The following is a 60,667-nucleotide window of genomic DNA, read 5'->3' as shown; positions in this document are numbered from 1 at the left end:
TACAGGGACGTCCCAGACCATGGCAGGTGCGGGCGCCCAGGGCGCAGCCTGACTCCTCTGCAGAGCACCTGCCTGGCGCCCCCACGCCTGCGCCCCGCCGAGGGGCCGCTCCATGATGGGCTCCTGGGCCGGTTCTTCTTTGCAAATGCCCTGCTGTTGAGAGGGCACCGCCTTCAGCTCCCATTCTGTAAGATATTGAAAATGATTTTCTGTGAGCAAGCGGAAACCTGGCCTAGAATTCAGATTTGAGAATTGGCCTGGAGATGCAGATAAGCCCAGAAAAGAGAGGAGAGGCCACCAGGGCCAAGGCTGGAAGGCGCAGGCAGAGAGAAGGGACAGCCCAGGATGAGATGGGCAAGCAAGAGCGGGAAGAAGGGAGAGGAAGAACACGGAAGGAGCTACCAGAGAGCAAAGACCGGGAGAGGCGGAGAAGCCAAGGGAATCCCGGAAGGAGCAGCTACAAGCACCAAGGGGGCTGAGAAAGGGGCAAGCTAGGGAGCTGTTGATGAGGATTACACTCATTCACAGACACGTCGGCTGACCGACTGCTCTGTATCAATACCATGGCAGGTGCTCGCAATACACAGGACAAATACATGTTTTTTGTTTGTTTGTTTGTTTGTTTGTTTTGAGACCGAGTCTTGCTCTGTCGCCCAGGCCGGAGTGCAGTGGCGCGATCTCGGCTCACTGCAAGCTCCGCCTCCCAGGTTCACGCCATTCTCCGGCCTCAGCCTCCCGAGTAGCTGGGACTAACAAATGAATTAAAAATTGTCTGTGGTGCCAAAAGGAAAAAAGGGCTCCCCACACCCCAGCGCTTCCCTTTAGAACACTGGGAATTGCAAATGCTTTCTCTGTCTCGAGACGCATGCAAACCTTTTCAGAAGCAAAATGAGCCTAGTCCAAGAGTCGAGTCCAAGATGTAACTTCCTGCTTGTCAAAAAGCTACAAGAGGCTGGGCGCGGTGGCTCATGCCTGTAATCCCAGCACTTTGGGAGGTCAAGGTGGCGGATCACTTGAGCCCAGATCAAGACCAGCCTGGGTAACACAGTGAGACCCCTCTACAAAAAATACAAAATTAGCCAGGAATGATGGTACCTGTCTATAGTCCCAGCTACTCAGGAGGCTGAGGTGGGAGGATCACCTGAGCCTAGGGAGGTTGAGGCTTCGAGCTATGATCATGCAACCGCACCCCAGCCTGGGCAATAGAGGGAGACCCTGTCTCAAAAAACAAACAAACAAACAAAACCCAAAAAGCTGTACTCTTCCTTTAGGTGAAGACAGTTGCCCTGTGTGCTGGGTTGGATGTGTCTCCTCTGTCAAAGGGGGAGGTTTCTTTCTCTCCTGTACACCACATCTGGTTAAACACTTATTCAGTAAGAAGGCTTTCTTTCTTTTCTATCTCTATAGCAAGGTTTTCTGAGCTGGCAGGAGATTTTATTTCTAATTCTGTCCTCCCCAGGCTTAAAAGGGAGCAGTCTAGTGCAGCGGGCAGAGCTGCATGGTGGTGCTGCCTGTGGCCCCAACACATGCAGAAGAGCAGGGCAAGTGGAACTGGCCATGGCACACATGGCAGGTAGGCAGGTGGAGAGTGAACAGCATGTGCAGAAGCTCAGAGGTGAGACAGTAAGATGAAGACAAGACACGCAGAGGCAGGAAGGCTGAGAGGTGACCCTGGCAAGGTGGATGGGTTCGAGGTGACCAGATGCCTGACTCAGAGGGCAGCCGGGGAAGAAAGGCCTTTTGCACAGAGGGTGACGTGATCATATGGTGTCTTGACGGGGGGCGGGGGAAGCAGAGGGCGGGGACACAGTCTCGCTCTGTTGTCCAGGCTGCAGTGCAGGGGTGCAATCGCAGCTCACTGCAGCCTCCAACTCCTGGGCTCAAGTGGTCCTCCTGCCTTGGCCTCCCAAAGTGCTGGGATTAGATGTGTGAGTCCCTGTGCCTGGCATAATGGTTTGTCTTGAAGGTGGCTTTGGTGGTATGTAAGGTGGTTGGAGCCAGCAGTTAGGGAGGCCAGTTAGGGATGCCATCTGAATAATTCAGGTGAAAAATGGCAACTTCAGACTGGAACCAAGGCTGTGAAAATGAACAGGAAGCAGCAGATCTGAGAGCCATTTAGGTGCTAAAACTGATGGTCCTAGCTGTTGACTGAAGGTGGCAAGAGAGGAAATGGGGGAGAGGATGAGACCTCAGCAAACACCCAAGCCTGGGTGGATGGTGGAAGCTTTTACAAAGACAGGGACGGGAGGAGGAAGGGCCAGTTCCAAGTCTGGTTTTAGACATGCAAGCAGAGGCCCACGAGATGGTCAGTGACACAGGGCTGCAGCTCAGCTGGTGTTGCTATAGTGTAGACCGCATCCACACCAAGTGAGAGGTAAGAGTCTAGGGAAGGTGCACAGAGCAGAGAGAAGAGGCCCAGGCCAGAAAAAAGTTGTTTTGGCAGCAATAGGGCCAACAACACAGCAGGGCACATTCATCTAAGGGATACTGTGCAATCAGTAAACATCACGTGAGGACGCTCACTATGCCATGGCCAGTGTGGTAGCCAGACTCCGGCGTGAGTGCTGTGCTTCCGAGGGTGCATAAGGCTTTATTTATTTATTTGTTTGAGATGGAGTTTAGCTCTGTCACACAGGCTGGAGTGCAATGGTGCGATCATGGCTCACTGCAACCTCTGCCTCCCGGGTTCAAGCAATTCTCCTGCCTAAGCCTCCAGAGTAGCTGGGATTACAGGTGCTCACCACCACGCCCAGCTATTTTTTTTTTTTTTTTTTTGAGATGGAATTTCATCTTGTTACCCAGACTGGAGTGCAATGGCACGATCTCAGCTCACTGCAACCTCTGCCTCCTGGGTTCAAGTGATTCTCCTGCCTCAGCCTCCCAAGTAGCTAGGATTACAGGCATGCACCACCATGCCCAGCTAATTTTGTAATTTTAGTAGAGACAGGGTTTCTCTATGTTGTTCAGGCTGGTCTCGAACTCCTGACCTCAGGTGATCTGCCTGCCTTGGCCTCCCAAAGTGTTGGGATTACAGGTGTGAGCCATCACACCTGGCCACATGTAGCTTTAGAAAAGTCTATCTGCACACAGAGGAAGGGCCCAGAGGAATCAGTGACATGGTCAGTTATTAGAGAACCGTTATCTCTGGGTGGAAAGATTATGCAGGATTTCAGTAACCTTTCAGCCTCATTTTCAGTATATTCATATATGAATCAAACAAAAATATGAATTTTTTGAAACCTGTAATTTTGTTAAAGAGGACAAAGCAAGCATCAGAGGCTGGGGTGAGAAATAAAGACCAGAAAGCTGGGGCTGCAGCCACTGTTGCAGGTTGGGGCTGGGTGGTGTGTGGCAGCGGAGGGGGATGGAGGAGGGGCTGCCTTCCCCAACCCCCGTGTTCTGTGCTCCACAGCTTATCGGCTGCCTTTCCCACAGAAAGGTGTTTCTCGAGCTTTCTAGACACCTAACATGCTCAGCAGTCACTGTCCAATAAATTAAGCCGAATTTATCACTTATTTATCAACCAACTCAGAAGAGAAGTCTACAAAAAGAATGTTGGAGAAGAAAAACAGACTACCTTCTGCTCAACACCCACCCCAGTCCCCTTTCCCTTACGGAGGGCTGCCATCTTGGCCACAGCCTGGAAGCCCTCGCTGACGTTGACCCTGACCCTGACGCTGATGCTGACCCTGACGCTGATGCTGACCCTGATGCTGACGCTGACTCTGACCCTGACGCTGATGATGGCCCTGATGCTGATGCTCACGCTGGCCCCGACACTGATGCTGGCTCTGACCCTGACACTGACGCTGACCCTGACACTGACCAACGCCAGCTGCCCCTTCCCTGGTGGCCCCCTGCCCCCAATCCCACACCCCCGGCTGCCCAGCCAACACCACTGGCTCAATATTTCTATTCCTGCCTCCCCATCCCCATCAGCAGGTGGCCATTTGGTCCCAGTGGCCAGGTTTGTTCCCTGTTGTATCCCAGAACAGGTCTCAGCACACACGCAGTGCTCAGTACGTGCTGAAGGGAGGCGGGCGGGAGGGTCTGGCGGGGGACCTGAGAAGGGGAGATGGAGCCGGGGCAAACTGAGGGAGGAAAATAGGGGCCATAGGAGGAGGTGCCACCAGGGGTGCTGGGGCTGGCACCCTTCCACCTGTGCCTCTGCTCACCTGGACAGGGCCCTCTGGGGACTTCCCTCTGCATGCTCCATGGCTCCTCGCCTCGTTCCAGATGAGAGATCACATCTGGCTTGTGCAGTGGAGGTCCTGCTCGTGGAGAGAAAGTGGGCTGGGCATGCTGCAGCTCTCCAGGCCCAGTCGACCTTACAGGCCGCCCCCTAACAAGGACAATGCCTGTGAAGTGGACACCCGCTCTGGGAACAGGAGGTCCTCTGGGCCAAAAGCGGTGAGGGTCTCAGACTGGAACCCAAATCCCAGTGTATACTCTGAAGACCCCACGTGTGCTGACGTCCTTACTTCATTGCTCGAGGACCGTTCCAGAGCCAGCTGGGCTCCAGGGTCCCACCTTCTTCTCTTCTCTCCCTGCCCCCATCCCAGGACCAGGGGAAACACCAAGCAAGGATGCTACCAGCTCCCACGCTGTCCCCTGGGGACTTCTGGCGTGGCCGAGGCCCCTGGCCATGAGTGCCCCAAGGCACAGGCCTTGCTTCCTACCCCATGATATATCTGGCACCAGGGCCGGCACTGAAGGGATCCTCCTTAATATCTACCATGCAGAAGAAGGCTGACAGCCGACGCCCAGCCTGGGGCTGGCGGGATTTTACCTAGGGCAAGAAGGTTCTGGTAGTTCTCCAACATCACATCCCGGTACAAGGCCCTCTGAGGGGAGTCTAGTTGACCCCACTCCTCCTGGGTGAAGTCCACAGCCACATCCTTGAAACTCACCGATTCCTGAAATGACATATAGGTTCTCACTCACCCAGGACTGATTCCGTGTCCATGGTTCCAAAGGAGCCAGAGATTGATTAAGGACCCTACAAGTAAAGGGTTAACCTCAGGTGACCTTCTCCCATGCCAGAAGGTTGTGCTGTAGACACTGACCATGACTGAATTCGGGGACCAGGGGCAGGGAGGGGGGCTGGAAATTGGCATGCATTCCCACACCACCTAGATTGGGAAAGCAGGTCTGAATAGACACCACAGGGCCCTGGCAACTTGAGGTGGGACCCAGGGGCTGTACATGGCTGTTGTATCAGGCTCTAAGTCCTGGGTGAGATGCTATGCTTCCTGGAGTCAAGAATTTCAAACTTAAAAATTTGAGAGAATATTAATAGTACAAAAATCCCAGCAACTCTATTCAAAGCTCACTAATGCAAAAGGATCCGAACCCAGACTAGAAACTGTTATTACACTCTAAGGAAGGAAACCTTGTATATATCAGCAAGTTCTGTGCCCCAAGGGACCAAGAGAGGCTACCTGCAGTCCTCACCTGACTGCCTTCCAATCCTTCCTGCCTGCTCCCCCTGGGCCTGGGCATCCTGGCCACCACCCAACTCCAGACTTGCTTTGATCCTTGAAAGGATCAAATAGATGCCAAGTAATTTCACTGCATCCCAGAACAAATCCCAGAAACACGGAATTCCAAAAACCTACTCAACAAAGTAAAATTCACAATGTCCAGCATCCAATCAAATAACTAAAAGGTGAAAAATATTAATGAAATCAGAGGAATTAAGAGTATATTAGAACAGTATGTGTTTACCTCAAAAGAAGTCATTATGGGAGGAAACGAGAAACAAAAAAGACATAAGACATAGAAAACTAATAGCAAGGCCGGGTGGGGTGGCTCACGCCTATAATCCCAGCACTTGGGAGGCCAAGGCGGCAGATCACCTGAGGTCAGGAGAATTGCTTGAACCCAAGAGGTGGAGGTTGCAGTGAGCCAAGATTGCGCCACTGCACTCCAGCCTGGGTGACAAGAGCCAAACTCTGTCAAAAGAAAAAAAAAAAAAGGACATGTAAATCCAACCATATTAGTAATTACGCTAAATGCGAATAGTTTAAACACTCCAATTAAAAGGTGGAGATTGTCAAACTGAATTTAAAAAGCAAGCTACAGAAACCCACTTTACATACAAAGATAGGTTAAAAGTGATAGGATAGAAAAAGATAAACCCTGCAAATACTAATTTTTTTTAAAAAAAAGCTCAAGTGCCTATAGTAATAGCAAAGTAGATTTCAGAGAGAGGACTATCAGAGATAAAGAGAATATTACATAATGATAAAACAGTTAATTCATTAAGAACTCATAGCAATCCTAAATATAAATGTATCTACTAAAAGAGCTTCAAAATACATAATGCAAAAACTGACAGAACAATTAAAAAACACCATCATTCAACTTGACTTAACTGATATTTACATAACACTCTAACCAACAAAGGCATAATACATATTTTTTCAAGGGCATGTGGAACATTTACCAAGATAAACCACACTCTGGGAAATAAAATAAATCTTGGTAGACTTGAAAGACTTTAAATCACACAAAGTTCATTCTTTGATGACAATAGAATTAAATCAGAAATCCATAATAGAAAGTTATCTGGGGCCGGGCGCGGTGGCTCACGCCTGTAATCCCAGCACTTTGGGAGGCCGAGGCGGGCGGATCACGAGGTCAGGAGATCGAGACCATCCTGGCTAACACGGTGAAACCCCGTCTCTACTAAAAATACAAAAAATTAGCCGGGCGTGGTAGCGGGCGCCTGTAGTCCCAGCTACTCGGGAGGCTGAGGCAGGAGAATGGCGTGAACCCGGGAGGCGGAGCTTGCAGTGAGCCGAGATAGCGCCACTGCACTCCAGCCTGGGCGACAGAGCGAGACTCCGTCTCAAAAAAAAAAAAAAAAAAAAAAGAAAGTTATCTGGAAAATGCCCTAAATATTAGGAAATGAAACAACACATTCTGAAATAACATATGGCTGAAGAATACATCACTAGGGAAATTAGAAGCTATTTTGAGCTGAATAAAAGTGAAAATGTAACATAAGTTGTAAGATATAGTTGAGGCAGTGCTTAGAAATTTACAGCGCTGAATGCTATATGAGGAAAAAAGGTATCAAATCAATATCTATGTTTCAATCTTAAGACACTAAAGTAAGTAAAGTAAGTTTCAATCTTAAGACACCAAGGAGATAATAAGGATCAGAAATCTCTGAAATGGAAAACAGAAAATAGAGAAAAATCAATAAAACAAAAAAATTGTTTTTTGAAAAGATCAATAAAATTGACAAACATATATTTACTATATGGCTCAGCAATTTCACACCTAGGTATTTATGCAAGAGAAATTAAAATGCACAGCCATACATGTACTCAAATATTTATAGCGGGTTTATTTGTAATAGCAAAAGCCTATGAGTAACCTAAATGTCCATCGGCTGGTGAATGGATAAGCAAACTGCAGAGCAGTTTGCTCCATCCAATGGAGCAATGGGATGAACTGTATACCCCTCACCTCAAATTCTTATGTCTCAATGCTCGGTAACTCCAAGAGAGGTTTTTTTTTTTTTTTTTTTTTTTGAGACATGGTCTCACTCTGTCACCCAGGCTGGAGTACAGTGGTGCAATCTCAGCTCACTGCAACCTCTGCCTCCTGGGTTCAAGAGATTCTCCTGCCTCAGCCTCCCGAGTAGCTAGGACTACAGGCAAGCACTAACGCCCAGCTAAATTTTTGTATTTTTAGTAGAGACAGGGTTTCACCATGTTGGCCGGCTGGTCTTGAACTCCTGACCTCAAGTGTTCCACCCACCTCAGCCTCCCAAAATGCTGGGGTTACAGGCGTGAGCCACTGCACCCGGCCTGGAGAGAGGTTCTTTAAAGAAGTAATTCAGTTAAAATGAATTCAATGCAGTGGGCCTTGATCCAATATAACTGGTGTCCTCATAAGAAGAGGAAATTTGGACACAGACATAGAAGAGGTAAGACCATGTGAAGATGCGGGGGAAAGGTGGCCATCTACAAGCCAAGGAGAGGCCTCAGAAGAAATCAACCCTGCTGACACCTTGATCTCAGATTTCTTGCCTCTGGAACTGTGAGGAAATGCATTTCTGTCATTTAAGCCCTCCTGCCATACTTTGTATGGCAACCCTAGCAGACTAATACAAATGGAATATTACTCACCAATAAAAAGGAACAAACTACTGATTCACACAACAATATGGATAAACTCAAAAGCACATGCTAAGCGAAATAAAGCAGAGACAAAAGACCACATAGGATAAATTCCATATGAAATCCTTAAAGAGGAAAATCTACAGCAAAACTATAGTGGTTACCAAGGGGAGAGGGGAGACCACTGAATGCACAGGGGCATGAGGACATTTTTGGGTCATGGAAACGTCCCATATCATGATTGTGGTGCTGGTTACACAACTGTATACGTTTGCTCAACCTCATCAAATTGTATACTTCAAATTGCACAACTGTGCTGTATATAGATTACACCTCAATAAAACCTTACCCCCCAAAACACTGGATTTCAGATGAGGAGGTAGAGATGAGGACAAATGCTGAGAACACACCCCTAACTGAGGCATGCAGGCATGAAGGATGACAATAGCCGAGGGAAGGAGAAAATGGGCTGAAACAAGGCTCCAAGCCAGGTATGGGGGCACACACGTTGGTCCCAACTACTTAGGAGGCCGAGGTGGGGGATTTGCTTGAGCCCAGGAGTTGAAGGCTGCAGTGAGCTATGATTGTGCCACTGCACTCCAGCCTGGGCGACAGAGCAAGACTCTGTCTCAAAAAAAAAAAGAAAAAGAAAAAGAAAGAAAAACAAAAAAATAGCTCCAGAGGTATCAGAATATGGTGTTGGCCAGTGAGGCTGTCAGAGGCTACATGGCTTCAGTGTGGGGAGCATAAACCAGCAAGAGTAGGGTAGGGTCTGAGGCCCGCACAGGCCTTTTTGATGGGTATTTCTGGCCACTGGGAGAAGTCCATGTCTAATGTGTCATCATTCTGCAGGGAAAGGAATAAAAAACCCAGACAGTATGCACTGGAATCAGATGCTGATGTGGTAATGACACTAGCAGAGAAGTCAGAACAGACCACACAAGATGTCCCAGGAGACAGAACAACTTGAACTGTGAGTGAGAATGAGACTGTCAAGAGAAAATGCCAAAGCTGATGTGTACTCAGGAGAGTCAACTGGTTATTCAAAGATCTAACAAGCTAATATTTTAGGAATAGGAATAACACATGCACGAGGGCCCTACCACCTAGATGGAGCTGCACAGACACATACAGACATACATACACGCACACACATTTTTTTTTTGCTGAACCATTTGAAGGTAAGTTGCAGACATCATGATGTCTCACTCTACAGTCTTTAGCTTGTATCTCCTGTGGATATTCTCTTACATAATCACAGTACTATTATCACATGCAATAAATTTCATATTGATACAATATGACCTAAGATACAGCCCATTTTCAAATTTCCTCTTGTCCCAAACTGCCCTTTATCAATTTTTTTGGATCTATCCCCTAAGCAAGGAACATGCATTGCATTTGACTGTCAAGTTTCTTGAGGACTATAAAGCATTGTGACACACTACAGAAGTGAGGCACAGCTCACAATACACGTTTTGCAGCTGTTTCTAGCTGGCTATAATCTGCCATCACCTCTTTTGAGTGGCAGACTGACAAAATCACAAAATGCTAAAAAAAAAAAAACCCCAAAGACCCCTTATTCCTCCAGATCTTTCACTCTACTGTGCTCTCTTTGTCAACTGCACCCTTCTAAATACCACCATGGGGTGAGGTGGTTGCGGTAGAAAAACAAAATGAGGAACAGAGTTCACAGTCTCTAAAAGGAGGGATCTGGGTCCCATTTGGCTGCAGAAGTTCCCAGGGCCAATTCCTTGCTGAGCCCCCAGATTCTCTAAATCTCCAGGACTCTCCATGAAGGCCCCATGCCAGGGGCCGGGTACAGAGGAAAGCACACAGGGATGTGTCCCCTACCGCCACTCTTAACCAAGTGCTGCAATCCAGCCCTTCCTGAGCTGCTCCACGTGCCCCTGTCTGATTCCACTCCCAGTAAACCAACCGTGCAAACATCCTGCACCAACCCCTGGCCAGCACGTGGATAGGCAAAGCGACCCCATGTGAGCCGTCAACTACTTTCTCAGATTCCACTAAAACTACTCCTCAGAGCTCTCAGCACAGCGCTGGGCAGAGAGATCCCCAGCAACTGACCCACTGAATTGGACTGGGCGAGACATTCAATAGAGTACATCTCGAGGGCACACCTCGGGCAACATCTGGACTCTTCACTTGGAGCTGTTCCCACTGCCCAGAGCTTCCTGAGGACTGGCCAGCAGGCACCCGGGTGAAGGTCTGTGGAAGGCTGACGATCCAGGGCTGGGGAGGGAATGTGCCAACCCTCTTCATAAAGAAGGAAGAACACACAGCCACTCACCTTGGACCTGGCTTCGGGAAGACCCCAACCCGATATATCCTCGAGATTCTCTTTCAGGGAAAGAGCAGGATCCTGAGAGGAAAGAGCTGGGGAAGGAGAAATGAGTCAAGGTCACGGCTACCAGGCTCACGGCTGAGCTTAAAGCCCACCTGTCGTGGCACAAGTGAGAATCAGAGAGGAGGCAGAACCTGCCAGCAAGGCCAGGTGGGGAACGAGCCCCAGTAGCTAGCCCCAACAGAAACAGCATCGAGGAATAATCTGCCTGTGTCTCAGACACTCCAATTCATGACGAAAAGAGCTGCTACCCCCAATCAAGCACGTCTGAGTGGGAACAAATGATTGGGCACGGGGAAGAAAGAAGCAGGAGGCCAGGAGCGATGGCTCACGCCTGTAATCCCAGCACTTTGGGAGGCCGAGGCGGGCGGATCGCTTGAGCTTAAGACCAGCCTGGGAAACATGGCAAAACCCCGTCTCTACTAAAAATACAAACATTAGCCGGGCGTGGTGGCGCGCGCCTGCAATCCCAACTACTTGGGAGGTTGAGGCGGGAGAATAGTTTGAACCCGGGAAGCAGAGGTTGCAGTGAGCGGAGATCAAGCCATTGCACTCCCGCCTGGCTGACAGAGTGAGAGTCCATTAAAAAAAAAAAAAAAAAAAGATGCTGGATGCTTCTGGGAAACTGGCCTGATCTCTCTGAGTGTCAATATCCTCAAGTGCAAATCCACAGACATACTGACTACAAGAGTGAAGCTGTACCTGTCTTCTCGGGCTCCGGGACAGGGATCTCCATGGCCTCCACGGCAGCCTCCCCGGGAGGAGTGGGCAGCTGTGTAGCCTCCAGGATCCAGGGCAGGCCCTGAAGAGCGAGTCCTGCTCCTGGGGCTGAGGGGCCTGCAGCGGAGCCCCGCGGGGCGGCCACGCGCTCACAGCTGCACGATCACACGCACGGAGCCCCCTCCCCGCGCCCGGCTGAGGTGGGGTTCAGGCCGGCTCCGCAGATACCCACTCCCCACACCAGGCTCAGCCCCATGCCCGGCGCACTCACGCCCCGGCACACCCCCGCCACACGCTCCTCCCGGCGAACCCGCGCTCGGAGACCAGGGCCAGGCCTAAGGTTCCGCGGCCCGGAGCCATCGGACGCGGAGCGACCAGCGGACAGGTCCCGAAGCGGACAGAGACCGCCGACGGTCTGAGGGACCGGCAAGTGGACAGACCGGACTCCCACAAAAGGACTGCGACTGCCACAAAGAGCAGCAGGCGGCCGCTGCGGGAAAGTGCGCCTGCGCGAAATGGGCGCAAACTACACCTCCCGGGAGCCTTTGCGCCGCGCAGGCGTCAGACTCCATTTCCTAGAGCGAGTTCGGGCCGGTGCTTGCGTCCCGACGCGAACGAGTATCTAGCACATCCTTCTAGGAAATGTAGTTCCTGGGCCCACAGCCGGGAGCTCCGGCACCCGCCATGCTCTTGCGGGCGAATGTCGCTGTGTATCTCCGCGTGCGGATCAGTGTAGTGCCGCTGCATGGGTGTCTAATTGCGAGGATATTGGGAGGGCGGTGTCCAGCAACTAGAATTTGTCCTGTTAGTTCGTCCACGTCCCCACGTAGCTGGGAGTCGGGTGGGTTCCTGCCCACATCTGTCTGCAGGAAAGACTCAAGCCCCTGGTCTTACGGATATTGGGAGTGGTGGGCCTGGCCTCGAGGGGTTTTCCAGGGGCCCTGCCCCCACTCCCCCTTCTCGAGCCACATATCTGAGGCCCATGGGCGGGGGTCCCCAGAGGTGGGAGAGCCTTGGCCTAGTCCCCCCAGAGGGTCCTGTCCACAGTTCACCCTTGGGGCGGGAAAGGAAGGTCTGGGTGGCGGCCCAGTCCTGGCTGCACAGAGCTCTGCCATGAACACAGTGATGACGCCAGCGACAGAAACACTGAATACGTACTGAGCACCAACCACACGCCAGGCCTACTTCAAGAGCTTGGAGTACATTTTTCTGGCAGAATGCTCACAGCAGTCCAGGGAGGTTTGCTAACTACTGTCATCCCATTTGGGAGATGAGGAAGTTGTGGTACAGGTGCGTGGGGTAAACGTGTGGCAAATCACACAGCCAGAAGTAGGAATCCAGCACCGAAGTTCATTGCCACATTCCTACCGAGAGGTGGTCCGGGGTGGGGCGGGGTGGTGCACACTCCAAACCCTTCAGCCTCCCACCTTAACCGCAGCTTAGGCTTGGCCACAGGCTCTCACTTGACACCTGTCCACTGCCCACATCAGCACAGCTGTGCCCAGACCTCCCCTGCCCAGGGCAGCGCCCGTGTTTGATTTTGTTTTGAGACTGGGTCTCACTCTGTCGCCCAGGCTGGAGTGCAGTTGCACAATCACGGCTCACCGTAGCCTCAATCTCTCGGGCTCAAACTATTCTCCCACCTCAGCCTCCCGAGTAGCTGGGACTTACAGACATGCACCACCACGCCCGGTTAATTTTTATATTCAGCGCCCATTTTTAATAGCAACCCAGTGAGAGGGGACAGCGTGCTGGCAGTCCTCACAGCCCTTGCTCGCTCTCGGCGCCTAGTCGGCCTTGGCGCCCACTCTGGCCGCGCTTGAGGAGCCCTTCAGCCCCCCGCTGCACTGTGGGAGCCCCTTCCTGGGCTGGCTGCGGCCGGAGCCGGCTCCCTCAGCTTGCCGAGAGGTGTGGAGGGAGAGGCGCGGGCGGGAATCGGGACTGCGCGCAGCGCTTGCGGGCCAGCACGAGTTCCGGGTGGGCGTGGGCTCAGCGGGCCCCGCACTCGGAGCTGCCAGCCGGCCCCGGGCAGTGAGGGGCTTAGCACCTGGGCCAGCAGCTGCTGTGCTTGACTTCTCGCCGGGCCTTAGTTGCCTCCCCGCGGGGCAGGGCTCGGGACCTGCAGCCCGCCATGCCTGAGCCTACCCACCGCCGTGGGCTCCTGCGCGGCCCAAGCCTCCCCGACAAGCGCCGCCCCCTGCTCCACAGCGCCCAGTCCCATCGACCACCCAAGGGCTGAGGAGTGCGGGCGCACGGCGCGGGACTGGAAGGCAGCTCCACCTGCGGCCCCGGTGCGGGATCCACTGGGTGAAGCCAGCTGGGCTTCTGAGTCTGGTGGGGACTTGGAGAACCTTTATGTCTAGCTAAGGGATTGTAAATACACCAATGGGCACTCTGTGTCTAGCTTAAGGTTTGTAAACACACCAATCAGCACCCTGTGTCTAGCTCAGGGTTTGTGAATACATCAATCGACACTGTATCTAGCTACTCTGCTGGGGACTTGGAGAACCTTTATGTCTAGCTAAGGGATTGAAAATACACCAATCGGCACTCTGTATCTAGCTCAAGGTTTGTAAACACACCAATCAGCACCCTGTGTCTAGCTCAGGGTTTGTGAATGCATCAATCGACACTGTATCTAGCTACTCTGGTGGGGACTTGGAGAACCTTTATGTCTAGCTAAGGGATTGAAAATACACCAATCGGCACTCTGTATCTAGCTCAAGGTTTGTAAACACACCAATCAGCACTCCGTGTCTAGCTCAGGGTTTGTGAATGCATCAATCAACACTGTATCTAGCTACTCTGGTGGGGACTTGGAGAGCTTTTATGTCTAGCTAAGGGATTGTAAATACACCAATTGGCACTCTGTATCTAGCTCAAGGTTTGTAAATGCTCCAATCAGCACTCTGTGTCTAGCTCAGGGTTTGTGAATGCACCAGTGGACACTCTGTATCTAGCTAATCTAGTGGGGACGTGGAGAACTTTTGTGTCTAGCTCTTTGGGTCCAGGCTGCCTTTATGAGCTGTTAACACTGCGAAGGTCTGTAGCTTCACTTCTGAAGCTAGCGAGACCACGAACGCACCAGAAGGAAGAAACTCCGCGCACGCTGCGTTTAAGAACTGTGACACTCACCACGAGGGTCTGTGGCTTCATTCTTGAAGTCAGTGAAACCAAGAACCCACCAATTCTGGACACACCAGGACAAGAGCCTTGGTGGGGTATAGAACTGTTGATTACACAGTGCATGAGTCTATGTGTAAGTTTGTGTATGTGTTTGTTTCTCTGTGTATCTTACAGGTGTAGGTGTTGGTCTGCTTTTGCCTCACATTTCTTATGTGTTTCTGTCCTGGTGTGCCTCTGTGAAACAATGTGTACGTGCGCCTGTGCACAGGTGACTCTATGAGTGTGTATGTGGGCACTGTCTCAACAGTTCTGGAGTCTGGATACATGTTTGTGTGCAGGCTTGTGTACATGGGACAGGAACGTGTACATGGGAGTGGAACTTGTGTGCACGGTGTGCTTGCTGATGAGTCTAATGTGATTATCTGTTGGCATCTGGCTGTTGACTAACAGGTCAGGTCTGAGTCTTTCTTTTTTTGTTTTTGAGATGGAGTCGTGCTCTGTTGTCCAGGCTGGAGTGCAGTGGCGCAATCTCAGCTCACTGCAACCTCTGCCTTCTGAGTAGCTGGGACTACAGGTGCCCGCCATCACACCCGGCTAATTTTTTTGTAATTTTAGTAGAGATGGGGTTTCACCATGTTAGCCAGGATGGTCTCGATCTCTTGACCTCGTGATCCACCCGCCTCGACCTCCCAAAGTGCTAGGATTACAGGCCTGAGCCACCATGCCTGGCTGGGTCTGAGTCTTTCTGTATAAGTGCACATGTGTATGCGTGTGTGTGCCTCACTGTTTACACAGATCTGAATGTATGACTGGCATATCCGTGCATGTAACTCTGCAGTTCATCTCTGTAGATTGTGGATGTATCATCTATGTCTGCTTGCCTGAGTGTGTTCTGTGTGATAGTGAGTAGATGCCTTACGCCGGTGACTATGGATGGCGTCTTGTTCAGGTGAACTTGTAGACCTGTGTGTGTGTGTGGTTCTCTCAAAGTTCTAGTTTGTTGTGAGATGGTATGCACCTCTTTTCATTTGTGGGGCTGTAGACCTCGCAGGTCCAGTTGTGGCTGTGTGTGTGCCTGCATGTGTTCTTCTGTATGCCACTCTGTGTTGACTTCCAGGGCTCATCAGCGTCAGTATGTGCATCCTTGTGTACATGTGTATGTCACTGTGGGCCTCATGGATCCCCTGTGTCTGTAGGAAAGCCAGTGTGAGCCCAGGGATTCTATATTGAGTGCTCTGTCACCTGTGTCTCTGCAAAGGCTGTAGGGACAGGGATGTGTCCAGCCTGAAGGGAAGAGTGGAAGGGAGGATGCTGTTACTGCTTTCTGCTCACTATAGACTTCTGAGGATGGGAAAGGCATTTACCGCAAGACCATTTAGCCTAAGATTCTCACTTACATAAGAAGTCCCAGGTCATGTTCTGATTCCTAACTTCTCTGATTCCTCAATTCTCGAGGGTTGACCAGCAGGGCTGTGTGAAGGCCCAGTGAAATAATGGATATATATGCCTTTTTTTTTTTTTTTTCCTGAGATGGAGTCTCATTCTGTTGCCCAGGCTGGAGTGCAGTGGTACCATCTCGGCTCACTGCAACCTCCGTCTCCCGGGTTCAAGCAATTCTCCTGCCTCAGCCTCCCTGGTAGCTGGAACTGCAGGCACCTGCCACCACACCTGGCTAATTTTTGTATTTTTGGTAGAGATGGGTTTCACTATGTTGGCCAAGCTGGTCTCGAACTCCTGACCTCAGGTGATCTGCCTACCTTGGCCTCCCAAAGTGCTGGGATTACAGGCGTGAACCACCATGCCTGGCCTAAAGGCTTTTAAAATTCACTTGTACAAGCTGACTTAGTTTTCTTTAACTTTGTAGAAAAATACAAAAATGGCAATCTCTTTTATCACACAAATGTCTTTTTAATAGAGTTTTTTTCTAATTGATGTATTATGTACTTTTCATTCACTAATTATTAATTGCTTACATTTGAAGTGTTTGATGATTTAATATTTAATTGCATAGATGAAGATGACTAGTCATAGGCATTTTACTAACCAATACTCATTGGATTCATGTGATGTTGCAGGCCGAAAGAGGGAGGGTCATGATCAACTCGGTGTACCACTGGAGGTTATATGAGTAAACAGTAAACTGTTCTCATGAATGCAGAATGTTGGCAAACTGCATCTGCCACCCAGAGGGAATGCTGAGGGCAGTCATGCCCCAGGCGCGGCGTTTCTTGAGATTAGGCACATCTGAAGCCTGTTAGCAATAATGTGAACCTGTGATCAATTGAGAAGCTGACCAATCATTACCTCCTGCTCCCTGCTCTTTCTACTCAATAAATATGAAGGGCTGTAGAAGCTCAGGGCTGCTGCCCTTGCTCACTAGAAGCTGGGAGCCCTCTTCTTCTTCCCTGGACCCTTCTTTAAACAGCTCCTTTTTTCCTTGGTTTTCATTTCTTCATTCGTCCTCCTTCGTTCAGTCCCGCAGTAACTGCGGCAAACCATGGGGACTGCCACAATGTGATGTCAGGGAGCTTTTCTATTTGGTAAAAGGGAAAAGATACCACAAGAATGAACACAAGAACTGAAACAGTGGAGACACCTAGAATGACTTGTCTAAGATTTAAATCATTTTGTTGTCTTCCCAGCGTACTTATTATCCTGATCATTGTCATCAGCATTGTTTGGGTCCTTTTAGCACAGATTTCTCAAAATGGGTAACTCCATAACAGTTGGAAGCTTATGAATTCATATAATTTGTAAGAGGGCAATTTGGGAGTACCTATCTATTTTAAAATTCCAATAACCTGGGAATTTCATCCCATGTCTAGAGTCTTTTATGTAAAATATTTCCACAATTAGGAGAAATATGTGCATGGGGATTTTCTATGTAGCAGTGTTTTGATAGAATAGAAAGTTGGGGCAAACCAAATTTCCATCATGAAGGAAATAGTAATACACTGAATAATAACACAGTGAATATTATGCAGGCTTTAAACATCAAAAATGAGCTCAACTTCTGACTTCCGATGATCACATTGAAGTAGGTCACTGCTGGTTTACATTTGATTTTCATATGGGAACTCCAGGTGTCTGCCTTAGTGATTTTACATGTGGCTAAATTTAGCTAATGAAAAGCTATTCAAAGTATGGCAAAATGAAACTTTAAAACAGCATCTTGTCAACAACCAAGTGGACTCGTTTCACATAAAACCCTCACATTCATCTGCCTGTCCATCATTCTGTCTGTCCGCACAGGCATCATTTGTGGCTTCATCTACATCTGGGGGCACCATCCACAGCTGGGGGCTTCATCCATGTCTGGGGGCATCATCCGCAGCTGGGAGCTTCATCCACAGCTGGTTTGCCTGATCTGTATCTGAGTCACAGATACAGATTATTAAACCTAGTAATTTTATTGAGTTCCACTTTAATAGTTTTTGTTTCAAAAGTTGTTTGTTGATAATTTAATGAAATAAACTAAACCAGAATTACCCCCTTTTAATTATTTCCTTGTGTCAATATAGAAAGAGTGAATTTAAGGAAACACTGAGATGCCCCTGTCCATGTTTGTGAATGGGAGTGTTGGGTCTAAAGCCTTTCTCTGGTAGGTCTCCAGAAGATTGCCCTGCCTTACGCTTGCCGTCTGTGGGTTCCAGAGGCTTCCATTTGAAAGGAGCCTCTCTCCCCACTCTGCCTCAACCCACACCAGCTCTCCCGCAACCCACTGACTTTGTAAACGCTTTCTTCCACCTGCACCTCATTGAATTCAATACTTTGGAAAATAGTCAAAAATTCTAAAAAGGTGGGAGTGGGTGTGATCTGGAAATCCCTGCTGTAATATTTTTAAGGGACTCTGCTGGAAACTATTAGTTTATGTTTTAAATAAAACCATCCCTTAGCACTAGAATATCAAGCCATTCATTTTTTAACAGAACTTTGAGATATAATTCAAATGCAATATATTTCACCCACACACAGTGTACACACAATTCAATGGTTTCTAATATATTCACGGAGGTCTGCAAAAATTACCACAGTTTAATTTTAGACAATATCATTTACTGAGATCCTTACATGCATATAGATGTAGATATATATAATTTTAATATCATCTTGAATATTGTAGTATTTAATATTGTACTATATCTATTTGTGTCTTTATATTGCTGTTTTATTTTGTTATTCTGAATGACGATCTCCATGTACTTTTATATAGGTTTAAAATACACCTTTTGCAACTGAAGAAATTAAATTGTTTCTAGTAAATCACATAAGAAACACATATGCTATTGTTATAAAAATTCAAATACTGCTTAGGTCTGTAGAATGAAATGTGTCACCGCCAACTCCCAGCCCACTCAGTCGTCTACATCCACTTACACACAGATAGACATGCCCATGTTTTTACATAACGTAATCCTGCTTTGTGTGTTGTTCCCTAACTGGCTTTTCCATATAAAATAGAATGTGGTGATCATTGCTTATGAGTGCATATAGGTCTCTCTCATTCTTATTTATAGTTGCCTCATTATTCAACAGGGTATTTGACCATAATTTGGTCACTTTTTCACTGTGGAATTTTTATGTTGGATTCAGTTATTTGTTACCGTTACCTACACTATCCTGGGCATACCTGTATGTTCATCTTTTTGGTACCTTAGTTATGTGGGTTTTTTCTTTTATGATTGATTTCTAAAAATAAAATACTGAGGCAAAGTATAAATTTTTAATATTATTATTATTTTTTTGAGACAGAGTCTCGTTCTGTTGCCCAGGCTGGAGTGCAGTGGTGTGATCTTGGCTCACTGCAAGCTCAGCCTCCCAGGTTCATGCCATTCTCCTGCCTTAGCCTCTCAAGTAGCTGGGACTACAGGCGCCCACCACCACACCCAGCTAATTTTGTTTTTGTATTTTTACAAATAACATGGGGTTTCACCATGTTAGCCAGGATGGTCTCGATCTCCTGACCTCATGATCTGCCTGCCTTGGCCTCCCACAGTGCTGGGATTGCAGGCGTTAGCCACTGCACCTGGCCATATTTTGATAAAAAATTAAAAATCTGTGTTTCAAAAAAATTTAATGATATTATGCTCCCACCATCAGTATATGAGAGTTCCTATTTCCACACACCCTTAGTTACAGAGGAAATGACCAATGCTAATCTTGGCCAATTTTATGATTAAGAAATATTGCCATTTTTAATTTGGATTTCTCCACTTATTAGAGAGATTGTGCATTTTTGCATATGTTTACTGGCCAATTGTATTTCTCGCTGAGAATTTCATTATGATTTACTAGTTTTCTAATTCATGTAATGATATTCTTTATATATTCTGCCCATTTATTAATTCCATATAATTAGCAAGTTTGTTTCTTAAGGTCTGTATCATAACTTTTATTTTGTTTATATTATCTTTGTTTTGAAGAAACTTTCATTTTTACGTAGTCAAATTGCTGAACATTTTCCCTGCCATTTCTGGATTTTGTGACTTGCTCTCAATAGTATGTCCTTTTAGGGCTTTATTGATTTGTTTTGTTTAAAGAACGTGCTCAAATCTTACATTATTTAGTAATTTTCTTTCTCCCATTAGAGTACATGGACATTACTAATTCCAGCGAATGTAGATCAAATGTATCATTTGAATTTCTGTGTAGTAATGCGCATTGTAGATAAATTCTGATTTCTTTATTCCCTATTAGATGGATATTAAGGTTGTTTTTAAAAATTCCCACCACTGATGACTTCAATAATCATCAATATACATGGATCCCACTGATGTTTTTGTTTTATATTTCTTCTTTTCTGTAGTATAGGATTCTCAAAGTGGTGTAACTGACCTATGATACATTTTAATTATAATTTTAATTATACTGGCAGATTATTTTCCAAAAAGTTGATCAATTCACACTCTTATCAACTACATAAGTAAGCCTCTTCCTATGTAGGCTAAATAACACTAAAAGATTTTTTAAAATAAAAATGCTAATTTGGCTGGAGAAAAATCCCATAGGTGCTTTAATTAATCAATTTTTTTCTATTTCAATTAGTTGTCTATTCATAGCCTCTGTGTATGTGTGTGTGTGTATTTCTGTTTCGCAGTTTATGGTTGGAAAGATTCCTAAAAAAGGAAATCTAAAAAACACACAAAATACTAAAATATATTTGATGAGTAAGAATTAAATTTCTCAAAAAATTGCTAAAATATCCAAAAAATTGCTAAAAATATTAAAACTGTAGTCAAAATAGCAGCTCATGAAACAAAGCAAACAAAAATACTAAACAAAAGAAACAGACCAGGAGCAGTGGCTCACGCCTGTAATCCCAGCACTTTGGGAGGCCAAGGCAGGAGGACTGCTTGAGTCCAGGAGTTCGAGACCAACCTAGGCAACACAGCAAGAACCCATGTCTACAAAACAATTAAAAATTAGCCGGGCATGCTGATGCATGCCTGTAGCCCTAGCTTTTCAGGAGACTCAGGTGGGAGGATCACTTGAGCTCAAGAGATCAATGAAGCCATGTTAATGCCACTGCACTGCAGCGTGGATGACAGAGTGAGATGCTGTCTCAAAAAAAAAGGAAAAGAATACTCTAGCTCCACTTCCCCACCACAGAAATCTAACTGGCAACTATCCACAGATGGGAATACCCTCAAGAATATATATCCCAGAACACAGAAGGAATGTTGCCCAGGCTGGATGGAGTGCAGTGGAGTGATCTCGGCTCACTACAACCTCTGCCTCCTGGGTTCATGCGATTTTCCTGCCTTAGCCTCCCGAGTAGCTGAGATTACAGGTGCCTGCCACCACACCCGGCTAATTTTTTGTATTTTTATTAGAGATGGGGTTTCACCATCTTGGCCAGGCTGGTCTTGAACTCCTGACCTCAGGTGATCCACCTGCCTTGGCCTCCCAAAGTGCGGGATTACAGGCGTGAGCCACCGTGCCCAGCCGACTGTCTATTGACTTTTGACAAAGGCACAAAGAACACGCCAAGGGGAAAGAACACTCTATTCAATAAATGGTGCTGGGAAAAGTGGCTATTCATATGCAGAAAATAAAATTAGACCCTTATCTTACACCATGCCCCAAAATCAACCCAAAATGGATCAAAGACTTTAACATTATGCCGGAAACTGTAAAATTACTATAAGAAAACACAGAGGAAAAGCTCCATGACACTGATCTGGGCAATGATTTTTTGGGTATGTCCCCAAAAGCACAGGCAATAAAAGCAAAAATAGAAACAGGATGGCATCAAACTGAAAAGCTTCTGCACAGCAAAAGGAACAAGTAACAAAGAGATAACCCACATCGTGAGAAAAAATATCTGCTAACCGTACATTAGAAAAGGGGCTAATATCCAAAATATATGAGGAACTCAATCAACTCAACAGCAAAAGAACCAATAAGCCAATGTAAGAATGAACAAAGGAACCAAATACATTTTTCAAAAGTAGACATACAAACAGCCAATAGGTTCATGAAAAAATGCTACCTCAAAGGCAGGTCCTGGGACCAGTAACATCAGTATTATCTGGGAGTTTGTTCAAAAGGCAAAATATCAGGCCCCACTGCAGACCCATTTACCTGGAAGCTGCATTTGACAAGATTCCCAGGTGATCCACATGCACGTTAAAGTTTGAGATGCTTACTATAGACAGCAAGTACTGAAGAAGCTCTGGGGCCCGGAGCTGACCAGTGGCAACCTAAATCTTTAGGAAAATGCAAATTAAAACCACCGTGACATAACATCTCCCTCTCATCAGAACAAGTTTTATGAAAAAGATGGAAGGTAAGTTTTGGCCAGGATGTGGAGAAAGGGGAATCCTAGTACACTGCCGGTGTATAGTACAGCCGCGATGGAAAATGGCATGGAGGTTCCTCAAAACACTAAACATAGAACTATCGTGTGAGCCAGCAATCCCACTTCTGGGAATATATCCAGGGGAATTGAAATCAGTGTGTTCAGGGATGTCTACACTCCCATGTTCACTGCGGCCCCATTTACAGTAGCCAAGATGTGGAATCTGCCTAAGTGAATCAGCCTAAGATGAATGCGTACAGAAAAGGCGGTGCACGCATACAACGAAGTACTATTCAGCCTTAAAAAGAACAAAACTCAGCCGGGAGCAGTGGCTCATGCCTGTAATCCCAGCACTTTGGGAGGCCCAGGCGGGCAGATCACCTGAGGTCGGCAGTTCAAGACCAGCCTGACCAACATGGTGAAGCCCCATCTCTATTAAAAAAAAAAATACAAAATTAGCCAGGTGTGGTGGCACATTCCTGTAATCCCAGCTACTTGGGAGGCTGAAGCAGGAGAATCACTTGAACCCGGGAGGCGGAGGTTGTGGTGAGCCGAGATCACGCCATTACACTCTAGCCTGGGCAACAAGAATGAAACTCCATCTCCAAAAAAAAAAAAAAAAAGAACAAAACTCTGTCATTGGGAATGACACGAATAAATCTAGAGGGCATACTGCTAAGTGAAATACAAATACCACAGAAAGACAAATACCACATAATCTCACATGCCTGTGGAATCTTTTAAAAGTTGAATTTGGGGGCAACCCACTCGGGTCCCCTTCCACACTGTGGGAGCTTTGTTCTTTCGCTCTTTGCAATAAATCTTGCTGCTGCTCACTCATAAAAAAGAAAAAAAGTTGAATTTGGGCCAGGCGCCCTGGCTCATACTGGTAATCCCAGCATTTTGAGAAGCTGAGGCAGGTGGATCACTTGAGGTCAGCAGTTTGAGACCAGCCTGGCGAACATGGTGAAACCCTGTCTCTACTAAAAATACAAATATTAGCTGGGCATGGTGGCGGTCGCCTGTAATCCCAGCTACTTGGGAGGCTGAGGCAGGAGAATCGCTTAAACCTGGGAGACGGAGGTTGCAGTGAGCTGAGATTGTGCCACTGCACTCCAGCCTGGGTGACAGAGTGAGACATCTCAAAAAAAAAAAAAAAAGTTGAATTCATTCAGTAGAAGAATAATGGTTACCAGAGCTGGTGAGGTGGCAGAACAAGGGAATGGAGACTTCCTCTTCAAAAGGTACACAGTTTCAGCCAAGCAGGAGAAAAAAGTTTTGAGGTCTATTGCACAGCAGGAGACTATAGTCAATAATAATGAATATTTCAAAATAACTAAGGAAATTTTTTTTTTTTTTTTTGAGACGGAGTCTCTGTCGTTCAGGCTGGAGTGCAGTGGCGCGATCTCGGCTCACTGCAAGCTCTGCCTCCTGGGTTCATGCCATTCTCCTGCCTCAGCCTCCCAACTAGCTGGGACTACAGGCGCCCGCCACCACGCCCAGCTAATTTTTTGTATTTTTAGTAGAGGCGGGGTTTCACTGTGTTAGCCAGGATGGTGTCGATCTCCTGATCTCATGATCCCCCCGCCTTGGCCTCCCAAAGTGCTGGGATTACAGGTGTGAGCCACTGTGCCCGGTCTAAGAGAGAAAATTTCTAGTGCATCAACTTAAAAGAATGCCAAGTAAGTGAGGTAACAGGTATGTTCATTAGCTTGACTTAATCTTTTCATATTGTATTGTTAAGTTAAATTTGGTCTAAAACTGCCTCCACAATTCATATTAGCGTCAAACTGGAAAGTCCAGCCACAGAAGAGTAGATGAGCAAATTATGGTACACTTGTAGAACGGAATACTACTCAGCAATAGAAAACAATGCAGCAACACCAAGGAACCTCAAAAACATTAGCTACAAGAGAGTACATACTGCATGACTCCCTCTATATGAGATTCTAGAAAAGGCAAAACTAGTCTACAGTGACAGAGGGCAGATCAGGGGTTGCCTGGGGCTGGGTGGGGAAACTGCCAGCAAAGGGCCACAGGGATTTCCAGGTTATGGGAATGTTCTGTATCATGATTGAGGAAGTGGTCATGAGGGTACACACATTTCTGAAAATTCATCCAGGTGGACACTTAAAATGGGCGTATTTTCTTGAATGTAAATTTTTCTCCGTAAAGTTGACTTTATTTAATTAATTAATTAATTTATTTATTTATTTTTGAGTTGGAGTCTCACTCTATCACCCAGGCTGGAGTGCAATCATGCAATCTCAGCTCACTGCAACCTCTGCCTCCTGGGTTCAAGTGATTCTCCTGCCTCAGCTTCCTGAGTAGCTGGAATTTCAGGTGTGCACCACCGTGCCCAGCTAATCTTCGTATATTTTAGTAGGGACAGAGTTTTGCCAAGTTGGCCATGCTGGTCTTGAACTTCTGACCTCAAGTGATCCACCCACCTCGGCCTCCCAAAGTGCAGGGATTACAGATATGAGCCACCATGCCCAGCCTATAATGTTGATTTTAAAACAAGAGAAATCAACATCACCAACAAATAAATTAATTAATTAAAATAAAATAAAGCTGCCTCCATATATAGCACACTGTAATCTAACTTAATAGATGTGAAAGGACAATAAATCTTGGGGCCCCAAGAAGCTAAAGGGAAAAGTCAAGCTGGGAACTGCTTTGGGCAAACCTGCCTCCCATTCTATTGAAAGTCTCCCCTCTGCTCACTGAGATAAATGCATATCTGATTGCCTCCTTTGGAGAGGCTCATCAGAAACTCAAAAGTATGCAACCATTTGTCTCTTATCTATCTAAGACCTGGAAGCCTCCTCCCCACCTCGAGTTGTCCCACCTTTGCTTCGAGCTGTCCTGCCTTTCCGGACCGAACCAACGTTCATCTTACATATGTTGATTGATGTCTCATGTCTCCTTAAAATGTATAAAACCAAACTGTGCTCTGACCACCTTGGGCACATGTCAGGACCTCCTGAGGCTCTTATGGGTGCACGTCCCCAACCTTGGCAAATAAACTTTCTAAATTAACTGAGACCTGTCTCAGCTATTGGGGGTTCACATAGGTAAACAAAACAAACTGCAACCTAACCTGAGAATATGCCGTTGGAATAAGTAGCCCAGTCTCAGCCAATCACAGCAGCTGAGCTCTCAGCCCTTCACAGGCAGCAAGCTGCCAAAAACATGTTCAAACAAGGCAACTGCAGAGCTGTAACCAACAGGCTATTTCTCAATGAAACTTACGTTTTCTGGCTGTAAATATTCCCTGCCCACCTGTGGAGCAGAGATCTCTGAACCACTTTTGGTTCTCAGTGCTACCTGGTTCATGAATCTTTTTTCTGTTCAACTAAACTCTGTCAAATTTAGTCAAAGGCTTTTCTCTTTAACAGTATACATACATCACACATCACATTGTACTACATAAATGTAATTCAATTGTGATTTATAAATTTAAAATAGTATATTTTTTTGAGACAGAGTCTCGCTCTGTCACCCAGGCTGGAGTGCAGTGGCATCATCATAGCTCCCTGTAACCTCAAACTTCTGGGCTCCAGCAATCCTCTCACCTCAGCTTCCTAAGTAGCTGGGACTGCAAGTGCATGCCATCATGCCCAGCTAATTTTTTTTTTTTTTTTAAATTACTGTAGAGATGGGGGTCTCACTATGTTGCCCAGGCTGGTCTCAAACTCCTGGTCTCAGTGGATCCTCTTGTGTGATCCTTCCACCTCAACCTCTGAAAGAACTGGGATTACAGGTGTGAGCCACCACGCTTGGCCCAAAAATAATATATAATTTGTTTTAAAACACTAGATGATTTTTTTTCAACTTTTATTTTAGAATCGGGGGTACCATGCAGGTTAGTTACAAAGGTATACTGTGTGATACTGAGGCATGGGGTATGCTGGAACCCATCAAGGGGATATTTTGGTTGTCAACTACCTGAAAAAAGTATCTTTTCAAATCAACAGCTGCAGCACTATTTTAAAAAATGGAAATGTAACAATAAAGGTTAAATAAATTTTGACAAATTTATAAAATGGAATACTGTGATGACATTAAAACCATTTTAGACTGTTTAATCAAGATAGAGAAAACTACAATATTTTACTGAATAAAAAAAGAAATTATAGAGAAATCTTTTTTGGGTTTTTTGAGACAGGGTCTCACTCTGTCACCCAGGCTGGAGTGCAGTGGCACAATCTAGGCTCACTGCAGACTCCTCCTCCGTTCAAGTGATCCTCTGGTCTCAGCCTCCCAAGTAGCTGGGACTACAGGCAAGTGCCACCATATCCACCACCTAATTTTTTACTTTTTGTAGAGATGGGGTCTCACTGTGTTGCCTAGGCTGGTCTGGAACTCCTGGGCTCAAGCAATATGCCTGCCTCAGCCTCCCAAAGTGCTAGAATTACAGGCATGAGCCACCACACCAGCCAAGAAATCATATTGTATGAACCCAGCTTTATAAAACATAAACTACTCACACATACTGGTGGTGGAGGGGGAAAGAACTGAGAGGAAATATACCAAAAATGGCATTAATGGGTAACTCTCAGAGGGATTACAAATCATTTTTACCTTTTTTCTTCATATGTCTCTTACTTTCCAAATTTCCTGTAATTAATTAATATGCAATTTTAAAATAAGCAATAATTCATTTAGAGAATAGATTTAACATCTATATTCTCTAATTACTTTTGTTGGCAGTAGTGTTCCTATTCCAAGTTCAAAAAAATGAATAAATTAGGGATAAAAAGAAGTGTTCAAATATTTTTTCTTAATTCTTTTTTTGTGTGTGTGTGTGAGATGGAGTTTTGTTCTTTTCACTCAGTCCGGACTGCAATGGCATGATCTTGGTTCACCACAACCTCTGCCTCCTGGGTTCAAGCTATTCTCCTGCCTCAGCCTCCCAAGTAGTTGGGATTACAGGCATGCACCACCACACCCAGCTTATCTTGCATTTTTAGTAGAGACAGGGTTTCTCCATGTTGGTCAGGTTGGTCTTGAACTCCCGGCCTCAGGTGATCTGCCCACATCGGCCTCCCAAAGTGTTGGGAATACATACCCTAGGCCATGTGCTTTCCTATGCGTCACCTCCATCCATCCTCAATAGCTCTGTGGCTTCGGCATTGCTACACCCATTGTGCATTTTATGCGGGAAGTGGGGATTTGAAGTCATTTTGCTCTCCCAAGAAAACCCATGCTCTTGTCATGACCCCACATCAGACAGACTTGGGTTCAGATTCTGACTGTGACACTCATTAGCTGTGCGACCTTGGGCACATCTTTTAACTTCTCTGAAGCTCAGCTACTTGTACTAAAACAGGGGTAATGACAGAAAATGAGGTTATTAAGAGAATTGGAGAGTACATCTCTAGGGCTTTTTGATTGTAAACAACAGCAATATACTCTAGGGCTAACTTTGGAGAAGGATGGAAGGCATTTATTAGAAGCATATGAATTAGCTCATATAACTAAATGCAAAGCAAACAGCCAGGTCTTGGAAAGGATGAGAGCCAGGCCAGCTGAAGAGATCTCGAGAATAGGGAGGTAACTGCCTTCCTTCTTCAGGGGATTCTTGACTGCATGAAGCAGCTCCAGTTGTTTTCGGTGCCTAAGATGTAGGCACTGTTACCTGGCCCTCCCTTACCCCTCCAAAAGCTTGAAAGAGGGTCCCTTCCCATGAGCGCTGAGGCCCGAGGCCCAGTAGAGTCAGCAGTGGTATCTCTGCCTTTGCCCCACCGATGACTGCCAGCTGCCAGCTGTCTTCTGCCACTTGCTCCTTAGGACTTTCATTGTCAGGAAGTCAAGCTTTTCAGGAAATAAAAAGTAACCTTTTTTTTTTGAGACAGAGTCTTGCTCTGTCATCCAGGATTGAGTGCAGTGGCATGATTTTGTCATGACACCATATTCCAAGTTCAAAAAAATCAATAAATTAGGTCCAATGATTCTTCTGTCTTAGCCTCCCAAGAAGCTGGGATTATAGACACCTGCCACCATGCCTGGCTAGTTTTTGTATTTTTAGTAGAGACAGGGTTTTGCCCTGTTGCCCAGGCTGGTCTTGAACTCCTGACCTCAGGTGATCTGCCCACCTTGGCCTTTCAAAGTGCTAGGATTACAGGTGTGAAACACCACACCCTGCTGTAAGTTCTCTTCTTCTTCTTCTTATTTTTTTTTTTGATGGAGTTTCACTGTTGTTGCCCAGAAAGGAGTGCAATGGTGTGATCTCGGCTCACCACAACCTTCACCTCCTGGTTTCAAATGATTCTCCTACCTCAGCCTCCCGAGTAGCTGGGATTACAGGCATGTGCCACCATGCCCAGCTAGTTTTGTATTTTTTAGTAGAGACGGGGTTTCACCATGTTGATCAGGCTGGTCTCGAACTCCCGACCTCAGGTGATCCGCCTGCCTTGGCCTCCCAAAGTGCTGGGATTACAGGCGTGAGCCACCGCACCCGGCTGATTTTTGGATTTTTTTGTAGAGACACGTTTTACCATGTTGGCCAGGCTGGTCTCGAGCTCCGGACCTCAGGTGATCCGCCCACCTCGGCCTCCCAAAGTACTGGAATTACAGGCATGAGCCACCATGCCCAGCCTTGTCAACTTCTTTACCTAGGCCTTGCCCTCAGCATTTTTTTCTCTTCCCCTTATAGGCCTGGTTGGTTTACACAACATTGGACAGACCTGCTGCCTTAACTCCTTGATTCAGGTGTTTGTAATGAATGTGGACTTTGCCAGGATATTGAAGAGGTAAGACTGTTCTTCAGGCTGATAAGCATTTGTATTATTTCTTTTTCTTTTTTTTTTTTTGAGATGGAGTCTTGCTCTGTTGCCCAGGCTGGAGTGCACTGGTGCGATCTTGGCTCACTGCAAGCTCTGCCTCCCGGGTTCAAGCAATTCTCCTGCTTCAGCCTCCCGAGTAGCTGGGACTAGCCCGCCACCATGCCTGGCTAATATTTTTTGTATTTTTAGTAGGGATGGGGTTTCACCGTGTTAGCCAGGAAGGTCTCGATCTCCTGACCTCATGATCCACCCACCTCAGCCTCCCAAAGTGCTGGAATTACAGCCAAGAGCCACCGCACCCGGCCTGTATTATTTCATTTTTAATATATTCAGTTATTCACAGTGACTTGGACTTTTTGAGATCTTCTCTCAAAAGCTGGCAGAGGAAAGATTGGCTTCTGCATATTCTGGCCTACACATTATTTCTAAAACTTCTTAGGTTGGTCTGGGGTGCGGCCCAGGTATTGGTCCTTTTTTTTTTTTTTTTTTTTTTTGAGATAAAGCCTCACTCTGTCCCCAGGCTGGAGAGGGATGGTGCAATCTCAGCTCACTGGAACCTCCGCCTCCCAGGTTCAAGGGATTCTCTTGCCTCAGCCTCTCAAGTAGCTGGGATTACAGGCGCCCGCCACCACACCTGGCTAATTTTTGTATGTTTAGTAGATACGAGTTTTCACCATGTTGGCCAGGCTGGTCTCAATCTCCTGACCTCGGGTGATCTGCCCGCCTCAGCTTCCCAAAGTTCTGGGATTACAGGCATGAGCCACTGGGCCCGGCCAGGTATTGGTACTTTTTAAAAGCCCTCTTTGGGTGATTTTAAATGCAGCCAGGATTGACAGCCACTGACTTGGTTAAAAGACAGAGTTGGGACTAGACCAAAGTCGGAGAAGGAGTAAGTCAGTGGGGAGTACACACCACTCCTTCCACCAACACTCACACAATGCACTCTCTCCCTCTGTCTCTCTCTATCACTCCTTTTCTGCCCTGTGCTCTCTCCTTTTTCCCATCCGAAAAATGCCTGTGATTAAATGAATCATTGCCAAACCACACGGACAGCCTTTCACGTTGCCTTTCTTCCCAGGACCTAACCCAGCATGTGCCTCTGCAGTCTGGAGAGCTTTAGGCTGGACATTTTGCTGCTTGCCCGAGATGTGGAGCCAGGACCTCGTGCATCTGCCGTCTGCTCTAGCACGATTGCTGGGCAGGGTGCAGAGGGGCCAAGGCAGCAGTCATGCTGATCCCCCTCTCTAGAGGGTCCCCTGTAGAGCAGATTCACTCACATGGTGCTTCTCAACCTTGACCACACATTGAAATAATCTGAGGAACTGAAAAATTCTGATAACTGCCCGTGCCCCGCACCCCCGCACCCCCGCGCCCCGACCCAGAATTCTGGTTTAATTTGTATGGGAGTGGCCTGGATATGAAGATTTAAAATTTCTCCCAGGTGATTCCAGTGTGCACCTAGCTTTGAGAGCTACATGTAAGGAGGTTTCTGGCTGTTCTTGTGTGGCAGGATCACGGTGCCCAGGGGAGCCGACGAGCAGAGGAGAAGTGTCCCTTTCCAGATGCTTCTGCTGCTGGAGAAGATGCAGGACAGCCAGCAGAAAGCAGTGTGGCCCCTGGAGCTGGCCTACTGCCTGCAGAAGTACAACGTGCCCCGTAAGATACCCTCCCACTGGGTTCCTGGCTGCTGATCCAAAGGGGATGGGAAGCTTAGAGAGTGAAGAGAGGAACTAATGGGCAGTGAAGCAACAAGAAGCAAGTTAGGTAGCCTGGACCCCTCAGATTATAGAGACATTTGTGTAAGAGGCACACATCTTTGGAGGTGCAGAATTGATATTATTTATGGACATTTTACTTCCATACCTAACCTTTCTCTGCCTCTCAGTAGAGTAAGTGAAGGCATCTCCTCCAAGCTTATTCCACCACAGTTAGGGAACTGCAGGAAAACAGAATAAAGGAATAAAAAAGAGAAAACATGTTCTACAAAATAATTCACAAATAGGTTAGGTTTTTTTTTTAGATAGCTATATTGGGATGTGCATCACATACTGTAAAATTCATCCATTTAAAAACATACAATTCAAAGGTTTGTAGTGTATTCACAGAGTTGTGCCTCCATCATCACAATCTAATTTCATAACATTTTCATCACCCCCAGAAGAAATCCTACACTTACGGGTTTTCCCTTGTGTATAATACATTGCTTTTCTCTTGCTGCTTTCAGAATTCTTTGTCTTTAACTTTTGAAATTGATTATGATGTGTCTTGATGTGGGTTGCTTTAGATCAGTCTTGTTGGTGTCCTTTGGGCTTCCTGGATGTGGATTTGTATTTCCTTCCGTGGGTTGGGAAGTTTTCAGTCATTATAGGTATGCGTTGCTTACCAACAGGGATACGTTCTGAAAATGCATCAGAAGGTGAATTTGTCATTGTGTGGACATCATGGAGTGCACTTACACAAACTTAGATGGGACAGCCTACTACACAGCTAGGCTGCATGCTATGGCCACTGTGCTCATGTGGTCTGCCATTGACTGAAATGTTGATCTGCAACTCGTGACTGTTATTTCTTTGGATAAGCTTTCCATCTCTTCTCATTCTCCTCCTTCTGGGACTCTGATAATGCCTATTTTGGTCGGCTTGATGTCCCCTAACTCTCTTAAGATATCTTCATTCTTTTTCATTCTTTTTCATTTTTGCTCCTCTGAATGATTTCCAGTGACCTATCTTCTAGTTTGCTAATCCTTTCTTCTGCTTGATTTAGTCTGTTGAGCTTCTCTTTTGAGCCCTTATTTCAGTGATTGTATTCTTGGATTTCAGCCAGATCCTTCCAATGAAGCGAGAGTCTTGTGATGCTGAGGAGCAGGTGGGATGATCCCGACCTCCTTGCCATCCTGCCTCTCCCCAGATGCCATGTCCTTTCTGTTTTCCCTTCCTTCACCCCCAGTCTGCTAGGAGCCACCTGTTCCTCAGAGACTGTCCCCAGCCTCAATAGCCTTTCTTCTTTCTAAATATTGGATTTGTGTTCATATGCCTCACAGCACTGAGGGACAGAATCCAGAATTCAGTAGGCTTCTTTGGAAATAATGTGGAATACACAGAAATGCATAGGCAAACATGTCATTGTGGGTTCATAGTACCAACCAAACTTTCTTCCTCAGATGGCCTGTGCCCACTTTGAGGATAATCATAAAGTAGCCAGTTGACTGGACCACATTTAATCAGAGTAAAGTTTAATTCACTTGTCCTGAGATAATAACTTATCAAGAGATTCTGAGAAAAAAAGAGACACAAGGCCAGGTGATGTGGCTCATGCCTGTGATCCCACACCTCAAAAGGCTGAGGCAGGAGGATTGCTTGAGCCCAGGAGTTCGAGACCAGCTTCAGCAACATAATGAGACCCCCGTCTCTCAAAAAAAAAAAAAATTAGCTGGGTGTGGTAGCACAAACCTCTAGTCCCAGCTACTTGGGAGGCTGAGTTGGAGGATCACTTGAGCCCAGGAGTTTGAGGCTGCAGTGAGCTATGATCTATCATTGTACTCCAGCCTGGGTGACAACGCAAGACCCCATCTCTAAAAACAAAACAAGAAAAACTAAAAAAAAAAAAAAAAAAAAAAAGACACAAATATCTTTTTTTCCATAGATTTGAAATGCTACATAACAAATTTTGTATTCCTGTATGTACGGGTCTATTTTTGGAGTGTCTCTTCTGTTTTATTGGTCTGTTTGGCTATTTATGCTCTAGAACTATGACATTTAGAAAATTAAGACCTGATAATACGTTACAATAGCTCCTATTATAACATGATTTCTTTCCCTACTTAGGCCGTATACATTTCATAGGATTCTCTTTTTCTTTCCTTCTAGTTCTTTTTATTTCTACCTGCAGATTCTGCCCGATGAAGTATATTTAAAATTGTTTTTCACTTAAAAAAGACTTCTTTGGCTGGATGCAGTGGGTCACACCTGTAATCCCAGCTCTTTGGGGGGCCAAGAGGATTGCTGGAGTCCAGGAGTCGAGCCCAGCTGGACAACAAAGCAAGACTCCATCTTTGCAACAACAACAAAAAAGACTTTGTTATGGAACATTACAAATAGATACCAAAGTGTGTAGTGAAGGAAGAGTTAGACAGTGAATCCTTGGCTGTAACAGTTACCAAAACGCATGGCAGGTCTTGCTTTTCCTATAACCCGCCCTCTTGTTTCACCCAACCCTGTACTGGATTTTTTTGAAGCAAATCCCAGACATCATACTATTTCATTTATAAACACTTCATTATGTATCCCTAAAGAAGAAGCACTCAAAAGATAATCATCTCCATCTTGCAATTCCTTAATAGCATCAAATATCTGGTCAACGTTCAGACTTCCTGACTGTTGTGTAATCTATGTGGTTTGTTTGACTCTAGATCCAAACAACGCCTACACTTGCATTTGGCTAAGTTTCTTTCTTTTCTTAAGTTCCTTTTAGATTTCCGCTCCTTTTCTTTTCCTTGCAGTTGATTTGGTTGAGTATTTTTTTCATATGCCAGCACTGGCTGGTTGATATCTTTTAACATCATCTATAACCCTTTTATTTCTTGTAAACTAATATTTAGATACAGATATTGCCCTGCATTTTGTAAAGTTCTGCACAAAGTCTGCAAATGGAAATAGGGATAATTTCAGCTTCCACTGTGGGTGACTCAGCTTTGCGTGTGCTGCCCTTGCCCTCTGTCTCCCCTCCCCCTACAAAAGACTTTTTTGGCTGGGTACGCTGGCTCAGGTTAGGGTCATTCCTGGGCTTGTGGAGAAGCAGAACTGTGTTCTGATGATCCCCACCCCTCCCAGGGGAAAGTTCTAATCTTGCCTTGGCTTTGGGGGCGTCTCTCATGACCTCCTGCCTTCCATCTCTTGTGTGCTCTGCCCTGCCAAGCTGCTGAGCCTTCGCAGTTCAGGATCCACACTCAGGAAAGCCCCTCCTGGAGGGTGCCCACTGGCCATGGGTCAGGACTGTTTTCTAATATTCTGAAGTCCCAGAGTCGGGCCTAGTGTGGACAGGTATAAATGTGTGAGGCAGTCGTGTTTGTGGTGGTGGGTGAACTGTCTCGTGCCTGTCTCTTTCCAGTCTGGAGGGCAGTATGAGCTTTTTGCTGTGATTGCGCACATGGGAATGGCAGACTCTGGTCATTACTGTGTCTACATCCGGAATGCTGTGGATGGAAAATGGTTCTGCTTCAATGACTCCAATATTTGCTTGGTAAGAAACATCATCCACAATTGCCTCCTGCCCTGGATTGGCCACCTCTAGCAAATGCTGGGCTCAGGGCTGCCTGGGTCTCTGAGATCAAGACACACTGTGATCCTGCTGTCTGGGTGTAGGGCCTTTGATGAGGGTTCAAGCCTTTTTCGGTCTGAAGTCCCCATGTGGTTTGCACCTCTGCAAGGGTTCAATTCACTTCACTTCTAAGTTTTTGGTGCTCTAGGCTCATGCTCTGCAGCTTCCTGCTTTGTGGGAAATGTCTAGAGAGCAAGGAGAGTTAGAAATATGTAAGTTAGGCCTCTGGGAAAAGCATGACCAAGTTTAAACACAGGGACAAGGGCGCTAAACATACTTCATTGCACAAGACATCCTGCTGCTGTTGCTCCAGGCTCTTGGGAGTTGCTAGGGGTGGGCTTGTCTGGAGGATGAGGGGCACATTATAGCGTCCTGTCCTCTGTGGGTGCTTGTGTCAGCTGGCTGCTTGACCCCATTTGTTTCTGGCTTCCAGGTGTCCTGGGAAGACATCCAGTGTACCTATGGAAATCCTAACTACCACTGGTAAGAAACAGATTTGGGTAATTGGAGTCTGATGAGCTCACATAGGGTCCTTGGAGCTGCATGAAACGCCCATGGATTCCCCTGTTACTAACATGCTGATGGCTCACTGTCCGCCTCATCTCCAGCACTCACCCCACCACCCCATGTTTGCCTCACACGTCACACTCCAGGAATATTAAAGTACAGGTAGCTGCCAATCAGCCGTGCCCTCCATCTCCCGTCTGCTGTGCACATGCACTTCCTGGCCGTATTGTCCTCTCCTCATTTACCATCTAGGCCAACTCCCCACTCATGTTTTCATACTCATGGCCTTTTCCTATCCTGTGAAGCCTTTGCTGATTCACCCAGATTCGTAGGGGCTTCTTGTATGGTTTTCTTTTTTTCTTTTTTTTGACGGAGTCTCGCTCTGTTGCCGGGCTGGAGTGCAGTGGCACAATCTTGGCTCACTGCAACCTCCGCCTCCCAGGTTCAAGCGATTCTCCTGCCTCAGCCTCCTGAATAGCTGGGACTACAGGTGTGTGCCACCACGCCCAGCTGATTGTTTTTTGTATTTTTAGTAGAGACGGTGTTTCACGATGTTGGCCAGGATGGTCTCAGTCTCTTGACCTCATGATCCACCTGCCTCAGCCTCCCAAAGTGCTGGGATTACAGGCATGAGCCACCACACCTGGCCTTCTTATATGATTTTATTGCATTTGAGCATACCTCTTTTACGGTGAAGATCTTTTTTTAATTTAATTTTATTTTTAGAGATGGAGTCTTGCTTTGTTGCCCAGGCTGGAGCATTGTGATGTGATCATAGCTCACTGCAGCCTTGAACTCCTGGGCACAGGTGATCCTCCCACCTCAGCCTCCTGAATAGCCAGGACTACAGGCATGCGCCACCATGCTTGGCATATTTTAAAAAAATGTTTGTAGAGATGAGGTCTCGCTGTGTTGCCAGGCTTGTCTCAAACTACTGGGCTCAAGCCATCTGTATGGTGTCCTCATTAGTGATGTCGTGTACAACGTCCTCATCAGCGATGTCATATATAGCATCCTCATTAGCGATGTCGTATACAGTGTGCTCACTAGCAATGTCTTTTTTTATTATTATACTTTAAGTTTTAGGGTACATGTGCACATTGTGCAGGTTAGTTACATATGTATACATGTGCCATGCTGGTGTGCTGCACGCACTAACTCGTCATCTAGCATTAGGTATATCTCCCGATGCTATCCCTCCCACCCCCCACCCCACAACAGTCCCCAGAGTGTGATATTCCCCTTCCTGTGTCCATGTGATCTCATTGTTCAATTCCCACCTATGAGTGAGAATATGCAGTGTTTGGTTTTTTGTTCTTGCGATACTTACTAGCGATGTCTTATACGGTGTCCTCATTAGCGATGTCGTGTACAGCGTCCGCGTTAGCGTGCCTTGTCGGTATCATTAGCAATGTCGTATAAAGCGCCCTCATTGGTGATGTCTTGTACGGTGCCCTCATTAGCGATGTTGTGTACAGTGTCCTTGTTAGCGACGGCTTGTACGGTGTCCTCGTTAGCGATGTCGTATACAGCGTCCTCATTACCGATGCCTTGTATGGTGTCCTCATTAGCGATGTCCTGTACAGCGTCCTTGTTAGCGTGCCTTGTACGGTGTCATTAGCGATGTCATATACGGCATCCTCATTAGCGATGTCGTATACGGAGTCCTTGTTAGCGATGCTGTGTACGGCGTCCTCGTTAGCGACGCCCTGGACGGCGTCCTCGTTAGCGACGCCCTGGACGGCGACCTCGTTAGCGACGCCGTGGGCGGCGTCCTCGTTAGCGACGCCCTGGACGGGGTCCTCGTTAGCGACGCCGTGGACGGCGACCTCGTTAGCGACGCCGTGGACGGCATCCTCGTTAGCGACGCCCTGGGCGGCGACCTCGTTAGCGACGCCCTGGGCGGACTCATCGTTAGTGATGCCGTGGGCGGCGTCCTGCTTAGCGATGGCCTGGGCGGCCTCCTCGTTAGTGATGCCATGGGCAGCATCCTCAGCGATGCGGTTGGCGACGTCCTCGGTAGCGATGCCCTGGGCGGCGGCCTCGTTAGCGACGCCCTGGACGGCGTCCTCGATAGCGATGCCGTGGACGGCGACCTCGTTAGCGATGCCCTGGGCGGCGACCTCGTTAGCGATGCCGTGGGCGGCATCCGGCTTAGCGATCGCCTGGGCGGCATCCTCGTGAGCGACGCCGTGGAGGGCGTCCTCGTTAACGACGCCCTGGATGGCATCCTCGTTAGCGACGCCGTGGGCGGCATCCTCGTTAGCGACGCCGTGGGCGGCGACCTCGTTAGCGACGCCCTGGGCGGCGACCTCGTTAGCGACGCCGTGGACGGCGTCCTGCTTAGCGACGGTGTGGGCTGCATCCTCCTTAGCGACGCCGTGGGCGGCATCCTCCTTAGCGACGCCGTGGGCGGCGTCCTCCTTAGCGACGCCCTGGGTGGCGTCCTTGTTAGCGACGCCATGGGCAGCGACCTCATTAGCGATGCCGTGGCGTCCTCGTTAGCGATGCCGTGGGCGGCGTCCTGCTTAGCGATGCCCTGGGCAGCGACCTCGTTAGTGATGCCGCGGGCGGCGTCCGGCTTAGCGATCGCGTGGGCGGCATCCTCGTTAGCGACGCCGTGGGCGGCGTCCTCCTTAGCGACGCCGTCGTCGGCGTCCTCGGTAGTGACGCCATGGGCGGCGTCCTCGTTAGCGACACCGTGGGCAGCGACCTCTTTAGCAACGCCCTGGACGGCGTCCTCGATAGCGACGCCGTGGACGGCGACCTCGTTAGCGATGCCCTGGGCGGCGTCCTCGTTAGCGATGCCCTGGGCGGCGTCCTCGTTAGCGATGCCGTGGGCAGCGTCCTGCTTAGCGATCGCGTGGGCGGCGTCCTCGGTAGCGACGCCCTGGGCGGCATCTTCCGTAGCGACGCCGTGGGCGGCATCGTCGTTAGCGACGCCCTGGGCGGCGACCTCGTTAGCGACGCCGTCGACGGCGTCCTCGTTAGCGACGCCGTGGATGGCGTCCTCGTGTGCGATGCCCTGGACTTCGACCTCATCAGCGATACTCTGGGCGGCGTCCTCCTTAGCGATGCCGTCGGCGGCGTCCTCATTAGTGATGCCATAGGCGGCGTCCTCGTTCGCGATGCCCTGGACGGCGTCCTTGTGTGTGATACCCTAGACTTCGACCTCGTTAGCGACGCCGTGGGCGGCGTCCTCGTTAGCGACGCCGTGGGCGGCGACCTCTTTAGCGACGCCCTGGACGGCGTCCTCGTTAGCGACGCCGTGGACGGCGACCTCGTTAGCGACGCCCTGGGCGGCGACCTCGTTAGCGACGCCGTGGACGGCGTCCTCGTTAGCGACGCCGTGGACGGCGTCCTGCTTAGCGACGGTGTGGGCTGCGTCCTCAGCGACGCTGTGGGCGGCATCCTCCTTAGCGACGCCGTGGGCGGCGACCTCGTTAGCGATGCCGTGGCGTCCTCGTTAGTGATGCCGCGGGCGGCGTCCGGCTTAGCGATCGCGTGGGCGGCGTCCTCCTTAGCGATGCCGTGGACGGCGTCCTCGTTAGCGATGAGGTCGGCGACATCCTCGGTAGCGACGCCCTGGGCGGCGTCCTCGTTAGCGACGCCGTGGGCGGCGTCCTCCTTAGCGACGCCGTGGGCGGCATCGTCGTTAGCGACGCCCTGGGCGGCGACCTCGTTAGCGACGCTGTCGGCGGCGTCCTCATTAGCGACGCCGTGGAGGGCGTCCTCGTAAACGACGCCCTGTACGGCGACCTCGTTAGCGGCCCCGTGGACGGCGTCCTCGTTAGCGACGCCCTGGGCGGCGACCTCGTTAGTGACGCCATGGGCGGCGTCCTCGTTAGCGACGCCCTGGACGGCGACCTCGTTAGCGACGCCGTGGGCGGCATCCTCGTTAGCGACGCCGTGGGCGGCGACCTCTTTAGCGACGCCCTGGACGGCGTCCTCCTTAGCGACGCCCTGGACGGGGTCCCCGTTAGCGACGCCCTGGATGGGGTCCCCGTTAGCGACGCCGTGGACGGCGTCCCCGTTAGCGACGCCGTGGACGGCGACCTGGTTAGCGACGCCCTGGGCGGCGTCCTCGGTAGCGACGCCCTGGGCGGCGTCCTCGTTCGCGATGCCCTGGGCGGCGACCTCTTTAACGACGCCGTGGACGGCGACCTCGTTAGCGATGCCGTGGACGGCGACCTCGTTAGCGATGCCCTGGGCGGCGTCCTCGTGTGCGATGCCCTGGGCGGCGTCCTCCTTAGCGATGCCCTGGGCGGCATCCTCGTTTGCGATGCCCTGGGCGGCATCCTCGTTAGCGACGCCATAGGCGACGTCCTCGTTAGCGACGCCGTGGATGACGACCTCGTTAGCGACGCCGTGGGCGGCGTCCTCGTTAGCGACGGCGTGGGCGGCGTCCTCGTTAGCGACGCCCTGGGCGGCGACCTCGTTAGCGACGCCATGGGTGGCGTCCTCGTTAGCGATATTGTGGACAACGTCCTCGATATTGTGGACAGCGTCCTCGTTAACGATGCCCTGGGTGGCGTCCTCGTTAGCGATGTAGTGGACCACGTCCTCGTTATCGATGCTCTGGGCGGCGTCCTCGTTAGCGATGTCGTGGACGGCTTCCTCGTTAGCGATGCCCTGGGCGGCGTCCTCGTTTGCGATGCCCTGGATGGCGTCCTCGTTAGCGATGTCATATATGGCGTCCTCAGTAGCGATGTCATATACAGCGTCCTCATTAGCGATGTCGTGTACGGTGTCCTCATGGGGAGCTAGAAGAACACAGAGTTAAGGTCAGTGCCCTGGTGCTGGAGACTGTGAATCACCCAGGGGCTTGCTTGGTGTGATGCATGGAGGTGGCTGATCACAGCATGGGTCAAGCTGATGGTGGGACATACTCCCAGGTGGACCTGCACTAGTGAAGCTAAGGGATGTGGCTCAGAACACTTTCTGCTGTGGGAATCAGTTTCCAGGTTCAGGTATGCATTATCCGGTGAAATGGGGAAATATAAAAAAATAGAAATTGACAAATTCATGAAAAGCCTTCCATGAGTGCAAGTGTGATTTTTTTATCCACTTTACATTCAGTATGCATTCACACATACAAAATATTTTTACAAGAAATCAGAAATTTTAATTTTTGTCAGTTATGTTAAATCTAACTTAGCTGCCAACATAAAGATTCTATCTCATTTACTTGGTCTCGAGAAAATCTAGCACATAGTAAGTAGACCAAAATGTTTATTAAATGAAAACACAGAGCAGAGACAGGGGGGCTGCTAGGCAGACTGGGTTGCACCTGATTACCTGGATGATAATTAACTGCACAAAACCTCGGTCAAATTAATATTGAAACTGCCTTTTGCTTGGGCTCGTTTCCCTTGCGGAAGAAGGATGACCAAGAAGATGAACAGGAAAGAAATGAGAAACAGAGGCCTTTGCTTAGTAGCTAAAGGCCACCTTCTGTAACATGAAATAGTCTGCAAGTGGCCTTGAACTCTGCCGTGATTCAGTGACAGAGTTCCCTCATGTCTTCTACCCAGGTTGAAGTCCAGCAAAATTGCGACTGTCCTCTTTACAACTTGCGAGACCACACTGCTTCTGCATTTGCCTGTTGTATGTATGAGATTTACACTTGTTTTAAAGCAACATTTTGTTTCAGTTGGGCTGGTGGCCATACCCGGCACTAGCCAGTCAATAGTGAGATGGCTCCTCATGGAGGAGGCTTGGCTTGAGGCTGAGGGTCTTTAACCCACATATACAAGAGACTTGCCACTAAGGGATGGAAGCCAGGCTAATAACCAAGTGCCACACAGAGTTCCTATCTGTCCCTCCTCACCATTTTTGGCTGGCAGGATTTGAGCATTTTAGGGCTTGGGAAGATAGTATTACTAAATCTACTAAAATACATCACCCATCCTTATAGACTTTGGCCAGTTGCTGAGCAAATTAACTTCACAACTGAAGTGGGCCACACTGGCCTTTGTGGTCCCCCACTCCTCTTAGAATTTGTGAGCGTGGGGCCTACTGGAGGAGGGTGGGAGGTGGGAGGAGGGGGAGGATCAGGAAAAATAACTGATATTAGGCTCAATATATGGGTGATGCAATAATCTGTACAACAAACTCTCATGACACACATTTATATATGTAGCAAACCTGCACATCCTGCACATGTACCCCTGAACTTAAAAGTTAAAAAAAAAAAAAAAAAAGGATCGGTGAGCTGAGCCAAACACCTGGGGATCTTTGTGCTTTTGACACACTGATGACTATGCCTGTCCGTGGGGAGATGAGCCTATAACTGCCCTGGGTTGTGTGACCACGGAGGCCACTTTATGATGATGGGCAGTGTCTGGGGCCTTTTGGGCTCGGTGCTTTAGGGCTTATACATGAATGCTGGACTCCCTGTGTGGTGGTGAACACCCCATGACTAAGTGCATGTCAGCGTCAGCACTGGCCCACACTCCTGGGTTCATGTTTTCACTTTTTCATTCAGGAACTCGGGAGCTGGGGCCACTCCCTTGGCCCTTCAGGTTCTCCACCTGAGCAGTGGGGATAATAAGGCAGACCCGGGGATGACTCTAGTGAGGGTGGAGGAGTCACTGTACAGAGAGAGTAGAGCGGGGGTGGATTTTATTGTTAGAAGTGGACACTGGTGATTGGGTTGTATAAGTGGGAAATCTCTCCTGAGAAAACACACAGCCTCACCTGTACAGAAACACACACATTCACACCACACGATGCAGCCTCACACAAGACACCACCAATCCTCAAGCACCCAACTCAGCACCACCCAAAAGGGAGCACAGCTGCTTCCTCAAAATTTGGCCATAATTTTTCCCTGGGGAATTCAGGTTTTAAAAAAACACTTCCCCTATACTTATTCCTATCACAATCCCAGGATCAGGGAGGCTCTTCACATTGAAACCAGGCAAGGATGCCACACCTTTCTTGGCATCCAGATTGTTTTCTTGGCAAGTGATTCCAGAATACTTACTAGATTCACGCCTCAGAGGGGCCACCTGCACCACCTGCAATACAGAAACAAAGCTTTTTGAGGGGTATGTCATGTTGTGGATTGTTTGCACAAGGCTGTGTTTCTCTCAATGAATATTGAAAACTTGATCAGAAAGTGTAGTCAACTTCAAGGCCTCCAAAACAAGGGTAGGATACACACTGGAAAAGGCATCAGCTTCTGGACGGTGTATCTCTCAGGTCCACGTAGGTTGGCAAGTGCAAAATACTGAATCCAAGGAGAAGACATTGCTTCCAAGGACAAGGACCCCAAGGATACAGTCAACAACCTGAAGCCGTCATAGCTAAATGCCATTTTGGATTACATATCAGTTGCTAAGAGTCACTTCTTCCTCCCCCTCAGAAAACTGCATTTAATACCTGTCATGGACATTGTCATTTTTTCACATGTAAAGTCAGTTGAAAAAGAAAGACACCAAGAAAGGAACATTTCTATTTCAGAGAAAGCAAGGCAACCTTACCCTCGCGTTGACTGGCCTCTCTCCATCTCCTCTGTCCTTGTGAACTAGAGACTCCTCAGAGGCTAGGAGGACACAGAGCAACAGTTAGTCATAGATGCTTTTGTTCATGAGTTATTCAGGGAGCTCTGCTTAATGTGGACAACAGGACAGTGTGTGTGGATGTGTTTCATTAAAAGCACAGCTTGAGCTCCTGCTAGAAAATCTTCCCTCGTGGAAAGACAGGCAAGAACGAGGAGCTAAGGAGCAAGAAATAGAGTCCCTGGCATTTTGCTGATGGCAACTTAAGGCAATGGGAATGAGTCAGTCTACAAATGGTACTGAAGCACATGCTATAGTTTGATGAGAGTCCCACTGCTCACACTGTGAGGTTTGAAACCCAGCTAAATGGTTTTCTAAACCCTGTAAAAACAATATTAGCTTGCAGGATTTATGTCCCAAGACTACTTTTACCTCTGAGGATCCACAGTGGCTGTCACTGCAGTTATTATGTGTTTTAGCATTTTGCACTTGAATAAAAGCAAAGTTTAATAGACAGATTGGATTCAATTCTAGGCAAAACAGTCTATGGTATTTATTCACTAATCCTTTGTTATAACTGCTGATGGGAGAATTAGAAGTACTGAAATTATATCTTTTAAAATTAATGAAAGCATGATTATTAATCACACAATATTTTTTCATCCAGGCCTCCTTTTCTTTGTCATGCATGCATATTAATTGAGGATGGAGAATATCTATGCTTGTTCAGGCCAGCCAACATACGACAGTTTACTTCAAGAGAGGAGACATGGGTTGAATGCTGGTATGTTTTAACTCTGCAGCGCAAACAGTTGCAACAAGTGTGGTGAACTAATCACCAGATGGCCCTTTGCTGCCTTATTTGTCATTGTGCCTTACATGTAGCTTGCAGGATTTGATTACGCTTATGTTTTGTGGTGATCATACTTTCAACTATTCCTAAAATACTGCTTCAGTCTTATCTGTTTGGGGTCAACTGCTGAGGATTTCATACAAATTAATGAAGTTTGTGAATCTAAAGTTCTACACAAAGGTGGAAATATTTGCAAATCATTTATCTTGTAAGAGACTAAAATTTAGAATATTTTTAAATATATTTAAGATATATTCAAAAATCTACAGCAACCAACTAACTAAATAAAAATCAGACAACTCTTTAAAAATGGGCAAAAGACTTCAACATATATTTCCCTAAAGAAGATATAGCCACAGATAGTAGCACAGGAAAAGCTGCTCAGGATCATTAGTCATTAGGGAAATGCAAATGAAAAACACAAGCAGCCACCAATATACACCTACTAGGATGATTTAAAGGAAAATAAGTGTGAAGAAGGATGTAAAGAAATTGTAACCCCGATACATTGATGGTAGAAATGGATAAAGTTGCAGCCACTGTGAAAAACAGTCTGCAGTGGCTCAGAAGGTTAAATATAGAACCCCTGTTGGACCCAGGAACTCTACTCTTAGGTACCCCAAAGAATAGAGAACAGAAATCAAACAGATGTTTGTATACTAATGTTTATAGCATCACTTTTCACAGGAGCCAAAAGGTGGAAATAATCCAACCATCAGTGAACAAATGAATGTAATAAAAGCAAGGTGGTCTGCATGCAATGCTACATCATCCATCTGTAAAAAACGAACATAATTTTGATAGATGATACAACATGGGTGGACATTGAGAACATTATGCTTAGTGAAATAAGCCAGACACAAAAGGAATATATTGTATAATTGTAATGACATGAAGTGCCTAGAATAGTCAAATTCATACAAGAGAAAGTGGGATAGGAATCACCATGGGCTGGAAATAGGGGGAAGGTGCTATATTGCTTATTGTGGACAAGGTTTTGTAAGAAATCATCAAAATTGTGGGTGTAGATAGTGGTGTTGGTTATGCAACCCTGTGAATATATTGAATGCCACGGAGTGCACACTTTGGTTAAAAGGTTCAAATGATAAATAATGTGTTATATATATTTCCCCACGATAGAAAACATGCACAGCCAAGCCCAGATGCCAGTCTTGTTAGCTGCCTTCCTTTACCTTCAAGAGTGGGCTGAAGCTTGTCCAGTCTTTCAAGGTTGCTGAAGACTGTATGATGGAAGTCATCTGCATTGGGAAAGAAATTAATGGAGAGAGGAGAAAACTTGAGAATCCACACTACTCACCCTGCAGGGCCAAGAACTCTGTCTCCCATGCATTGCTGACCTGTCTCAGTATTTCCTGTGACCACCTCCTTTTTCAACTGAAGACTTTGCACCTGAAGGGGTTGCCAGGTTTTTCACCTCGGCCCTTGTCAGGACTGATCCTCTCAACTACTGACCATTTCACCTCCATTCATGTCCATGCCACATCAGGCTGTGTTGTCTAGATGGAATGAATCCACCCCAAATGTCCCTTTCTGGAGGAAGCCACCATTATGCTGTACCTCCAAGCATAATGGTACGTCCACACACACCAAGGCACCTCGCTCATGCAAGGTGTGTGTCCTCTAACAAAGTTTCACGCTCTAAACCCAGATAACTTGAAACCCAAGTTCTGTTGATTCCCCTACTTTGGGTGCTCCATAGATGCTCATTTGTCTACTAAACACTGCCCCAGGCAATTAAATATTCCGAAGTGACCAGCAGAATTTTTATGTTAATTCTGACATTGCGTTGTTAGTACAAGTGTTTTTCCCCCTTGAAATTTATGTCTTTGTTACTGATAAATGTAACTGATAATGCTTTTTTCAGCTATGCTGCCAAGCATATTTATATAAAAATATACTCAGATTGTTTTCAGAATTTGACAAAGATGATAGCAACAACGATAATCTCATTTGTTTTATACTAATCTTTATGTGTTACTTTCATCATTTCTTACATATTGGGGCCTACCATACATTGTACGGTGAAATTAGTGCTATGCATCATGGTAGGAATATAAATTGGCAAAAGTAATTTAGAAAATAGTTCTCTTGTTTCTTAAAAAAATTAGGCTGGGTGTGGTGGCTCATGCCTATAATCCCAGCACTTTGGGAGGCAGAGGTGGGTGGATCACCTGAGGCTAGGAGTTTGAGACCAGCCTGACCAACACAGCAAAATCCTGTCTCTACTGAAAATACAAAAATTATCCAGGCGTGGTGGTGTGTTCCAGTTGTCCCAGCTACTCGGGAGGTTGAGGCACGAGAATTGCTTAAACCTGGGAGGTGGAGGTTCCAGTGAGCCGAGATTGTGCCACTGCACTCCAGCCTGGGTCTCAGAAAAAAAAAATTTTTTTTTTGACCAAAATGTCATTATGCATTACATGACTGTATATGAATGCTCAAAGCTACATCACTCATCAAAGAAAATAACAAAATAATTAAATGTCCATTAACTGATAAATGAATAAACACTATCTGTATGAATAAACACAGCAGACTATGAAGGAAAACACATGACCAGCACGTGCTAACACGTCAATTAACTTCAAACATAGTATGCTAAATGAAGGAAGTCAGATTCCAAATATATATATATATGTCCATTTCTATAAAGCAAGCGGGAAATTTATGGAGATGGAATGTCACAGCAGTATTGCTTAGGGCTGGAGATGGGAGTGGGGATTAACTGCCAGTGCGCAAGAGAGAACTTGGGTGAGGGAAACATATTTAAATTAGATCGTGGTGTTGGGTGCACACAGTATCAATTTAATAAAGCATCAAATTGTAGACCTTTTCAGTGGGCAAACTTTATGGTGGGTTCACACCCAATATAGGTGTTAAAAATAAATTAATGTTACAGAAATTCTTGTCGGGTTTTTAACAAGCCAAGAGATATGCTGTTAAAGCAGCATTAATTCAAATGGTTGTCACAGGTCACTTAAAGTTAATCAGATAGTTGTCCTACAAATATAGGGTGAATGTTATTCATGAATTTCCTGCATCTATTGCAATAATCACATTTTTTTCCATTAAACTCTTGAGGTAGCTAATTTTATTTATTGCATTTTCAATGTTAATCTACTATTTCATATATTGACATTAACTCACATTAGTCAGAATTTACAGTATTTTAAAATATCACAGAATTTAATTTACCTTATCTGGTTTTGGTTTCAAGACTATACTAGCCATTTCATTTAATTGTACATGTAGGGTATTCTAATTTATGGAAAACTATTACATCTTCCTTGATTTTTTTTTTTTTTTTTAGAAATTACTTCTAGGGATCTATATGGTAGAGTCCATGGAGAATTGTTTTAATTCTTCATTCATGTCTTCAGTGGGTATAGGATTGGTCATATTGGTCATAGTTTTCTGCTCGGATTTCAATAAGAAACTTGTGGAAGAACCTGAAGGGTGGGATCTTTGAGGGAGCCTAAGACAGAGCAAGACAAGCTAAGAAGGAGGGCAGTGCCACAGCGGAACTGCCGTTGATGCCCCCTCGCCTAGATTGCGGAAGAGACATCCAGCTGTAGACACTGAGGTGCAGGAAAACAATGGAGCACCATCAGAGAAAGCAGTGCCCAGGAACAAGGAGGCACTGATGGTGGCAAGGGGCAAAGACAGCTGCCACGAGGCTGTTCACATGAGGGTCTCAGGCTGCATAGACACCCACACCAGCTGAGGGGTCCTGGTTTTCATAAAGTGTGTGTCTCAGCCAGGCCACCAACAAGCAGTTCACAAACAGTAGTAATACGACACTTTCCAAAGACCTTACTTGAGTAACACAGTGATCCTCACAAATTTCCAATCAGGATGGTCGCACAGCTCCTCCTGCTTTAGGACTCAGAGCCTGCCCGTGGTCACAGTGGGTAGGTGCAGACTCTGAAGATGCACTTTGGTCAGAGATCCCGCTGAACTCTGTCTACTGAGGACCTCTGTCCTGTCTGCTGACCACCGGTCAGAGGTGCAGGCTGCAGTGGGGAGTAAGAATGCCACCTTCTCAATGTTGGGAAAACTCCCTGCCAGAACTGAGAATGGCCCTTTCTAAGCAGAAGGCAAGCTCAGACTAAAGAAGGAGGCCGAACGCATCAGGTTGGCAGATTGCCAAAGATTCACTCAGGGAGAGCCCACATCCTGGGCCATCTTGGGTGGTGGCAAGATGAGGTAGACGACTGCTTTTGCAACACATACCTGACAACAAAAAATCAACAACTGTAAAAGAGCCACAAAATCCCCAAATATTTGCAAATTAGCAATGCACTTTTAAATAACTCATGGGTTAAAGAAGAAGTCTCAATAGAAAATTAAAAATACTTTTAACTACATTAAAAGAAAATGTGACTTGGCAAGATTTCTGGATGTAGCAAAAGCAGTCCTTAGAGGGAAATCTATAGCATTGGATGCAATATACTAAAAATCACAAGACCTAAAATCAGTAATATCATGTTTCAATTAGGGAACTATAGAAAATAGAGGAATGCAATGGAAAGCAAGTAAAAGTAATAAACAACATCACAGAAATCAATAAAATTAAAACACTGAAACCATCAGAAAATCAATAAAACCAAAAGCTGGTTCTTTGATATGCTCATTACAATGAATGAATTGATATGCAGGCTAACCAAGAAAAAGAAGATAACACAAATGACCAATTTCAGAAATAAAAGAGGAGCCATCTCTACTGAACTGTTAGGCATTAAAAGGAATATCATGAACAGTTCTATGACCGCAGTTTGATAACCTCAGTGAAATGTATCAATTCCTTGAAAGGCAATCTTCCCAAGGTCATGCTAGGATCCTAATTTGAATAAACTTATGTCTATTAAATAAGTTGAATTCACATTAAGAGCATTCTGAAAAAGAAAGCACCAGGCCCAGATGGTTTCTCTCATGAAATCTACCAAATTCTTCAACAGGTGAATAAAAAGACAAAAATTCTTTTAATGCAATATTATTTGGTGATTTAATGTGCCATTTTTTGCCATTAAGGCATAAAAAAGACATGAAAGCAGCTAAAGCGTACATCAATTTAGTGCAATAAATTCATCTGAAAAAACTACATAATATATGATTCCAACTATATGACATTCTGGAAAAGGCAAAGCTGAAGCGGTAGTAAAAATATTAATAGTTGCCAAGGTTTCTGGAGAAAGAGGACAGAGATTAATGAGAAGAGAGGATTTTTAGGGAAGTGAACATTTTCTTTATGAGACCATAAGGGTGAACATAATGTTTTAAATATTTCAAAATTCATATATATGTATAACAGAAAGAATGAACATTATGCAAATGTAGACTTCAGATAATAATGTGTCAATATTTTCTCATTATTCTAGCAAATGTACCACAGTAATGTAAGATGTTACTAATAGGTGAAATTAGGAAGTGAGGGTGAGGAGACAGAATAATATGGGAACTTCGTGTATTATATACTCAATTTTTATTTGTTTGTTTGTTTATTTATTTATTTATTTATTTATTTATTTTGAGATGGAGTTTCACTCTTGTCACCCAGGCTGGAGTGCAATGGCATGATCTTGGCTCACTGCAACCTCTGCCTCCTGGGTTCAAGCGATTCTCCTGCCTCAGCCTCCTGAGTAGCTGGGATTACAGGCACCTGCCACCACACCCGGCTAATTTTTTTGTATTTTTAGTAGAGATGGGGTTTCACCATGTTGGCCAGGCTGGTCTCCAACTCCTGACCTCAGATGATCCGCCTGCCTTGGCCTCGTAAAGTGCTGGGATTATAAGTGTGAGCCACCACGCCCGGCCATATGCTCAGTTTTTATGTCAATTTAAAACTCTCTAAAGAAATATATTAATTGAAAAATAATAATATAGCACCACTCTTTCAGGGAGATCTATGCTTATGTTTAACAACCAGGTAAGTTCTAGACATTAGCTTGAAACATTGTCTATCATTCAACATGAACCAAAATTGACTTTTAAGTAGATATTTACTTTTGTGGTGGTAGCAATATTTACTGACCAGGCAAATTAGAATCCTGACACATTAAAAAATATGGCTTAGTCTCTTACATATGGGACACTGAATACTCCCCGCAATTGCAATTCTTGAATCAACTTAATTAATGAACTTCCACAGTACCTTCTTGTGGGTACCTCTTCTTCTTTACCCGGGAGCCATGAGGTCTCCTACACTGGTTGGTGTGCACAGCATATCTTCTTGTATTCTCTATTAGAGAAGATGCTGGCTAATGCATTTACAATAGATAGGGCTGTTGACATCTTGCTGACAGAAGACCAGAGGGAAAATAGTGATAATCTGTTCTAAGTTTAAACTTATGATCCTTTTCTTTACAGGCTTCCAAGCAGAGCCCACTGAATCAAAGTTGGGTTTCAGGAAGATCACGGAGTTCAGTGAGCACTCAACACCTCTATCAGACAGACTGCGTGGGCAGTGCCTTCCTGGAGAGGAGAACACAGCAGGATGACTGTGAGTGCAGGGCTGGTGCAGAGTGGGGGCCCGGATTCAAATTCCACTAAGCCATGTGGACCTGGCAAGCTCATGTCCTCCCTCTGCCCTCAGTTCTCTGCACTGTCATAATGTAATTTTAGCAATACTTTTTAGGCCCTATTTAGGCCCTACTTCTTAGTATCACAGTACAGGGCTAAAAAATCACTAAATACAGGAAAACCTTACAGAGGACTGGTACTTCAGTAATGTTCTCTAAGTGTTTACTACATGCCAGGAGGAATAAGCTGGACACTTAGCAGTGGCGGAATATGGAGGGGGAACTTGGATGGCTCTGGGGCAGTGGAGCATGCTTTCCTGTTCGGCTTTTCCGTGGGCATGATGCCTTATGGTTTATGGAGAACATCAGCCCTGCAGGGGGTGCAGAGGAGGGGCTGTGGCTGAGATTTTACACTTGAGGGTGCTGACATTCAGAGATGATAAGTGACGAGCAGAACCTCAACCCCGCTGAGTGAAGGAGCTGAGATGGGAAATGTATTTGGTTCCCTAGAGAGAGAGATTCCTGAAAAACTGCCACCTCTTCATCACGCCCTGTGCCAGAGACCCAAGAGACCCCTCACTGTCTTTCTCCAGTCCTCCTAGCCCAAGGTGTGTGGGTGGACAAAGGTGATGCTCCGGAGGAAATGCCTGAGATAAGGACAGGTCCTTAATGATAAAGAATTCTCCTTTCTCTTTCAGATCCTTGACCTCCCAGTATGACAGCTTAAAGGCTGTCATCTCTGTGGCCTGCCTCCCCTTTCCCTTCACCCTGCCAGCTGCCTCTCAGTGACTGTCTCCTCCAGTGACTACACTGAGGGACCAGGGACTGCTTGCCTCCCGAGGCTGCTCAGACCTTCCGACACTGCAAAATGATTGTCAAAAGATGGGTCTGCAAAGAGTAACTTCCCTTCCACTGATCAAACCTGAATTTGCAAGCTACTGTGAATTAACTGGAAAAGTGGCCATGTGGGCTGGTGCTTTGGTGATTTAATGAATTAAGTCTGCAAGCCCCACTGCCTCCTTGACTATTGATCAGAGCTGCCTGCAATAAGGTCTGGCTAAGAATGGGCAGTGGCTGCACCAGCTCTGGGTAAAATTTGACCTAAAATGACCAATCTCATTCACTAACCTCACCATAGTCTTATGGGTTCAATGGACCCGTCCAATCCTTTGCTCTGTTCTCTCCATCACCTTCCTGTGTAATTTTCCTCCACCATGCACATAATAGAAACATGGCACAGGGGAGCTAATCACCTCTTTTATCCCCCACTTCAGGCTCACACATAAGTTTATAGTAAAAGCCTTTTCAAATGACTGCTTTAACTGCTGCTACAGCATGTGTCATCAGTTGAATGGAATCTGTCATGTGACTTTAAGCAACCCTTTGTTGAGAGACAAGATTCAATACTAGGGACAGTATTCTAGTGTACTACGTCATTGATTTTATGTTATGAAGATCATCATTTATTGAAAATGTATAAATAATGAAGCCCAGCCTTACTCTTCAATGCTGTGTGTGTAAATCCACTGAGTGTGCTGATCCCCATGCTTGTACCCACCTGCTAACACAGAAAGGGTCCATTCAGAAGGCAGGCACAGCTCCAGCACTGAGGCTGTCCACACCAGCTTCACAAGACAGTTGCCACAAGGATGACGGATACCCAGATAACAACCAAATGGTAATTTGAGTACTTAATGGTCATGATCCCTAAAGTGTGTAGCTCAGAGGGCTTGTGGTGATAACTCCATCAAGACTCTAAAGCATCTCCCCAATTCTTATTGGACTTGATCCATGTCTTGAGGAGACCCAGCTATGACACGCAGGCACCACATTGTCCTACTTAGTGCCTCCCTTAGTGTTTCAGAACCTGTGATTTGATCAGAAACATGGGCTTTCTATGTTGGGTTCACACTAAGGACTATGTGACACCTGCAGGAAGATGTCTACATAGCTACCTGGATTATGAGATCATGAGGCTCTCTTATGTGAGGGATGGCGTTTGGGATCTCTGCAGGCGTGGGTAATTCCAGGCATAGAGGGTGCTGGAACTCCCTTGCATGGTGAATAGTGATCTCTTCACTGGCTGATAAATAGAGGTTGTAGTTCAGGCCTTCAACATTAGCACCGTATGAGTAAACATTTTGACTCTTCACTATGCAGCAAGTGAACCAGGGCACATTTATTTATGTGGCTTAGTTTCTCCATCTGGCATGTGGGCTCAATAAACAAGCTCACAACATATGGGCATGATGATGATGAGGTGTGAACTAATGTAAGTAAAGTATGTGGTCTGATTTGTTAAATTAAGAAAAATGGCACTGAGAGTTGTGCTGGGTAAACACAACATTTTTTTCCTGGGGGAAACACACATAGACACACATTCACAAGCAAATCATGCAGACGTGCACACAGACCACCTCACCCCACCCCCGCCCTAATACACACATACCCACACACAACCTAACGTGAACACATTCCCAGAAACTATACATAGATAAAAAGAGTATGTCACCTGGAAAACCAGTTTCCTTTACTATACCCCACATCCTCATTCCCACCAGATGTCTTGGATCATGGAGGCTCTCCAGACAAAAGCCAGCAGTTAAGCTCCAGATTTCCTATAGAATCCTTTTCTAACAACCAGTGAGTGATTCCAGAATATGTACCATTGAATGTGCTCCCTGAAGTCACCTGTAATTAGAGAAGGAAAACACTCTGAGAATCAGGCTATGCTATGGATGGCTCACACAGGTCTTTTGTTCACTTGGAAACTCTGGGTAACCAAGATTGGAAATAAGGTTCAAGTCAAAAGCCCCAACTCTAGAGTAGAGTTCCCTTAGGAAAGCACAGGAGCTTTTCTTGAAGAATGTTTCTGTCTAGGTAATTTTTGAGTAGCAATTGCAGAATTCTTATCTAAAGTGGAAAGCTTGTTCCTGAAGAAAACATCCCTTAACACGCAGTGTACTATCTGACACTGCCAATTTTGCACGTCCTCTGGAATCAGGTGTCAGTTGGTAAAATACACCTCCTCCATCCTCAAGGAAATATTATCTAACATCTATAATGTAGTGGATAATTTTCCCATAGCTGATATCAACTGAAAAATAAAGGATCCAAGAAAACAACATTTACATCTTAGGCAAAGACAGGCTACTTTACCTTGGTAGTAGAGGAGGGCTCCCTTTTCACATGCTTTTTGGAAGGCTTCTTCGAGTCACCTAGGGGATGTGGAGGGACACAGCATGGCTGTCAGTTCACTGGCAGTGCTACTCATGAATGACTCAGGGACTGGAACTTAGGGGTGTGCCTGGTTAACAAGCATGGAATGAGCTTCTCCTGGACCATCTTCTTCATGGACCAAGGAAGGCAAAGAAAGAGCAGCAAGGAAATGAGAGTAGAGCCCTTGGCTTTCCAGGTAATGGCAAATGAAGCAACGTGAAATAATCAAACTCCAAATGAACAAATGCTAAAATACATGCTAGGATTCAACCACAGCATCCTGTCACTTCTTCAGACCCTTTAAAAGCCCAGCAGGACTGCCACTACCTTCTTGACATCTACCAAGTCCCTTTCAACCTCCACAGACCCACATACACTGCTACTGCATTTATCATGGAGGGTATAGGATTCTGCCTTGTTTATGTGTGAATTTTTTAAAAACTAGATTTAATACCATGCACCAGCATTAATTATATTTATTTCTTTTCTTGGTTATGAAAATAATCAGCCAGGCATAGTGGCTCCCACCTGTAATCCCAGCAGTTTGGAAGGTGGAGGTGGGCGGATCATTTGAGGTCAGGAGTTCGAGACCAGCCTGACCAACATGGTACAACCCCATCTCAACTAAAAAAAAAAAAAACCCAGCTACTCAGGAGGCTGAGGCAGGACAATCCCTTGAACCTGGAGGCAGAGATTGCAGTGAGCTGAGATTGCACCACTGCACTCCAGCCTGGGTGACAGAGACTTCATCTCAAAAAATAAAAAAATAAAAAATCAGGCCAGGTGTGGTGGCTCACACCTGTAATCTCAGCACTTTGGGAGGCCGAGGCGGGTGGATCATGAGGTCAGAAGATTGAGACCATCCTGGCTAACAGAGTGAAACCCCGTCTCTACTAAAAACACAAAAACTTTGCCAGGCGTGGTGGCACGTGCCTGTAGTCCCAGCTACTTGGGAGGCTGAGGCAGGAGAATCGCTTGAACACAGGAGGCAGAGGTTGCAGTGAGCTGAGATCATGCCACTGCACTCCAGCCTGGGCAACAGCGCAAGACTCTGTCTCAAAAAAAAAAAAACCTCCGCTAAAAATAATCAATTATTAAAGATTAGAAAATACTGAAATACTTATATTTTAAAATAACCACTATAACCATACATTTTCCGTTCAGTCTTCCTTTGCCCTGTGTTTGCAGTCATCATGTGAGGGGCTGCCTATGTTCAGCCCAGGCAACCCACAGCGAGAGAGGGCAGAGCGGGGAGATGGCCCCTGGTGAGCACTGAGGCTCTTCAAACCAGCTGCCGAGGGAGTTGCAAGCAGGGTGATACATGAGGCTCATTATTTAGTGGTATTTTGTGTTCTTACTTGTCTTGTCCCCAGGTTGTGTAGCTCACAGACTTTTTTTTTTTTTTAACATTTCTTTAGGGGTCATTTGAAGTTCATAACGCCATCAAACATCAGTACAGGGTCTTCCCATTATTTACCGGCTTTGGGATATGTGCTGAGGAGTGGCCGCGCACTGAAGGAATGTGACCGGTTGTCCCAAGTGTTGTCCTCCAACTCAAAATCCGCAACCAGTTCAAAAGCATTTGGGCTTTTATGTGCCTTTCACATAAAGACTATGACACATCTAAGCTATTCATGTACTAATACCTGCCCTGAGCTGTGTGACCACAGACACCACCCTATAATGTGGCCAGTGTGTAGGAACTCTACAGGCTCAGATCATTCCAGACATACATGCAGATGTTGGAACTCCCTTGCACAGTGACTCATGATCCCAAGGCTGAGTGCTGAGGGCAGGTCAGTAGTTCAGAGCCTCAGCATTGGGGCTGTATGCTTGGGTTCCCATCTTGGCTCTCTTGCTGAGGGGCTCATAAGCTTGGGCATATTCATCTCTGTCTTTTTCTACCCAGCGAAAGGTGATAGTAAATCAATCATGCCATTTGTTTGTGGTGATGGCCGAATGATTTGATGTAGGTAAAGTGTACAGTATAAGTGCTCATGAGGCTTAATTATAAGTGAAATGTGTTGCTTTAGATTTCACAGCTTAATAAGGCTCAGAGGCTTATTGACGGCCAGGATTCTGAACTCCCAAGTCATTGTTCTATGACATACACCTGCTTGGCCTAAAACCGACCACTTTATCATAATGCAGACCCAGTTTTGAAAGAAGCAGATAAAGTTGTCAAAAGTACTGTGTCTGCCTCAGCGCACACTCAGTGCGCTCCACACAAAGGGCATCACCATCTGCCACAATGGCCCAGTGGCCTGGCTGGCACAGACAGTGGCAGAGCAAAGGGCAAGAGATCCCTAATCCCATCACTATGGTCGATAGGGCATCATAGACATTCCAGGGTGAAGGCACTATCCACACTGTGAGGTCCAACTGCTGCCATGCAGACAGGTGTGCTTTTACATGTACATGAAGGTCATTGAAGGCTCAGTGTTTTGTTTCAAAAACTGAATCCCAAGCCCACACATTATTATGCTGTGCTTCTTAAAACAAGTTATGAGATGGGAAATAGGGCACCCCCAAATATATATATATATATATAATTATACATAATATAATATATATAATTATATATAATATAATATATAATATATGTAATTTCTTTTTACATCCTGCATCCTTATATCACATATAATATATCGTATATAATATAATAATATATAATTGTTATATATAATGTAATAATATATAATTATCTATAATATAATAATATATAATTATTATATATAATATAATAATATATAATTATTATATATAATATTATAATATATAATTATTATATATAATATAATATGTAACAATATATAATTATTATATATAATATAATAATATATAATTATTATATATAATATAATAATATATAATTATTATATATAATATAATAATATATAATTATTATATATAATATAATAAAATATAATTATTATATATAATATAATGATATATAATTATTATATATAATATAATAATATATAATAATATGTAATTATTATAGATAATATAATAATATATAATTATTATATATAATATAATAATATATAATAATATATAATTATTATATATAATATAATAATATATAATAATATATAATTATTATATATAATATAATAATATATAATAATATATAATTATTATATATAATATAATAATATATAATAATATATAATTATTATATATAATATAATAATATATAATTGTTATATATAATATACTAATATATAATATATAATTATCATATATATTATATATAATTATATGTATAATATTATATATAATATAATGATATATAATGTATATTATATATAATATATATTATATAATACATTATATATAATATATATTACATATAATATTTTGTATAATATATCATATATATGATACATAATATATCATAACATAATATATATTATAATATAATATAATATATAGTATATTATATGTATGTAATATCATATATAATATACTATATTTATATAATATCATATATAATATTATATAATAATATCATATATAATATTATATTATATGATCATATAATATATAATATATTATGATATCTAATATAATATAATATAATTATATATAATATATATCTTATATGATATATTATATATCTTATATGATATATAATATATCACATATTATATATTATGTATCATAGATAATATACATCACAGATTATATATAATATATATCATAGACTACATATAATATATATCATAGATTATATATAATATATATCATAGATTATATATAATATATATCATAGATTATATATAATATATATCATAGATTATATATAATAAATGATATATATTATGTATAATCTATGATATATAATATATACTAAATGATATATATTAGATCATATATAATATAATATTTATATATTATATCATATAATATTATATATTATATCATATATAATATTATATATTATATATTATATCATATATAATATTATATATTATATATTATGTATTATTATATAACATATTATATATTGTATAATATATATTATATATTATATAATACATTATATGTCATATAATATAATATATAAGTCATATTATCTATTATATATAGTATATATTATAAGTCATATTATATATCATATATAATATATATTATAAGTCATATTATATATTATATACATAATATAAATATATATAATTTATTTTTAGACAGAGTCTTGTTCTGTTGCACAGGCTGGGGTGCAATGGCGCCATCTTGGCTCACTGAAACCTCTGCCTCACGGGTTCAAGCGATTGTCCTGCCTCAGCCTCCCAGGTACCTGGGACTACACCACACTGGGACTACACCAGCTGCCACCATGCCAGCCTAATTTTTTGTATTTTTCGTAGAGACAGGGTTTCACTGTATTGGGCAGGATGGTCTTGATCTCCACACCTTGTGATCCTCTTGCCTTGGCCTCCCAAAGTGCTGGGATTACAGGCCTGAGCCAAGATACATAGTTTTTAAATGAAAAAAAATTTCAAAGGTACTCTGCTTGGTACAATAATCAAATATATAAATTGAGGAATAAAACATAACCATGAAACATATTTATAACTGCATATGGAAAATACAGAGGATAATTTTTTAAATAACATATTTTGAAAGCATTAACTAGTAACTTGAAAAGATCACATTTGACAGGGCAGTATGAACATACCTTGAATGCAGCCACACAGGTTCCCCACAAGAAAAATCAAAATCAGGGAAAATGAAACCACAAAGGTTCAATCTGCTCTGACCTTTGAAAAACTCAGCACAGATAGTGGCACTTAGGACCAAAGGCAGGAGATCCCTAATCCCATCACCATGGCGATAGGGCATAAACATTCCAGGGTGAAGGCACAATCCACACTGTGAGGTCCAACTGCTGCCATGCAGACAGGTGTGCTTTTAGATATACAGGAAGGTCATTGAAGGCTCACTGTTTTGTTTCAAAAACTGAATCCTAAGCCCACACATTATCATGCTGTGCTTCTTAAAATAAGTTATGAGATGGGAAATAGGGCACCCCCAAATATATATATGTATATATAATATAATATATATAATATATATAACATATCTATAATTTCCTTTTACATCCTTCATCCTTATATTATATATAATTATTATATATGTATAATAATTATATATAATACATATTATATATTATATAATATATGATATATATTATATAATATATAACATATATTATATAATACATGATATAATATATATTATATAATATTATATATGTATCATATATTATATATGTATCATATATTATATGTTATATATTATATAATTTATATTATATATATTATATATATTATATAATAGATATATTATATCTATTATAAAATATATAATATAACATATATATTATATATGATACATATTATGTAATATATGATATATATTATATGTAATATATGATATATTATGTAATGTATATATTATATATAACATATATTATATTTAATGTATATAATATATTATAATATATAATATGTAAAATATATTATATATGTCATATAATATAATATATATTATATGTCATATAAGATATATTATATACCTAATGTATTTATTATATATTATATATTATATATGTTATATATTATGTATATAATATATAATATATATAATGTGACATATAATAGATATGATATATAATTGTATATCATATATTATATATTATATATTGTATATCATATATTATATAATATATAATATATATAATATACATTATATATATAATTTTTTTTTTTAAGACAGAGTCTTGTTCTGTTGCACAGGCTGGAGTGCAATGGCGCCATCTTGGCTCACTGCAACCTCTGCCTCACGGGTTCAAGCGATTGTCCTGCCTCAGCCTCCCAGGTACCTGGGACTACACCACACTGGGACTACACCAGCTGCCACCATGCCAGGCTAATTTTTTGTATTTTTGGTAGAGACAGGGTTTTACTGTATTGGGCAGGATGGTCTTGATATCCTCACCTTGTGATCCTCTTGCCTTGGCCTCCCAAAGTGCTGGGATTACAGGCCTGAGCCAAGATACATATTTTTTAAATGAAAAAAAATTTCAAAGGTACTCTGCTTGGTACAATAATCAAATATATAAATTGAGGAATAAAACATAACCATGAAACATATTTATAACTGCATATGGAAAATACAGAGGATAATTTTTTAAATAACATATTTTGAAAGCATTAACTAGTAATTTGAAAAGATCGCATTTGACAGGCCAGTATGAACATACCTTGAATGCAGCCACACAGGTTCCCCATAAGAAAAATCAAAATCAGGGAAAATGAAACCACAAAGGTTCAATCTGCTCTGACCTTTGAAAAACTCGGCACAGACAGTGGCACTTAGGACCAAGGGCAGGAGATCCCTAATCCCATCACCATGGCGATAGGGCATAAACATTCCAGGGTGAAGGCACAATCCACACTGTGAGGTCCAACTGCTGCCATGCAGACAGGTGTGCTTTTACATGTACAGGAAGGTCATTGAAGGCTCAGTGTTTTGTTTCAAAAACTGAATCCCAAGCCCACACATTATTATGCTGTGCTTCTTAAAATAAGTTATGAGATGGGAAATAGGGCACCCCCAAATATATATATATATAATCTAATATATATAATATATATAACATATATATAATTTCCATTTACATCCTGCATCCTTATATTATATATAATATATCATATATAATATAATATATATAATTATATATAATATATCATATATAATATAATATATATAATTATATATAATGATTATATATAGTATAATCTATATAATTATATATAATATAATATATATAATTATATATAATTATATAATTATGTATATTATTTTATGTGATATATAATTATATATAATTATATAATTATGTATATTATTATATGTGTAATATAATAATATATAATTATATGTAATATAATAATATATAATATACAATATATAATATATTGATATTATTATATATAATATATTGTATTATATATTATATAATATACTATAATACATAATATATATTATATATAATATATCATAATATATTACATATTATATATAATATATCATAATATATTACATATTATATAAAATATATATAATATATATTATATATAATATTATATAAAATTATATAATATATAATATTATATAAAATTATATAATATATAATATTATATAAAATTATATAATATATAATATAATATATGATATATTATGATATATATAATATAATATAATATATCATTATACATAATATAATATAATTATATAGAATATAATATAATATACATTATATATCATGTATTATATATAATATATATCATGTATTATATATAATATATATCGTTTATTATATAATACATATGATATATAATATATATCATATATTATATATTATATATAGTATATATCATATATATCATATATATAATCATATATCATATATATTATATATACTATATATCATATATTAAGTTTGGGGATAGCCCAGAATTATATATGGATTTTCAACTGCACAGGAGCTGGTCCCCTAACCCTTGCACTGTTCAAGGATCAACAGTATTTACAATACTATATATTTTATTCATATTTTAGAGTGTAGTACTTCTCATTTAAAAAAGTTAACTATAAAACTATAAAGGTCTTTCAGGAGTTCTTCCAGAAGAAAGCCTTGTTATCATAGAAAATGACAGCTGCATGTATGTTATTGCCACTGAAGACCCTGAAGACCTTTCACTGGGACAAGATTTGGGGAT

General features: G+C 44.2%; 3 protein-coding genes, 1 long non-coding RNA gene and 1 pseudogene across 7 annotated transcripts in view; 2 read left to right on the top strand and 3 right to left on the bottom strand.

Annotated features, from left to right (window-relative positions):
• Positions 1 to 11,741, bottom strand: part of ZNF74 (zinc finger protein 74) — a 13,859-nt gene extending 2,118 nt beyond the window's left edge. Inside the window, exons 1-6 of one of the 3 annotated variants that reach the window (XM_063807777.1) lie at positions 11,203 to 11,720; positions 10,447 to 10,532; positions 5,859 to 5,954; positions 4,790 to 4,916; positions 4,176 to 4,271; positions 1 to 185 (exon numbers count right to left, since the gene is read on the bottom strand). The exon at positions 1 to 185 is cut by the window's left edge and continues 2,118 nt beyond it. In XM_063807777.1, coding sequence (XP_063663847.1) covers positions 1 to 185; positions 4,176 to 4,271; positions 4,790 to 4,823 — 315 coding nt within the window. In that variant the 5' untranslated portion in view covers positions 4,824 to 4,916; positions 5,859 to 5,954; positions 10,447 to 10,532; positions 11,203 to 11,720. Of the gene's footprint in view, positions 186 to 4,175; positions 4,272 to 4,789; positions 4,917 to 5,858; positions 5,955 to 10,446; positions 10,533 to 11,202 lie in introns of all 3 variants that reach the window. The other 2 variants (XM_009437836.5, XM_009437839.5) reach the window with 2 other exon arrangements.
• A 14,268-nt stretch (positions 11,742 to 26,009) lies between these two features.
• LOC112206768 (putative ubiquitin carboxyl-terminal hydrolase 41) lies at positions 26,010 to 34,741 on the top strand (annotated as a pseudogene).
• A 1,063-nt stretch (positions 34,742 to 35,804) lies between these two features.
• On the bottom strand, positions 35,805 to 37,225 carry LOC134809687 (putative uncharacterized protein ENSP00000383309). The gene has a single exon (XM_063807809.1). The coding sequence runs from the start codon at positions 37,223 to 37,225 to the stop codon at positions 36,356 to 36,358; it is 870 nt and encodes a 289-aa protein (XP_063663879.1). The 3' UTR covers positions 35,805 to 36,355.
• On the bottom strand, positions 35,805 to 59,268 carry LOC112206746 (mucin-20). 2 transcript variants are annotated; one of them, XM_063807775.1, is made up of 8 exons: positions 59,146 to 59,268; positions 52,815 to 52,873; positions 52,322 to 52,346; positions 49,289 to 49,375; positions 44,313 to 44,378; positions 42,249 to 42,310; positions 41,750 to 41,783; positions 35,805 to 39,524 (listed from the first exon to the last, which is right to left on the bottom strand). In XM_063807775.1, exons 1-8 carry the CDS (start codon positions 59,171 to 59,173, stop codon positions 37,240 to 37,242), a joined length of 2,646 nt encoding a protein of 881 aa, XP_063663845.1. In that variant the 5' UTR covers positions 59,174 to 59,268; the 3' UTR covers positions 35,805 to 37,239. The 2 variants fall into 2 exon arrangements, 1 of the variants encoding a protein (XP_063663845.1); XR_010156000.1 differs by lacking the exons at positions 35,805 to 39,524; positions 41,750 to 41,783; positions 42,249 to 42,310; ... (1 more) ...; positions 49,289 to 49,375; positions 59,146 to 59,268 and adding an exon at positions 57,559 to 57,722 and having other exon boundaries at positions 52,159 to 52,346.
• LOC134809681 (uncharacterized) lies at positions 49,465 to 50,663 on the top strand. Its single transcript, XR_010156002.1, has 2 exons — positions 49,465 to 49,636; positions 50,354 to 50,663. It is a non-coding gene; the product is annotated as an uncharacterized LOC134809681 (long non-coding RNA).
• Positions 59,269 to 60,667: the final 1,399 nt, after the last annotated feature.

The sequence above is a fragment of the Pan troglodytes genome, chromosome 23 (assembly GCF_028858775.2).
Source record: "Pan troglodytes isolate AG18354 chromosome 23, NHGRI_mPanTro3-v2.0_pri, whole genome shotgun sequence".
Taxonomy (NCBI): domain Eukaryota; kingdom Metazoa; phylum Chordata; class Mammalia; order Primates; family Hominidae; genus Pan; species Pan troglodytes.
Note: the sequence above shows the minus strand (reverse complement) of the source record. Positions and strands in the feature narration are given on the sequence as shown.

Bases quoted from the DNA above. Each gene is read 5' to 3' on its own strand.
- LOC112206746 (XM_063807775.1), bottom strand. From the start codon at position 59,173: ATGGGGAACCTGTGTGGCTGCATTCAAG. The intron at 52,874-59,145 runs GTATGTTCATAC...CACATCCCCTAG, and splicing joins CCTGTGTGGCTGCATTCAAG to GTGACTCGAAGAAGCCTTCC. The intron at 49,376-52,321 runs GTACATATTCTG...CTTCTCTAATAG, and splicing joins TTCAGGGAGCACATTCAATG to AGAATACAAGAAGATATGCT.
- LOC134809687 (XM_063807809.1), bottom strand. From the start codon at position 37,225: ATGGCGTCGCTAACAAGGACGCCACCCAGGGCGTCGCTAAGGAGGACG.